Source organism: Camelus ferus, chromosome 10 (genome assembly GCF_009834535.1).
Source record: "Camelus ferus isolate YT-003-E chromosome 10, BCGSAC_Cfer_1.0, whole genome shotgun sequence".
Lineage (NCBI taxonomy): Eukaryota > Metazoa > Chordata > Mammalia > Artiodactyla > Camelidae > Camelus > Camelus ferus.
The window spans coordinates 53,828,877-53,900,965 of NC_045705.1; the positions used below are offsets into that span (position 1 = coordinate 53,828,877).

General features: G+C 38.4%; 3 protein-coding genes and 1 pseudogene across 3 annotated transcripts; 2 read left to right on the top strand and 2 right to left on the bottom strand.

Annotated features, from left to right (window-relative positions):
* Positions 1–15,504: 15,504 nt before the first annotated feature.
* LOC102515263 (olfactory receptor 1044) lies at positions 15,505–26,883 on the bottom strand. The gene is made up of 2 exons (XM_006183085.3): positions 26,763–26,883; positions 15,505–21,440 (listed from the first exon to the last, which is right to left on the bottom strand). The coding sequence occupies exon 2, from the start codon at positions 21,425–21,427 to the stop codon at positions 20,492–20,494; it is 936 nt and encodes a 311-aa protein (XP_006183147.2). The 5' UTR covers positions 21,428–21,440; positions 26,763–26,883; the 3' UTR covers positions 15,505–20,491.
* A 14,782-nt stretch (positions 26,884–41,665) lies between these two features.
* On the top strand, positions 41,666–42,604 carry LOC102513344 (olfactory receptor 508). The gene has a single exon (XM_006183077.2). The coding sequence runs from the start codon at positions 41,666–41,668 to the stop codon at positions 42,602–42,604; it is 939 nt and encodes a 312-aa protein (XP_006183139.1).
* A 5,799-nt stretch (positions 42,605–48,403) lies between these two features.
* Positions 48,404–49,334, top strand: LOC102514989 (annotated as a pseudogene).
* Positions 49,335–56,992: 7,658 nt separating this feature from the next.
* LOC102524171 (olfactory receptor 10K1) lies at positions 56,993–63,829 on the bottom strand. Its single transcript, XM_032490509.1, is given in 3 exon segments — positions 56,993–57,854; positions 58,134–58,217; positions 63,771–63,829. Coding segments are annotated over 3 exon segments (1,005 nt in total).
* Between the last annotated feature and the right edge of the window lie 8,260 nt (positions 63,830–72,089).

Here is a 72,089-nt window from a genome sequence, read left to right on the forward strand (position 1 = left end):
TTTGGTATTTATCTATATATTTAAAAAGTACAATCCGAACTGGAATCTGATGACAGGTTGTGCCTGCAGGAAAGAGCCTATGAGAAGAATTTCTTCTCTGCAATGATGGGATTATTTTCATAACGAAGGCTAATAGTTAGTAATTAAATCATTGGCCTTAACTTCATATAGATTCCATCATGAATATTAAACAACCTACTCACATTCTCGAAGGCTCTTTACTTCAGAATTTTAAGCAAATATGGTTAGCTGAAATGCCATTTCCCTTGCGGATTCTTACTATGAGTTGGGAGCTGGGTCAGCTCAAGCTCTGATGGTCCTGTTGGAGAGTCTACATCTCTATTTTTTTTTTTAACTAAATGTCACCATTCTTGAGTTCATAGTTTTAATGAATGACCAGAGTGATTATTTTTGAAAAGAATAAATGGGTGGAATATTTTTAAAAGTAATTGCACAACTGAGAATGTGGTTTTGTTGCCTTCACACATGTATGACAACTTGTCTTAGTGACATTGCTTTTGATCACAATTAGTTTTTCTTAGCAGTCAGAGACTATTGTCATTTTGTTCTGATACTCAGTGTTAGAAAGGCTGAGGCCAACCTCACTAGCATTCATTTACTTCTGCCATAGATACTTATTGAATATGACCCTAATATTCAAACAAAAAAATAGCCACAAATTTTGTTTGGGTTTTTTTCCTCCACTCAGCTCAAATGCTTGTAGACCACAATTTCTGCTGCTCACCACTGCGGTTGGTTTAAGAGCAGAATATGATACAGTCAGAGCCAGAAAATACAAGGGGTCAGCTTCTTCCTCCTAGAAATTCTAGAGAAGAAAGTCTTATTCTTCTTTGATGAACTCAGCTAAGAGAGAATGTAAAGCTTAATGTTGCTGGTGCCTTTTGTTTTTTTCCCAGCCACCAGGATAAAACGAGGAGCAAGCGTGTCACAGGTTACGAGACAGGATGAAAGGGGGCAGGGCACAGCCATTCAAGGAATGCTACAGCAGTTGACATCAAAATGGTGAAAGATTCAACCCCCAGGAGGCCTTGAGGCTCAGGATGGTGGGAGATCTGACTTCTAGCAGATCTTGAGCTTCATTATACGCCCATTGTAATATATTAACATGGTGAATAACACGCCCACAGGCCCATGGCAGTCCCAAGGCTAGCCACAAAAGGTCAAAGAGTGGGAAATGGCCAACTTCCTGGGAATCCCAGCCCCCTCCCCAGGCTACTTAGACTGATCCTTCCACTTATTAGCATAATAGCCCATAGCATAATTAGCACCAAGCCCATTAAAACTGGCAACATGGACCCTCGCAGCCGCCTCTCTGTCTCCCTCTTCAGAGGCGGCCCACTCTCTGTCTATGAAATGTGTACCTACTTTTAATCCGAGCACCCAACCCCCACACCTCGTGGCCTTTCTCTTGCCTTTCAATGTATCTCTCTGAATAAATCTACCTGTACTCAACTGCAGCTCGCTCTTGAATTCTTCCCTGCACGAAGCCAAAGACCCACACTTGGCGGGGCACGTCCCAGAAGCTCAACCGGAGCCTGGGACACGGCCCTCCTCACGCCCCATGTCTGTTTTCCTGCATCAGTTAGAACTGATAATTATAAATAAATGGGGAGACTGAATAGACAACTGTCAGATCATGTAAACTATAGAGCTCTGACCCACATGCTCTACTGCAATCAGCTCAGAACAGTCAGGACATATTCAACAACTGCCAGTTTCCCTAATTTTTGGTCAACAAGTGCCATTTCCTTATTTTTTTTTTTTTAATCACTGACCCCTCCAACTTAGGGCAACCAGAGAAAGCCATGTAAGGACCCTATGGGGCCTCCCTGGGACAGACCCTTCCCTCATACCCTCTGCTTAAGCTCTTCTCTGAACTACCTAGAAAATTGTATCTGATGTGTATTTCCTGAGTTTTTCAGATGCTAAAACCACCACCAAATGGAAGAAATTAACTACTTGATGATCATGAGCACGTAGTCCCCAGAACTTCTGGCACCTAATGATTGACGATCATCAACCAGAGAATTGTGTACAGCTGACCATATGCCCTGGGACGCCCCTCCCTCAGCTGGCCTTTAAAAATGCTTTGCTGAAACCCTTCAGGGGGTTCGGGGTTTTCTGAGCATGAGCCCTGCAGTAAACCCTTCTCTGCTCCAAATGCCAGCATTTTGGTTTGTTTGGCTTCTCTGCATCCAGCACATAAACTTGCGTTCGGTAACACCCAGACCAATCACAAAAGTGCCCACTTCTAGTCAGCCACCTCCAGTTTTTATCTTTGTACTAAAGTGTGGCTGGAAAAGACCCAGATGTGGGCTGAAGCCGAGGCGACTTCACAGCAAATGGACTGTCAGTTGGTGACTTCAAATAAAAGTAAATTAACTTAAAAATGATTCCATTAATGTGAGTAATTTGGGTGTAAGATACAGTTTTTCTTGGGAACTAAGAAGAAAGGCAATTCACTTTAAAAAGTTCATGTTTCTCCTTCCTTTGACTTTTCAGCCAGGCCATAAGAGGGGAAAAACCAGGCATTCACTGCTCATGAAAATGCTTTCAGTCTTTGTTATTGCTGTTTCTAAGTATTAAGTGCTTTTTAAATGGTACTATAGTCTTTGCTAATAAACTCTGGACTTACGATATCTGGCAATTTACAGTATACCAAGTCATGTTCCAAAATAAAATTATAGCTAATCTGCTTTTGGTGTTAGGTCTTCTAGGTGGACTATTTCTCTGCTTTTCTCATTATCCAGAAACAGGGACAGACCACCCCAGACATCATGATAAAGATGTCCCAGGATGAGGCTGGGGTGGCCTAAAGCAGTACCTGCCAAGAGTAGGGCACAGACACTTCCATCTTAATAACTGAAGCTTTTCTCTTGGTCTACTGTTTTGTTTATATTTTGTTCAGGTATAAAGCTATTCAATGACCAATTTTAACTGTGATTTTGTTTAGAGCAGTGGTTCTTAAAGTTGCTTTGGGGACCTTAAGGATACCCTGAGACCCTTTTAGGGGTCCTGTGAGGTCAAAATCATTTTCATAATAATATTAAAATATTATTTGCCTTTATCTCTTTCTCCCAGAAATATAGAATTTTCCAGAAGCTACATGATACATTATATCATAACAGATTGAATGCCAAAGCAGATATGAGAATTCAGCTGTTTCCTATTAAGCCAAATAGTAAAGAGATTTGCAAAAATGTAAAGGTGCCACTCTTCTAAATATTTTTTGAAAATATAATTATTTTCTATCAAAATATATCATTTCTGTTAACATGTAGTGGGTAATTATTGTCCTTTTAAAATGAGTTAATAAATAAATTTTTTTAAATGTCAGTTTTTAATTTCTAAAATAGTAAATATCAATTACTACAATCTGTATGTATACACAAAAGCTCTTTGAGGTTCTCTATAAATTCAGTGTGTAAAGGGGTCCTGAGACTAAAAACGTTTGAGAAGGGTGGTTTAGAGAATTCACTGTAGGCAGTTTCTCAATGATTTTAAGAGGAGGACGTGTGTCCTGCCTTACTTGGCGTTACCCACCCTACCCTCCTGCTAAAAGAAAACAAAAGGCAGCAGAAATACATGTGCTTACAGGTCCCTGGTCTCTCAGTGTCAGACATGCCTCTCTGTACAGTTGATCTGTTTCCTTGGTAACTCATCTGTAGCTGACACCTGTGGCCTATTAACAACCTCCCTAGGCTGCTGGATTTCACAGGGCGATGACTGTCTGGGAATAATTAGGGAACTTGGTAAGGAAGTTTCCTCATGCAGGAAATTGGTTCCTCTGGAACTTGTTAAACATTAACTCCACAGCCAAGATCCTGAAAACATTTACTGAAATTAGGAAGAGTGTTCAGGTCCTCTGGGGGGCACTTACCAAGGGTGAACAGTGTCAGGAATCAGGGACTATGAGTTCATTCTTACAGGTTTAGGTGTCAGTGCTAAGCGCCGATGAGGGAGCAATTAGGTTAAAATGACTCCTGACTTTCTAACAAAGTCACACTTTTGAGCCTTTCCCTGGGGTTAAACATTGGTCGAGAGCAGGGGTGTGGGATGTAATTAAAGTCTACTTTAAATCCAAATGTTCCCCTTCCCTGAGCCTCTGTTGCCACCACAGATGTTAGTAAGGCTGTCACTCGGAGAAATTGGCTCAACTTCAGACAGTCCCAGTCAGTCGTGGATTTCTGACAACTTGATCAGTATCAACTCCAAGTAAAAAGCGATAGCGTTTTCCCAAGCTAACACTTTGAGGCTTGAAGAGTTGTCTAATGTAAGCACTGGGATCTAAGGTAAAAACAAAACAAATCTATAAGCAAAACACTGCTATCTTTCCCTTGAAACAAGTGCTGAGAAATCAGAAGAAGTGAAAGGAACTAACAAAGGGTAGAACACAGAGGCTTTCCACCTTGATGACACGTCCTGTCAGCCACGGGAGGATTCCCTGCTGGGCTGCTGCCTGTGGATCCCACCCAGTTCTGCACTACACTAAGCACAGCCCTTTTCAAAGAGTGGCAGGTCTGACATGAAGAATGGCAGTGCTGTCCTCTCTTCCTGAGTGTCAGTCAGATGCTTTACAAATGGCCTGAAATGAAAAGCAGTTTCAGTAGCACCTAAAAGATCACCAAATTACATTCAAGAGAGTATGAGAAAACAGGGAGAACATTTCAGTATGGCAAATTTGCAGCAATAGAAGGAAAATAAAGAAGTTTGAAAATATAGTAAGTAATACTTTGAGCGCCTGCTGTGAGCGGGGCGCTGGGCAAGTGCTTTGTGCTCTTTCAGTTGATGCTCTTAAAGGTCCCCTAGCTTGGGCTCCCCTGTGACCTTTGTTTCACCCGAGGACACCTAAGTGTGAAGAGCTTACCTATCATCCAAGGCTAAGCAGCAGAAGTGGAAATAAAGCATCTTTCCGTTTAACTCCAAGGTCAAAGTTTTTGATGGCCAACATGCATCACGTCCCATTTACTTCTTCATTCAACTAATGTTTACTGAGGGGGTCACTCCATGTCCAGACTCTAAAACAGGGAGACAAAACAGACATTGTTCCTGCCTGCATGGGGCTTGTGGTAAATAGCAAAAGACATAAATCAAATAATACACAAATCAGCGTATCATTGCAAGTCACCATACACATTTGAAGGAATGTATAATACAAATGAATTATACGTATATACTGTATAGACATGTTATGTATGTATACATGAACTTGACCTAGGCTGGAGAAGAAAGACTGTCCCCAGAAAGTGATATTACATTCAAATCTGAAGTTTAAGTAGGAATTAACCAGGGAGTGTGTGGAGGGTAGGTGTGGGAGAGAGTGTCATGGGCAGAAATGACAGAGGCTCTGTGGCAGCAAGAAGCAAATCCAGGCAAAGAACCCAGAGAAATTCACTGTGTGATATATGACTGGAAAGATAGCAGGGGCCAGGCATGTAGGAATTAGTGCTGTATTAAGAAAACTAGTGAAAGTCTCTATTGCTATATTTTATTTTTAGTTTTTGTTTGTTTTGAAATTTTTTTGGCTGTTTTTCTGGTGTGAGAAATATTTCACATCTGGAGTAGAAGGAATAATGTGAAGAATATTCATGTAACCAGTACCAAACTAACACATTATAATTGAATAATGTTTTTAAATAAAATGAACTCAATTATCATTTTTTATAGCTATTGAATTTTACTTATTTTTTAATTAAAAAAATTTTAGGGGGGGCTGAAGGTAATTAAGTTTATTTATTTTTTTAATGGAGACCTCAGGCATGCTAAATATATGCTTTACCACTGAGCTATACCCTCCCCCTCTTCAGTTATCATTGAAATCTCTTGTATACTCCACTGAAAATTTTTAAGCCAAGGACAGACATGAACAGATTTGCATTTTGAAAAGAATCTTTGAGAAGTTGTGGAGTAGAGAATGAATTAGAAGGAACAGTGTGGATACAGAGATTCTGGTTGGCTGGCTACTCAGGCTGTCTAAGTGAGGGGGTGGTGGGCTGGACTGGGGTGATGGCAGAAGGGACAGGGAGAATAGAGAGATTGGGGAGATATTAGGATGCAAACGGTGTGACTGTGAGTGATGGGTTAGTAAAGGGAAGTAAAAGGGTGGAAGGGAAGGTGAAGATAACTTCTGAAATACTCTTCCATGAAATGAAGTAATCTTTCTAGGGGGAAAATGATCTATCCTTAACGATTGTCTCCAGAATTAAGGAAAAAGTACAATCAAATTAGAATGGAAACATAATAAGCTGATTGTTGAAGGCAGTAGAGTTAGATTACACACATTTAAATTTTTTCTAGATAATGTTAAAGTGTATTCCAAAGCGGTTGTACCAATTTACATTCCACTGTAACTTAATGGGTTAAGTTTAAGTTTGTTAAGTCTTTGAGGGGAAGGGTATAGCTCAAGTGGTAGAGCATATGCTTAGCACGCACAAGGTCCTATGTTCAATCCCCATACCTCCTCCAAAAAAATAAGTAAATAAATTAAATCCCCAATACCTCCTCCTCCTCAAAAAAAGTAAACCTAATTACCTCCCCCCTAAAAATAAAAAAATAAAGGTTTGTTAAGTTTTTGAATGAGTTAAATTCTTAAAATTTTTAACTTATATTTGGATTGATGTGTATAAGGAACCAATATCTCCATGTACCATATCCTTCTCCTTCAATGAGATCTGGATTTGGGCCTCTGTTACATTCATCATGCTTATCATTCAATGGAATTTTTAACTGGAAGAATTTGTTCCTTCAGCTGTGTGACATTTTCTTAAGGTTACAGGCTAAACCTTACGGACTGTGTCAACCAGGCTCCCTTGACCTCTGTATTCCAATTGGGTTCAGCCAGTAGGAGACGTGGCAGGCAGTTGAGTGGGTGTGGAAGGAAAGAGGAGCCAGGATATTTATTCCTCTGGTTCCCTCCCTTCAGGATTACACATTTTGCAGTGGTTGTGTTCTTCTTCCAAAACCAGAGCTCCTGATGGGGGTCCCTTTCCAAAAAGCTACTGATTTTTCTGGATTCTGGTTCCCTGCCCCCACCCCCATGTCTCTCAGGCATAGGGGTGGGAGTGGCTTCCCAGCGATATTAGCCCCGTGTGCTCCCCCATCTCTTGCTGCTTTCCCTTAATGCTGCTCGCACCACTGTTGTAAAAGCTTCCTTCATGAAGCTGTCTTCAGCCACTATCTTGTGTGTCCTTCCTGATTGTTACACAAGAAACTGAAACTGCGAAACAGGATACACGTAGGTATAACTATACAAAAGGCTTCCCAAAGTTCGGGAAATGTTCGGTCTTACTAACCACATCGTTTCACACAGTAAAAAATAAATAAATAAATAAATACACAAACATTTTTTACCTATCAAATGGAGTCGTAATTAAGGCAAATGACAATTCTGGAGACCTGCGAATTACTCCTAGACTTTATATGGTTCAAAATATAAATTGTTATACAGTTTTTGGAAAACGATGTCAGGATGTATGAAAGAGCCTTACAGAATAGCTGTACTTTTTGACCTAGGAATTTTATTTTTAGGAACCCAAACTAAGGATAATGATCAGAAATATAGACGAGGATCTAAAACAACATCCTAAAGTGTTACCAATTACAGTGGAAAAGATGGAAACGAATCAAGTGAACTACAATAATTGGCTATATGAAAATAATAAAACTTCATAATGAATAGATTATACAGTCATATAGAATTTTTTCATGATTTCGTGAATGCTCACAGGATAATGTAAAGTAACATAGCAGGATGTAAAAAAGTAAATAAACTTATATGTCACCCAGTCTCTCCTTAGAGGTGCCAGTCACTTCCTCTGGTTAAATTAGGCCCTCCCCTCAGGACTGTACCACTGCTATCTCTTCCTGAATTTCTCAATAAACTCAAAAGTAGAGAACTATATTAAATAAAACAAATGAATAAATTTGTGCTGCACTAAGCTTGGAGCACATCACAAAGCCTTGGACTTAGACAAACCTGCTCCACTGCACGTCAGTATCTGCAGATGCCAGAGAGAATGGTTGGTTATGTTTTCAAGATTCTTATTTTTTGTGAGTCACTCACTCAAAAGTGAATTTCATGTGACCCACACAGTTCATATTTTAAATTAGACCACTCCAAACATGCTCTCTTCATTTGATGAGACTCCTTTTAGCTGATTTTATCTAATGTTGTACCAGAAACATAAATTTAATTTTATTTATATGTATTATAAATTTATTTATATACACACTGTAGAAAAAATAGAAAGAATGATTCAACATTGTTTACAATGGATTCTCCTGGACTGATGATATTATAGATCATTTATACCATTTAAAATATTTTCTGATTATCTTCAAGTATTTTCTACTGAGCATGATTAACTATTCCAGTATGAAATAAAACTGTGAGAAATACAGAGAAGAAAAGAATTCAGAACAGGGGCATTTCCTTAGCCTCAGTCACCACACAAATCTTTTTCTGTCACCTTTAGTCCCACTCAGAGTCACTTCTCCTCTTTACTCTCTGTCTTCGTTTTCCCCTCTGTCTCTTCTATTCCTTTTTCTTTATTTGTTTGATTTTTTCTGTTCTGTTTTCACTTGCTCCCTATCTTTTCTTTTTATACCATTTCCCCCTCTTCATTTCATTTTCTGACTGTGAAGAGCCCCAGGGGCTGAGAAAAAAAGAAGCCCATGCACTAAATTGCTTGATCCCTTGTTCAGTAATCTGCAAGAATGCAGAGGCCAGTGGCCACACTTACGTGAAGAGTGGGCATTTATTGGGTGCTTACCATGTGCCCGGCACTGCCGGAAGTACTTTACACATATTATCTCACTTAATCCTCAGTACACCTACACAGTCGGTACTGTCACTGATCCAGTTTTATAAAGCTGAAAAGGAGAGTTGACATGAGTGGTGGACCCAAGATTCGAACCTAGGCTGCCTGACTCTAAAACCTTTAATGACCATGTGATCCTGACCCTCATTCTTGCCAGGCAGCTGCAGACTACAGGCTGCAGGCTGCATTCCTCACAGAGTGCTTTGAACTTCTTAGTCAAGGGGAGGATTTGTTGTGTTAAGGGAATAATCCTACATTCTTATCCTGCTAGTTACACTTAAAAGAGGAGGCACCTCAAAATTTAAAGGCATCTGGAGACTCCAATAATGTATTTACTAAACATAAACCCTAAAAATGCTTTCTGAGGTTATTTAAAACGCTTACTTTCAATTAATCAGCATTGTATAAACATTATTTAACCATTAAAATCAGTCAACCTCAAGGTTCCCTGATGTCTTCAGTGGCCCCTTACATTTTCTTTAATTAGTGCCTCCTCCCATCTGCTTCTAATGAATGCTGTCCCATTCCTAGAGGATGTTTATGGAACCACATCTTTCTCCCAAAATGTACATGGCTCCTCTACTACATCCAGGTAGACTGACAGCTCCCTTCTTCTGCTCCTACTCCGCCCATATGATCTTCTATCATAGCACACAGGACATAGTCTCCCCCCTCACCCCCTAACTCTTTTCACTTACTAGGCTGTGAGACTCTTGCAGTTAGGGGTCATGTCTAATTCAGCATATCCACGCAGCACCCAGCCTGAGGAAATGCAAAAGAGAGTGCCTGTGAAGGTAGCTGTGTCATCCAAAAGGGAACCATGTCACAATCTTGTGAATTCAACATCATCCATGCATAGACACTCTCTCTTTGTCCCAGAGTTGATTTGATTCAGGGATTCTGAGTCACCCTAACAAAGCTCACGAGAGACTTATGGATACAGTCAGATGTTACTTTTCTCAATTATAATAAGAAAAATTAGAAGTCTAAGTTTGAGTGACCTGGAAACCCTCCCTTCCCTTTTCAGTGAGTGAGCCTGGAATCAGAGTAGGGATGTTCCGACTTGATAGAGCAATAAATGGTGTCTGGTGTCCTGGTGCATCCATTCTCCAAGTCAGGAGGACCAGATATTTGGGTTGGACCCACAGGGTCCCTCTCCCATAGACTGGTTTCAGACGGCATTGCTGTATGTTGTTTTGCCAACTGTCTTGCTTCTTTTGCTGACACATTCTCTTTTTAAATTGTTCTGAAGTATGAAGAAACTTGTACACTATCCAATAAAAACCAGGACCATAGTATAGGAGTGGAGGATGAAGGGGGCATAAAGGAAAATGAGAGAAGCTGAGCATCCAGAGATGATTAAGATGCATTCCCTGTCCTCAAGGAGCTTACAGTCCAGTGGGAACAACAGGCACATCACAGGCAGTGGAAGGGAGCCTGCGGAGGAGAGAGTGGGCAGTTTTCGTTGGGTCTGGCCTACTTTTTTTGTTTTTGCATTATTTCTACTGGGTTTATAGTTTTAGGCTATCACTGCCTTTATAACTAAGAAAGGTACCCCAATAAAATCATCTATGGAAAGCAGAAATAACAGGCAACTGACAGAATTTACAAAGGCTGGAATGCCTAGACTGTGCTGTGACCACAATGCTCATGTTTTTCAAGGGGGTACAAGTGCTCTAACTTTCCTAATAACATCCTCGTAATTTTCTCAAAAGCAGGATTAGTATTAAATCCCAGGGGGAATGTTGCAAGAACCCATTTTCTCAAGTTATTTAAAATTCAGACTTGACAAACTACCCCCATTTATACTGTAGTAGGAACCTGGTGATAAGACATTCAAGACTGAAAGGACATTGCAAGTAAGTGGCTTCTAGCTGCAAAGGCTCTGATATTTTTTGAAAAGTTATTTAAAGTGATAACTCACAGGCATTATATTTGGCTTAAGGAAGTTTAAAAAGTTAGACTTGAATTCATCAAAAGGTGGGTGTCATATATCTGACAGATTCGTTCAACTTGAATTTTAAATAAGCATTTTTAAATCAATGTTTTAATTGTAATATGCTTTAATTCTGCAAAGTTTTTTTAAGATACCAGAACTTGGAATATTATTTTTTAAATGCTTTAAAGGCTCTTAATTAAAATGTTTCTTCTTAGTTATATTTTTTGCAGGGTCTTGCAAATTATTTGTTGCTCCTTAATAATTGAACAAAGGTTTGGAAGGTTTTAGAGGCTGTGCCCTTCTTTTCATTTATTCTTATTCCCGAATTTTAGCAATTATTAGGTCCTCATATATCGCATCTCAAAAAATTGGTTCTCACTACAAAACTGAGAGGTTCAAATAGGATTTAAATTGTCAAAAAAATTGGGTCCACTCTAATGCTTTCTGAATCATGCCAGTAATCTGAGCCTGTAGCTTAAGAAAACAGAGAACATGGGAGTAAAAGGAATTGTAGGGCTCAGACACTGAGTTTGACACGAATGATTTACCAGTATGACCCACGGGAGGAGGGCCACCTCTTGTCTTAAGGCACCTCAAGTGTGTGTTCTTTGGAAGACAAAATGTAAAGCCTTCATGAAGCCTAAAGATGTGATTTGTTAAATTTCTCATATTTTTGAACCTGAGAACACTTAGGACAAAAGCAAGCTAGGCTCCCCTCGCGCATGGTGAATGGAGTGTGAAAAGCATTTCTGTGCTGGGGTAGCTCCTGAGAACAGTCTGCCATCCAGGCCGGCTTGCCCTGGCTCTCCTGCTAATCCCAGCTTCAGACTTTCCCATGGTGCGAACAGAGGGGAAGCAGTTCAGTCTCGGTGGGCACAGGAACAGTAGGTCACAGCCCACTGCAGTGCTCCTGAGAAGCCGTCTGGTGACTGAACCCAGTCTCATCACTAAGACACCCATTATAAAATAGAGGGCTTTTGTGCTATATCCAGCCCCTGCTTCAATAATATGTCAGCCGGGTTACTATGTTTCTCATTTCTTTTTTCTTAAAAGGAAAAAAAAAACATTAAATGAAAAAAGTTATAGAACCTCTCAGGAGGGCCTGAGCTCTTGCAGCAGCGCCCGCACCTCTGTAAGAACGTCAGATGACCGATGGGCCGTATCAGGAGACTTCCGATCTCTTCCCCACATGTGAATCTGACCTCCACCTTGGCCTGCTGTGTGAGCTAGGATGTGTCACTTAACTTCTCTAAGCTCTCCTTAACTTATTTGTTTTATGGTTAATCATAGCAGCATCTGTTACTGTGATGGTGAAGTGAGATACACCCATGTATGCAGTGCCTGAAAGCGGACAGAGCCCAATGCACGTTAAAAACAGAGATTAAGACCTGTGATAGTGGCCCAGCTCTTTTGGGCTGAGATCCCAGGATATTCTGAGCAGACTTCTTGGTGTATTCTTTATGTTAGTTAAGTCCAATCAAAGATGAGGAAACTAAATATGTCAGTGGCAAGTCCAGACAAGAAGGGTAGAGATGTGTGAGTTCCTAGCCACCAGCTGAATTCTGACAACCAGACAAGTGAGAACAAGAGGACTCAGCTTCCGTTTTCTTTTTTTTTCCTTGAGACCTGGAAGTCAGGCAAGACCTCTCTGAAAAAGTGGCTTTTAAGTCCCTATGCAGAACAAGAGGACTGCTAGGCAGAGGAAAATGTGAGGTGATACGTAGCTAGTTGGTGGGTAAAATGGTTCTCCTGATTCCCATTTTGATGCTTCCTTTATTGCATCAAATTGGCCCTATTAGTGTCTTCTTGGAATCTCCAGGAAATATTTTGGATAGATCACTGATACAACTGACTATGAAAAGCATCACACGGAACCATATTCACACATTTGAAAAAGCATTGAACCACTGGTATGTTCAAGGATCTAAATGTTCTATGTTCATTGGGTGTCTAAAGAGCCAGCATCTTTCCACTAAACCCGTTATCCTTTTGGCCAACAGTTTCCCAGTCAGTTCTGAAATTCCAGCATCATCCTTTATTCCTTCATCATCTCATTCTTCTCTCTTTCCACTAGCCTTAGTCAGTAACTGCACAACTAGATTGTGGTTAACATCCTTTTAACTTGGGTCCTGGCCTCTAAGCTTGGCACTGGGTATTAGGAAGGTAATTTGGACTTAAAAATATGGAGTAGAATTTTGGCTGAGGGTTTAAGACTATATCTGGAATAGGAATGATTTTTAAATGCTTTTGTTTGTTTATTTCTAAATAAAGAAATCAGTAAAAAGCACCTGGGTTCTATCACTTAGAAATAACCAATACCTACCACACTCAGCAGTCTGTGTGTATATTTACATATATTTCACATATAAAATTAAAAAAAATAAAAGGATGTTATATGAATAATTTGAAGCCCTTTATATATACATCATGAGCAGTTTCATGAAAATAAAATATATTTACATTATTTTCATCAATGCGTTATTATGTATATTATATATTATGGTATCACTATTCCTTAAGTTATTTAATTAATCCTCCATTGATGTATCTTTGTATTGCTATTGAGTTTTTACCATTATAAACATTATTATAGATAATTGCATAATGCATAAATCTTTTTGCATTTCTTGGAGCATTTTCATCACATAAATTCTTGTAAAGGAAATTATTGGGTCAAAAAGTTGTTTTAATTCTAAGGCTTTTGGTGAATATTATCAAATTGCCCTCTGGAAATTTTATACCAATTTAAACTCCCAAAAGCAGCCTGTGAGTTTGCTTCTTTTCTTACACTATCACTTGGTTATTAATATTCTTTAATATCTTTCCCAGGCTTACAGGTGAAAAATGATCTCTTTATTGTGTTAATTTGTATTTCTTTGATTGCTAATGAGATTGAACATCTTTTGTGTATTTTAGGTTATTTACATTTTTCATTTTGTGAGTTGTCTTTTATATCTCATATGTCCTCTTTTATTGATTTATCTTATTTGTCTATGTTAATTCTGTCATATATACATTCTATTTTCTTATTTGATATTTGTCTGTGTTTACTAGTTATTATAATAGAAATTTAAAATTAAAATTTTTTATTTCATCAAAACTGTCATACTTTTTATTCACAATTTCTGACCTTAGTTCTTTTCTTAGAAAAGCTTTTCCTATTCCCAGGCATAGAAAAATATTTCTATTTCCTATGCATGGGTAAATAATGGATACATCTTGTCTTCGCTTTGAAATGTGAGGATAATAAGGGGAGGTCAAAAGAGAATATAATGTTTTTGAACCTCAAGTGACTGAGGGAAAGTACCTTGTACAAAACTGTGAGAAGCAGAAATTGGCTGTGGAGTAGATGAGGAATTTGATCATGAAGAGTTTGAACTTGTGGTCCCAACAGGACATCTATGTGATGATAACGACGATGATGATAATATATGTGTTTGTGTATGTGTCTGTGTGTGAGAGAGAGACAGAGACAGCAAGCATGAAAGAATAGATTAAACCCAGACTGAGTTAACTTTTATTAAGCATCTACTGTATTTAATAGGCAACACTGCATTTTCCTGGATGATTCATCAGAACTTGAAAGATTTTACTCTCTTCTTTAAAGAAATAAAGCAATAGCCTGCACCTCCGTGGAGTCTGAGAAATGACTCAGCAGCTTCTCCCTGGACCCCTCCCCTGCCCTGTTTCGTCCCCTCCTGCCCAGATCGCACATGTCAGGTCTCTGATCACCCTCCTTCTACTTCCCACCTAAGGAGCACCACCTGCAGCAGGCAGAGAGCCCTGGAGGGGGAAGAAGTCTGGGGAAGAGGCTTCCACAGGACCTACACTCTCGTGCTATATCCTCTCCGCTTCTTCCAGGCTTTGTGCAAGTCCAAACATTGGCCAAGGAAAAGGAGCAGGAGAGAGTCAGATGCCCCCGACCACAGCCCCACCACATACCCTGGCCTCCATCCCACAGCTCACTCCTAATTGCTCTTTCATAGGCTGGGGTGAGGCCAGCAGAAGTTCAGAGCCGTCACGGTCTTGGGGATGTGAATGCTGCCTTCCATGACTGTAGCTGTAAGGAGTAGAGGAGTTCCTTGTGAACCAATTTAGAACATCAGAGCTTTGTTCTACGGGAATAAGTGAGCTGTAGTGGTTCAGGGTCAAAGTCGTGTCAGCGGAGACATGATGAGTTAAGAAGACTTTCATGGTCTGAGTTGAGCAGATCACGTGCAACTGTGTTTCTGGGAGACAGGGTGTCCACGTTCCAGATCACTGACTTGAAAACAGCCTTTGGGACCAGAGTGCCTGGGAATTGGAAACGGGCCGTACTAAGTTTTCCAATCAGGCAGATGAAATGAAGAAAAGCCATTATTGGAGACATTTGCGAGCTTCCATAGTTTGTAAAAACAGTTTTTAGGCAATAATTTTCCAAATACTTGCTTCAAATCAAAGATTCTGTAAATTGAACTCGTTGGAAGTGGTAGAGTCTTATTAAAAATAAGAGCTTTATACTTTTAAATGTTTAAAATGCACTTGCGTATACCCTTATAGTTACCCTGCAAGATGTTATTTTCATTTTCTAGATGAAAAAGTGAAGGCTCATACAGATCAAGCCATTTGACTGATAGGGTGGTTCAGAGCAGACCTAGGACTCAAGACCTCGAGTGTCCTGGCTGGTCTCCTTGCTACACCGCCAGCCCTGCTACAAGCTTCGAAGGCCTGTTTTTGAGGTCATGCTTTTTTTTTTTTTTAATTGTAAGCAAAATCTTCACCTTCACCTCCCAGATCATACTTTTTTTTCTTTCTAGGCCCAGCATAATTTATTTTGATTGCTTGACATGCAGGCATTTATTCCATGGTTCCAAAATGTGGATTTATAAACGTTATCAGAAGCCAGCTGCAGGTTTAGTAAACCTGCAATTTACACACGCACTTCACACACGCACTTCTTTTGATAAATTAACAATTTAATGTACAGAGAAATGTGAATAGGCTGAGAGAGAAACCTTAGAAGTCTTTTAACACCTAATTAATTTATTAAATGTAATGAATTAAAATAGAGCAGAGAACTCAGATTAAGCTGATAGAGTTGTTATTTTGCACCTGTGGACACCACAGGACCTGTATGTGATTTGTGCTAAATATAAGAAGGAAAGACACCCCAATATTTGTGAAAGATATTTCAACATTTCTTTATAAAAATGATCCCCCAATATAAATAACATTAATTAGAATTTCCTTTCAATTTGCTACTCTTTTATAATTAACATTAATTTAAGCTCTGCATCTGAAAGATTTCCAAGATAAGCTACTTGCTAGTTTTCCTAAAGCAAATGAGGAGATAAGGAAGCATACTATTGCTGATGTTAGCTTTCACAGTGAAACGGGATGGTAGGGATAAGGAAGAGTTAAAAATGGTTCTTTCTCAGAGGAAAGGCAATGGAAGTGGAATGAAAAACCTTCTGTGAGAAACCCAGAGATGGCAGGAGCTCTCCCTACTCTTGCTCAAGTATGAGAAGCATGCAGACGCCATAGAAACCCCAGATGAAGGTGAGCCAGGGGTGGGCTGGAGAGTGTTTGCACCTGGCTGGCTCCCCGTCCTATCCTGCATCCTTGGACCACGTCTGGTGTGGTTGGCAAATGAGATTGCCTGTAAGGAGGGGCAGAAGCTGCAGGGTGGTAGGTGTCCCAGTACCAGAGTGGTCAACACACCAAACCCAAGAAAGTAAGCTTGTAGGAATAAAACACTTTCTTTCAGACTACAGAATAAAACCTTCTGGAAACTGTCTGTTAGGACAGTCAAGCTGATGCCATGGCATTGAGATAATTATTTGATTTTCTAAAATAGCTGATCTTTCCCCTCTTCAATCTGCCCTACCTTACCAAAAATGGAAGTTCTAGTTATTTGCTAAACGTTTGTATTTTTACAGGAAAAAAAGGAAAAAAAAAGAAGAGCTTGGAAGCATAGGCTAAATCTGTCACCTTCCCAGGAGCCTGAACTTTCCAAGTTCTGACATCAGTGACTCCCTATCTCTCTGGTGGGTGCACCACTTAATGGCAGGCGGCAGCCACTCTGAATTAAGCATTGAATTAACATTTTGCGATTCCACCCTGTTCTCCAAAGAATGCTAGAATTATACATCCAGGACGGAGTTGAAAATCTGGGTGCATGTTTGAGATTTAAAAATTCTGAGGTTTCTGAAATATTTACACACATCAAATAATAACAAAAGGAAATGAATATAGTAATTGCCCTCTTGGTTTCCTTTCCCATGATCAACATAATAAAAAAAAATTCTTTTGGCTTCTTTCTAAGCATGGCAAATCAATAGAATATTAAATGAGAAGAAATAAGAAATTTAAATTTTAGCCCATTGAAGCAGTCAGCATTTTATGTGCAAATGAATATAAATTTATACATATATTTGTCATAAATTTCAGCTACATATTACATGTGTTAATGAAAATTGTCTGTGTAGTGAAGGCTAGGCAAATAACATTCATTTTTAGGATTACTATGAGGAAAATGGATTTACATTTTATTTATATGTGAGAGCAGTTTTATTTTCACTTTGAATGAAATGTTGGACTTTTAAAATCTGATAAAGGAAAATTTTCATTATTTTGGTAACATTTACTTATTCAGAAGACAGTGTTTATTTTGGGCCAAAAAATTAGTATAGTTGTTATGAGTATTGATTGAAACAGCCTCACTTTATAAGTGAACAAAGATGCATAATCATGCTGGTTTCTCTTATGGCTTAAATGTTGTCATTTTAATACTATATGTGTGTACATTGTGCAACAGATTTTTTAAAATGTAAATAATTGATTGAAGAATTTTCTTAAATAGCCCAAATCAGAGACATAAACTTATAAGACTAAGGAGCCCCAGTGGGAAAGGAGATAGAAAATAGATCCTTTCCCCCTTTCTTTGCTCTTTAGGTCTTTGGGAAATTTAGAAAAATATGGACTTACATCCTTCACAATCTGTGAATACAATATTCTCAATTTTCTACTTTGCTTTATAGGAAATCAAAGAAGCACACTGAACAAAGCAGACAAATTCAGCTGCTGGGGAGGCATTATGGAGAGGTCCTGTGACATATCTTCTTCAGTTTTCTCTAAAAAGAACTGAAGAACTGATGAAATGAAGTCTTAGACCAAACAGTCCTTTAAAAATATGATTATAATGCATTTGCTGAGAGGATTGTACTGAAAACATGTGATATCTATTTACTGTTTTTATTTTCTCTTTCTAAATGAAACTGATACGGAAATAGTTTGAAAAAATTGGAAGAAATGGGTATGGCCTTTTATTGAAAACATAATTTCTCATCTAAGTGTTGGTACCTGATCATTTTCTTTGTCTCAATATAGTAATGGTCCCTTGCCTGACATGGAGCATCGGTAACTCTAGCTACTACCATCTTCCCAATACACCGACTTCCCACATGTATTTCTTTCACTGGCCAGGCTGTGTTGTTGCCTTCATATGTCTTCCTGCATTAAAGATGTTAGCCTCATAGGGGAGGATGTTAAAAAACAGTCTTCCTCTTGCTGTGGTAATCACTTTGTAGTGTACACAAAGATTGAATTGTTATGTTGTACACCTGAAACTAATATAATATTATATACCAATTTTACCTCAATTTTAAAAAAAGAAAAGAAAAATAATTTTCTTGTCATGACCTTAGTAGCTTCCTTCTTCTGTTATATCCCAACCACAGGGCCATTATTACTGGGCACCATGTCTACCCTTCCATTGGAATTAGAAATACATATAGAAGAGAACAAATCAATTCAGCAATTGGTTGTGATATGTTTGTTCTGTACCAGAAACTGTGATGGGTGCTGGCGTGCAGAATGAAGAGATGACTTGGTAACTTTTCAGGAGGTCATGATCTGAGCCTCTGCCTCCCATTATTCTTCATCACTTTCCTGTCTGCTTTGCTTTCTCCTCTCTTGCTCATTACCTATGCAAGCTCTCCTACCTCTTAGGCTTGCTTCATACCCTTCCTGACTCTTTTCCTTTATCCTGATAGTATCTTTTTTTTTAACCACAGCCAACACTCTATCTCCAAGTGTTTAGGAATACAGCTTACAACTCAACTCTCCAGAAAGCCTATTTGAGCTAAGTAAGAAGAATTACAAATATTTAATTATTTTTATTTTTCTAAATGACTAGATCACAAGCAACAATAAAACAAAGATTCCCATCATATTATGTGAGAAGTAAATTTGGGTGCAACAAGGATCCCTTAGTTCCTTGATTAACTTTTGGGGGGGAGGTAATTAGGTGTGTCTATATATATATATATATATTTTTTTTTTCATAGAGGTACTGGGGACTGAACCCAGGACCTCATTCATGCTAAGTATCCACTCTACCACTGAGCTATACCCTCCCCCTTGAGCTATACCCTCCCCCCTCCTTGATTAATTTTAAACGTACTTGTAATTGATTGGTGATATATATTCCTAGCTATTTTTAAAAGTCAAAGTAATAATCACATTTGAAAAGAGTTTAGGGGAGGAAATCTAATGGTTTGTGGCAGATTTGTGTGTCTTAAGAATTATTTGGGAAGAAGCGTTAGAATAGAGGCTTGGAAAGACCATAGCGTGCTCATATTCCTGCCTACAAAAAAAATTAAGAGATTTTTCTTTACCTATCTCCATTAACAGCAACACATTATATAGATTTATCTCTCACAAAGTTGGACTATCAAATCTGTGAAAACAGAAATAAAAAACATGGAAAAATGTTGCAAAACTAAATATTTCTCTAGATCATTTAAATAATTAAGACAATTTCATTTCTCAGAAATATTCATACTCAACCTGGTTACCTTAGGAAACTCTCCCTCTTTCTTTTTATTTTTCTTCTTAATTCTCATTCCCTTTTTTAAACTTATATGTGACTCCTTCCTTCCCAAACCATTCCCCCTAAAAATTACTGCAGTTGCAGTTTCCAGAAACTAGAAAAATTAAATCCTGCCTGTTGAATAAATGACCACTTTGAACATCTCTGAAAGTATCCTAAACTCTATCTCCTCTAATTATACTTTCTTTTCTAAACAAACCATAAAATAAACCCCACATTTAATTGATTCATAGTTTTTCTGTCTCCTCCCCCCCCCCTTATTGCTGTAATACTATTTTTTCTACTGTTCATCTTAAGCATGCAGTATTTCAACTACATTTAGATTAAACTTGCTTTCTGTGTTTCGGTCTCAAAACTTAACCACCATCTTTAGCAATATGTTATGTTTTAAGATTAACAGATTTGCTACAATGTAGCCTGTTTGTAAGCAGAAAAATATTCTAAGAACATTGATTTTCATGTGTGGGTTTTGTACCCAGCTTTGTTAATTTCAATTACAATTTGTTGGCTTTTGTTAAATTTCACCCTAACCATTATTTTTAGGATCTTTTTGAATTTCTCACATGATTATCTAATTGGTAGTAAGCCACTTCATTTTCAACACAGGATGTTATTAACAGTCTAGTTTGTAGATCTATTCTGATTAGTCCAGGATAATTGGTTAGATTAAATTGTACTATCTCAAACAAATGGTCCAGTATTTTGGGTCTTTAAAGAATCCAGATTGAATTGGCCTTTTTTCTTGATTGGACAGCAACTGGCCTGCTAAATTTCAAGAGACTGGGTATACAGACCGTGTCAGTATAAGATACTTTCCCAGTGCTTCCTTCTGATAACCCACTATGACTCCTTGCCCTCTAGCATCTTCCTCAGGGTGTCCTTTACTTCTGTGTTCCTCAGGCTATAGATCAGAGGGTTGAGCATGGGAATTACAAGACTGTAAAACACAGAGACCACTTGGTTGTACTTCCAGGAATTCTCTGCTTTAGGTTGCTGCAGGTACATGAAAAAGAGCGTTCCATAGAAGATGATGACCACTGTGAGGTGGGAGGCACAAATGGAAAACGCTTTGCACTTGCCTTCGGAAGACTGGATTTTTATGATGGAAAAGAGGATGCAAATGTAGGAGATGAGGACAGTCAGGAGGGAGCTAGTGAGATTCACTGTGGAGAAGACCAAGAGCTGCTTTTCTTTGTTGTGGGTGTCGGAGCAGGAGAGGGCGAGGAGAGGTGGGTCAGCACAATAGAAATGGTCAATGATGTTGGAGTCACAGAAGGACAACTGGAAAGTCAGAACGGTCTGTATCACAGAGTTTAGGAAGCCATAGCTATAGACCCCAATCACCAACTCCTTGCAGACCCGCTGTGTCATAATGGCTGTGTAAATCAAGGGGTTGCAGATGGCCATGTAGCGGTCATAGGCCATTGTGGCCAAGAGGAAGCATTCGGTGGTGGCAAAAGCACTGGAGAAGTAGAGCTGGGCAAAGCAGCCCAAAAAGGAGATGGTTTTTTCCTTCACCAATAAATTTTGTAGCATCTTGGGCCCAATTGAAGAGGAGTAACAAAGATCAATGAAAGCTAGGTGGCTGAGGAAATAGTACATGGGGGTGTGGAGCCGCAAATCCACCTTGATGAGCAGTATCATGCCAAGGTTTCCCACCAGGGTGATGAGATAAATTGTCAGGAACACCACAAAGAGGGGAAGCTGCAGCTCAGGGCGATCTGTGAACCCCATGAGGACAAATTCAGTTACCGTGGTACGGTTGCTTCTTGCCATTTTGTTCTTTCTCCTGTTGGAAAAAGAAAACATGGCTTCAAAATGTTTACATACTTAAAAACAAAAGCTTCTTACCTCTTTGTTCTAGCACTAGATGACAAAAATTTGGCTTCATAATCCCAATGGTTAAAAGCTGTCATTTGCCATGGGTTTTATTCTTCTAAAACAGAGTCAGAAATGTCTGAACTCATTCATTTTCTCTTTTGATGGAGATTGACAAATTGACCTTCAAGGAAGTGGCACCAAGTTACACTCCCAACAATGTTGTACAGCAATATTGGTTTTCCCACAAACCCAGTTTTATCAAATTTTAAATCTTCGCCACTGTGATGGTGGATATTGGTAACTCATGTCTCCTGATTGGTACTGTTTTCTAAAAATTATGAATGGAGATTAGCCTTTTTTCAAACAATTATTTGCATGTGTATTTTTTTTCTATGCTTTGTCATTTCACTTCCTTTGTTAACTTATTTATTACGTTGTTGGTCTTCTAAGCATTTTATTTACAGGGCTCTTTCTTTAGTAAGGAAATCAGCCATTTGTTTGATATATATACTGCAAATTCTTTTCTTGTTTGTCACTTGTCCTTCAGCGTTGGTATGGTAATTTTTCTTTGTGCTATGCAGTAAATTTTAAGTGGTTTGATGTCAAATATATCAAGCAAATTTATCTCCTTCTTTTGGAATTCTGATCTTTGTAACATGGTTAGCTTAGCTTTCCTCAGTTTAAAATTTCTTTAAAAATAATCTCTTGTTCTAGAACTTTACTAGATTTCTTTTTTACATTACAAAGTTTGATCTTTCTGAGATTTAATTTTGACGTAAGGGATTAGGTAATCAACTCTTTTTGTTTGTTTTTGTTTGCTTGTTTTGTTGTTTGTTTTTTGGGGGGAAGGTAATTAGGTTTATCTCTTTATTTTAATGGAGGTACTGGGGATTGAACCTAGGACTTCGTGCATGCTAAGCATGCCCTCTACCACTGAGCTATATCCTCCCGCCATAATAAACTCTTTTTATTTATTTCTCCAAATAGCTAGCTGGGTGTTCTAATGCTATTTGTTGGTGAAATCATTTTCCAGCTGATTCTGTTGATTTAAAACTCCAAAATTTTTGTAAAGTAAAACATTCATAAGTGTATGGGCTAATTTCTGGATCTTTTTCTTTGTAGTCTCTTCTAGAACCAGGACCAAACATTTAAACAATAGTTGAGAACCTGATTTTAATATCTGGGAGCAAATTTTCTGGCTGTTCTCACATATGTATTTTTCCAGATGAACTTTGGCATTATTATATCAAGTTCCAAAAAAAAAAAAATCCCATTTGTACTTAGACTGCTATTGCATTGAATCAATATGTTAATTTGGAGAGAATTGACAGCTTTACAATTGAATCTTCTTTTCTATAACTAAGGTATGTATTTCATTTACTAGAGTCTTTCCTAAAAAGAGTTTTAAAGTTTTCTTTAAACTTTACAGATAAAGGTCCTGCATATTTCTTTAAGGTCTGCTCATAGGTACTTTATCTTTTTGTAACTAATGTAAATGAAATCTTTTTTTTTTTATTTGGTGGTTTATTTAAGTATTGTTTACATATAGGAAAGCTATTGATTTTTGTAAATTAATTTTGTAACTTCTTTCTTACCATAGTTTCTCATTATTTAAAAGTATTTTTTTAATTAATTCTGTTGGGTTTTTCTAATACAAATTCATATATTATGAAAAGGACATGACTAGTGTAATGCAACTGATGTTTGAGAACAACAAGGCATGAAAGAACTGCAGATATTTGGTGTGGTTAGAAAACAGGCTCCCTCAGGGTAGACCTGCTTTTGAGATTGGCAGGGCCCAGGGTGAGAATAACAAAGGGACGTCCACATATCAAATGTCTAAATATGTAAAAGTTAGAAAATAAAGATAACAAATTAATAAAATATGCTTTATCCTCCCTCCTTAACAAATACACCTTTCTAATAACCTGGAAGGCAGAATTCTTTGGATGGTTGTAACTCCAAGCAGGAATGAGGGGACACAAGGAAAATCTGCCGCCAATCCGCATGTGTGGCTGCACATGCGCGGACATGCCAGCCTGCATGTACACGCTCTGTTCACAGCCCTGCGAACAGCCATCCCTGGGCTCCCCTTAAGGCCCAGGTAGTGAACACCAGTAGTGTGGTTCACCCTCACAAGGGTGATCTGGGAAGGAGACTCTTGTAGACTCTGGGAATGAGTTGGGGGCTGTTTGGGCAAGGAATTTTGAGGTCTTGTTTCTTGGAAGATGGTCTAGGAGGAGTATATAGGATGGACTCTGAGTAGGCACATCCCTTTGGTCTTGACCCATAAGGTGTGGTGCAGTAAGAAGAGATCCAGAGTTGCCCTAGAGAATGGGGTCAGGAACGATCCCTTTTGTTTGGATCTAAGGCCTGTAAGAAAGTGATGAAAAGCATGGCTAAAAGTCCATGTCTGAGCTAGATAATTGAGGGCCTTATCTGGTATAAGGAGTTTAACCTGTACCCTGTAGGGAGTAAGCAGCCTTTTAAATGAACTGAGTTGGTCAATGGAAGATGAAAAGGACCTGAGAAAGTGAAAATTGGGTCAGAGATGAGCATTTTAGGAGGGAACAGTTGAGCAAGGAGTTGATCTCAGAGCATGTTTGGGGGACTGTGAGCATCCTTTCAGGTAAGAGCAAACATGTATGAAAGAGATTAGTGAGAAACAAACTGGATGGGGGTAGGGTAGTGCCATATTGTGAAGAGCTTCGCATGCCAGGGAGATTTTAACAGCTATTTCATGGACCCATTAAACATTTGAACGATAGGGTGACTTGACCAGCACTCAGCTGTCAGGGAGTTAATCTGGAGGTGTGTGTATAAAGTACTGAAGGGAGAATGCCACCAGCAGGACACTGGCTAGGATGTTTTCCAGGTAAGGGATGATAAGGATGTGAACCAAGGAAATGATGGAAGGAACAAAGAAACGAGATAAGAATGAGAGATACTCTAAAGGCAAAGTCTGCATCCACTTGTCAATTGACTGAGACTCTCAGTTTTCAAGTTCGAGAGACCGAGGTAATGATAACCTAAGAATTAAGAGTTTAATTTTACCTTGTTTCTTAACTGAGGAGATCTGATACAATTTAAGTACACATACACATACATCAAAATTAATATTATACAATTCAAAACTTGAAATATAATTGAGGGGGAAAAAAACAAGCAAAATTTCCCTTTGTAGTTATGTAACAGTGTTACGGAGGGGTAGTGCTTTTAGGAGAAACAGAATGTCTGAGCTTGGAGTGGAGCCGCACGGAAGGGTGTTGAATTCAGTTAGAGGGGACAGTGGGTGTCTATTGCAAAGTCAGAGCTAGTGATACTGATTTGGGAGTCATCAGTAGACAGAGGATGGTAAAAGCTGTGGGAACCAGCAAGATCATTCAGGGAGAGAGAAGTATCAGGAAAGGTTCAAAGACAGACCTCTGGGAAAAGTGTACCTTTAAGGGCTGGGGAGAGGAGTAGCAGTCTTAGGTGCCCTAAGATATTCAGGTGAGTTCATGTCAGAAAATAAGGAAACTTTTAAATACGGTCATTTCTGATACTCCTGGCTTATGGTTGAGGTGACCTGTTTGCTGTGGTCTTATCTCTCCTCAGTAATAACTTAAAGCAAAACAAAACAAAACAAGCAAACAAAAAACAAAAATCCTGCAATCTTCAAGCATTGCATATAAACAATCTTACTCAGTAAATTGTGTGTTGTTCTGGATCTGTGCCATCTAAAGGCAGGAAAACATTCTTTTTGAATTGGTTTCTAGAATTGGTGAAGTCTTCCTGCTCCTTTGAAGTATTGTAACAGTTCTCAATTCAAACTGAGGCGTGGGAGGGTTTAGTAACTCTGGAAAATCCCCAGAAAACCAGTGGGCAGACTCTAGCTTTATTCAACAGCTCTTGTGTGACAGATGATTTTATTGTGTTAGCTGTTATTGATATGATTGCATGTTTGTCCCTAAAGTTTCTAAGACACTGTTAATGCATTCTAATTTCTAGATTTTTAACAATTTCTTTTCTGTTAGTTCAATATTTATTCATTATTTACCCTATGGAGATGCTTTTTTGCATCCTAAAAGACTTCTAATTGAATGCTCTTTCTTAAGTTTTTAAGCCAGTATATACTCTGATTTTCTTCAAGGGCAATTAAGATTTAGGCTTATTATGGGGAACTATTTTCAATATCTTGTAGTAACTTACAATGAAGAAGAATATGAAAAGGAACATATATATATATGACTGAAACATTATGCTGTACACCAGAAATTGTCGCAACATTGTAAACTGACTATACTTTAATAAAAATTTTAAAAAGTTTTTTTTAAAGAATGAGGCTTATTAATAACTTCAATGTTTAGTCTATTTGTTCTCAGAACTGGACTTGACAATAAATTCCAGAAAAGGAATCTCTATTAATAAATATTTGACCTGTAATTTTCTACCAAAAAGAAAATCTATGGTCACTTAAAAAAAAAGAGTACTGTGATTTACTCTCAAACGTAATGATTATAACCAGTGATGAGTTGAATACTTCTAACATGCCAAGAGATTTTATTTTACATTATCTTATTTAGTACATAATGATCTTTTCTTCCAGTTTCTTAATGAGGAAATAGAGACACAGAAATATTCAGTAGTTTTTCCCAAATTTACAAAGTAGTTGAGCCACAATTTGAAACTAGGTGGGCTGATCCCTGAGCCTTAACTATACCGCCTTCCCACTTATGATTCCTCAGTATTTATCCATTTTATAATTTTGTTTTTCCTATTTAAAAAAAAATTTAGACTCCTATGAGAAAATTTTAGGCATATTAGGATGAGTTCATTAATGCTTCTTTGTTCAGATATTTTTAACATTTACTGTTGCATTTAACTAACATAGTGAATGTTTGATAATTCATTGTTGTGTTTTTCCTTTCTTTGTTTGAACAATTCAAACAATTAAAAAATATTCTCAACCCCTGGGAAGGGAGGGGCACATGAACTACTTTGAGAATCTGATGAAAGCTAAGTTTCTGCTCCTAGAAAAGTTTCACTCATATGAAATTTTGCATGCAATTTAAGAGGCTTCACTAGTTTAACAGGTCCCTGCTAGGGTTTCCTCATAAAATAATACACAGAAAAAAAAATCTCAGCTATTCCAGGCCAGGGTCAACCAGTCCTTCCCAATTTGCTTCTCTGATCGTTGCAAAGCACCGCTATCCTAAAGCCCTGTCCTTTTCAGTCCCAGAACTGAAACCCTTCTCTTGGCTACCTTATAGTTTGTATTACAACAGCCTGGGGAGTGAAGACTACTTACCAAGCACCAATCGGTCGATCAGTCAGGATTCCCAATGCCTCGGAAGCGTTCAGTTAGAGTATTTCCAATCGGACAAACAAGCTTCTTCATGTCTGACTGGAAAGCTTGGTCTCCGTGTTCCACACCGACAAACTGTGAGTATTTATAAAGTTAAACTGTGACGAGCCTGTTATCGCTTGTTATTCTAGCACTCCCTGGTGCCAAGGGAACAGTTTATACAGAGTTTCTGTGAGATATTTCACATTTGATTTAAAGCACCTTTGGGAATTAGAATCCCTGAGTCATCCTGGTAACTAAGGATGACTCAGGTTGGGATGCTTTGGTGCATGTTCTCAGGATGACTCTCAAGTCCAGAACCTTTGGTGTGATGCTCGGAGATGGGCTTCCTGCCCTTGGAAGAGCATCTTCAGCAGGTGGCCTTTAAGTTGGGGCTGGGGTGGGGGGCCATGGAATGTTTCACAGGGGACTAAGTAAGGTTATGTACAGATTGTGTGACTAGGATGCACATATGGATAGTTTTGCTTGCAAAGAAAAGATGGCCTTGGCTGTCATATTTATCACAACAGACCATGAAGAGAAAAGCAGTTTTCATTTTTCCTGCTGTTATATATTTCCTGTTGAATCAAATTAAGGAGTAAAATTTTATTCAAAACCAGGTGTGAGCAACGAAAGGTTCTAAGGGTCCTGCATGCCTCTTTCCCTTTCTCTCTCCCTCCCCCATTCTGCTCTGGCTTGAAATTGGGGCAGTCAGCTCCACTTGATGGGGCCAGGTCGGTTTTTTTTAATGTATCTGGTCTTTGCTCTTGGCTGCCAGGGAAAAAGAGATTAGGACTGGATCCTCTAGGTCATTAATTGCAGTGATGTTGCACAGCCCTTAAACTATTGCTGCAAAGAACACTGCCCCCAATCTCAGCATTCAACACACAGCAGAGCTAAGGTGAGAGTGTTCTTCAATTAGAAAGTGTATTTTCTGTCTCTCAGCATTTCCATTGATTCACACCAAAGAGGAGGCAGCTGGAAGAGAAGTGTTCACATGAGACCCAGGGCCTGGTTCTAGTGGCCTCTCTTAGCCACTTTTGCCCTTGCAGCAGGTAAATCTATAAGCTTTCATTTTGGTGACAGAGGAGAATTTCTAGGCTATATGTGGTGTAGAGTGAAATGTTAAGTTTGATGTGCTAATCAAAGAAGTCCATGAGTTGAATCAAATTAAGGAGTAAAGTTTTATTCAAAACCAGGTCAGCAAAGAACGGTTCTGAGGGTCCCATAGGCCTCAAATGCAGCGTTTGATCACAACCAAGTTACCTAAACGATAAAACATGGGACTTCTATTTTCAGCATCCTTTGGACTGTACACCTATCTTGAGTAGTGACTTAGGCCTGGAGTAAGGGACAGAGGCAGAGAGGCAGCTCACCTACTGCCATCTGTGCCACATTTCATGTCTAGCCCAAGTTCAAATGATAATCAATGTACTTTTTACCAAGAATTGGTTTTCCTATGGAATTCTCACTCCCCAATGAGTCAGTGATAGGAATTGAATATCTAAGGGGATGAACAGTCAGGCCTCTTAAAGGCTGTTTTTGCAGAAAGCAGGTGACTTTGTGCATCTTCCCTGGGAGAATTCCTAGCAGGGGAAAGAGAAGGAGAGAAATTGATGCTGTGGTCACACAGAGCTGAGGAGAACTGACCACGGCCCTTTTGAGCCAGAATTTACTATGCTGCTCTGCTCGGCAAAACTGGGAAAGAGAAGCTCTAAGTCCAGAAGTGTCAGATAGTCACCAGTGAAATTCTAAAGAAGAAGAAGGTGTTTTTAAAAATCCACTGGGTCATGAGATTTAATTCCAGTTTTTAGGAAGGGCTTGTATTAAAGGAAAGGGTACATCGTTTTCTGCATTCAGCCTGGGATACCCTTTGACAAAGAACCTTCTCTAGGTGTGAAAGAGTCTTTGTAAGTTAACTCTTGAGATGGTGACTGGAAACAGCATCAGAGTCATAACTCAAGACCACTGATACTTTGTTTCACCACAGCCAGGAACCCATATGGATTTAGTGAGTCTTTCACTGAACTCTGAGTTGCTGGGGGCTCTGAATTACCATGTTTGCCCTGGAGTAGCTGATGTGCTGGTTGCATTTAGTTTGAGGCTTTATTATCCATTTAAATTTCCCTTGATGAAATATTCCCATATGAATACATTGTGGAGTAAGTGAAGCAACTAAGAGCATCCACTTACAACCCTATCCTAATGTTACCAAAGTTTAAACAGGCCTGGAAGAAATGTTGGTGTCATCATTTGAATGAAACAATTCAACCTTCAAAGTAAAGGAAGGCTTTTTCACTCCTGTATTTACTATCTTTGCATTTGTGACTGTGCTTGTGCTGTGACTTCCCATAAAACAGCTTAGCTGTCTGGATTGAGGAAGATTTCTTCTCTTTATGAGCTGAGAAAAGACATGCACTGGGTTGTGATTATACTGGGGATATCACAATTCAAATGCCTGATTGCACTGTATTTGTCTGAAACTGATATGAATGACATAAGCATATTGACTCACAGGATTTGTTCAATAATGTGCTATAACAGAAAAGTATTCTCCAAGAAAATGATTCAAGCAGTACTTGGAAATTGTAATAAACTTGGTATGTATTTTCTTTCAGATAGAAAAGCCCATAGATAAGTGTAACAGAATTTTTAGCATTTACTATGTAAACTTAAATAAGCAAGGTGTGTTGTGTATTTGAGAAATGAATGCCTTCTGTATTTACCACCCAGAGACCCCACAGAACGTAACATAGAAAAAAAGGAATGGGATGAAATATATTTTTATTTAAGAAAACAATAGGTAGACAACCACTAAGCATATTTTCTAATATTGACTATTTCTCTTGTTATATTTGGAGCATTTTGGTTTTCTGCATTTGATAATTATTTTTATAATTCAAATATGTTATCCCCAATTCCAAGGCCAGGTGATACCAGGTTGGACTGCAGTTAGGCTTAATTGTTTACTTTGTTCGTTTGTTTGTTTGTTAATCTTTTTTTTTTACTTTATTACTTTTTTTGTTTAATTCAGGTTTATTTTTTTTGGAGGGGGGATAATTAGATTTATTTTATTTTTTAATGGAGGCACTGAGGACTGAACCCAGGACCTTGTGCTCGCTAAGCACACGCTCTACCACTGGGCTACCACCTCCCCACTGGCTTAATTGTTAATAACAAGGCCTGCCTTCCTTTGATGCACACTCAGTGGTCTTTTTCTTTGGTGCTGTTTCTGGGAAATTCCTTCCCTCGGATTGCCTTGAGGTATGTGGCAGAGGATGCAACACATTTATGGCTCTGGTTACCTGGTCCAAGTTGGGACAAGACTCGAGACCGTCTGTTTTAGAACCTTAGAGAGGAAAGTTGAATAGACCCAGGAATGAGAGGTGGAAGATAGAGCTTGAAAAAAAAAAAAAAAGCTTCAGAGGGGAGAATCCTTGGGACTAAAACCAGCTTGGATATCTGGGAGATGAAGACAGTCCTAATAATACTGGTGATCTTTACAGAAACATAATTTAAAAAACTGTTCTCTTTTGAGCAAAATCCTTAACAGCCAAGAGCTCGAGTCCAGGGCTGTGTAAGACAAGGAATTGATGATGGTCCAGTCAGCAAAGAGCAGCAGAGAATCTATCATTGTATGTGTCCTTGAAATCAGGTGAGCCCAGGCCAGCAGGCTATTCCAGACTTCTTTAGACACCATGATTATGTAGCTCACAAGGTGACTGACAGACATGGATTGGTCATAGGATACTCTGGCCAGGAGACAATAATCCCTGGTGAGTGGAGCATATAAGAAACGAATCTGTATAAAGGAATGCGCCACGGTCATGGCCGTTCTCTGCAGGATGAGACTGTGCAGTACCCTGAGGGAATGGCAGCCCACCGTGCAAACTAAAATGTGCAAGGGACAAGAGAAATTCCAGCCTAATTGGAGTATCAGGATTGCCTCCCATATCCAGGAAAGGATAGTGGCATTCAATGCTAAGAAAAACACAAAGAAGGACATTTGATGTTCTTGATTTTCCGGGAGCTCGTGAAAGGGGTGCATGAGTCTAGTGCACTGAATTTCTCCTGTCATTTTGTTTGTTCTTGATTTTGTTTCCTTCTGGGGGAAAAATAAGAAGATAGCAGACAATGAGGAAAACAGTGGATTATCAGAGGGATTGAGAGTAGACGTAAACAGCTTTCCCTCAGCAGATTTTTGATGTTAGTTCTGCAAATGTAACTCTCACATCCTTAGTGTGTACAAACAACACTGAACATATTTGCTCCTGTGAATCTTCTCACCACAAGCCATTATTAAGTCCTCTTTCTCGCACCCCTTGCTTGAATTACACTGTAGGCATGCATTCTGATAATACCCCATCTTACCTGTGAGCCTAATTTTTGCAATTGATTTCTGAAAAATAGAAATGTCCTGGTAAAAGAGGGGTTTATAAAAGTGTTCAGTGGAAGGAATTCTGATGCGACATCACTGTTCAATCTTTTTACTTAAAGAGATATTAAAATACAACTGGCATGTGGCACTATTGACTTCATACAATTTAAAGCATGATTATATGAGGAATAAAGATGAATGAATGAATGATAAGATAATAAGATGCTGGTTTTGACTGGTACTCTAGGTGTGTCCTTGCAAAGAAAGATATCCAAATAGATTGTAGAACACTCATTGCTAGGCTGAACTCTCACATACTGTTCTTTTCTCTGCGACTTTATATGAAAAATGTCCTTTATTGACCAACTGAATACCTAGAACTATAGCATTAATTTAGCTCATTCATGTTTCAAAGCTCTTGTTACATACTAGGCTCTGTAACTGTCTCCAGCCATTCTATTTTCAGAATTATTTTAACTTATTCACAAGCACATATAGTTGAATAAGAAGATCTTTTTGTTTCGGCCCATGTACTTACTTATAACCAGTTTCAAATTTAAAATTCATTTTTTGCACATATTTCATATTGCCTTTGCATTTGTTATTGTACTATTATTTGTTTGGATACTTCTGCCCCAAGTACTTAATTTGTAAATGTTCAAGCTTACTTTGTCAATACACTTTATAACACACTTTAAAACACACTTTGTATGTAACCTGAAAATAAAAATAAAAATTGAAATACTCAATTCCTTAATTATTATAGAACATGGCTGAGAAAAGCAATATGATAAAACTAGGCAGAATATGAAGATGTAGATAATTCTCTTAAGCATTTTACTATAAAACAACATTGTAAAAGATTCTGGTATCTTTTTTGGTCATGAATTATTTCTACAAAGACAATCCTTTTATGGGAGTTAAAAATGCCGCCTTTAGCCTCATTCATGCTCTTCTAGCTTCATAAGTCAGATTCTATTTGTTGAAGCCTGGACCCCCACCATTCCTAGAATCTTTCTGATCTCTCTCGGTCAACGTGCACACGTGAGTTCAGAATGAGACTAATCTAGGAGGTTATTTTGAAGCTTGTTGATTCCTGAATGAAACTCAACCAGATGGCCCTCCTAGTGGTGGGGCAAGCTATGGATTCAGACAGTACTCACCAGTCATCCATAAAGCAGTTAGCAGAGATTTTAGAAATTTTATTAAAAATGCCAGTTTTGTTAAATTTGAAAGAACCAGGTAGTTTCAGGTCCCAAAGGGAGAAAAGAGGTATTTCTCTAGTATTTTTGTCTCTGTTTGAAAAAATATATATATCTATGAATTAATGACATCCCCTGTGCTCTAATGCCCCCATTATCTGGGGATGTGCCATGACTGGCAGATGTATCAGCTTGAGCTGCTGGGGAGGCAGGGATAGGCAGAGATGGTGTCTCACCTGCGAGTCCTCTGGGGCTAGTCTTTAATTCTGTTCCTCAGCTTCAGTTCCAAATATAGGAGATGTGAATCCCTGGACTAATCCTCAGGCTCACTGTGGTCTCTAAAATTGTCTGTGAGCAAAGGCTGTGCTGCTCCCCAAGGAGTCATTAAAACCACCTACTAATCCAAACCCAAGTCTAGTTTCAGGAAAACAACCTTCTTATCAAAGGCAAGCAATTGTTCCAATGAGCTTGAAAATATACTTGCTTATGACTGCAGTAAGTCAGCCTTGGTTTCGAATCAGAGCCAGCATGTTAATAGGACTAAATAATAATGATAATAAAAAATAAGGGTAACAGGTAGTGGACAGTAGTAGTACTGCTAGTAGTAAATTATTTCTAGTTTTGTGATTAGGGGTGAAAATTCTGGAGCCACACTACCCAGGACTGGAATCCAAACTCATCCACTTACATATGATCTTAGGCCAGTTACTTAACCTTCCTGTGCTCCTATTTCCTCATCTTCAAGTGGGGACAATAGCAATACTTCTCAGTGGGATGTTGAAAGGATTAAACTAATTAAAACATTAAACAATTCTTTCTTGTGTTATTGTTACTGTTTTTATTGTTTTCATATTAATAGTGTCTGATAATTATTGAGTACTCACTGTATGCTAGACGTTATTCTAAACTCTTGACATTTATTGTCTCTCTTAATCTCCAACAGTTCTGTTATCTTCATTGCATAGATGAGGAACGGAAGTACTTAGAGTTAAGTAACATGGCCAAGGTCACAAAGCAAGTGAGTGGGTGGCTGAGGTGGGATTTGAAATAAGCAATTTGAGCCCAGAATTTAGATCTTTCTCCTTAATGCTATTCTGTTTTCTGTCAATTATAAGGTGCTTTTAAATGATGTCATGTACATTATGTTCATTTATATTGTCATATTTAAACATCTGAATACCTGACTCCATATGTAATGGTGCTACGTAAGTGGATGAGGGCCATCTAAATAAAAACTCTCATCCATGTTGATTTTCTTCCAGTAAGCAATGTTGCTGCCATTCTGCACACATTTCTAACTTAGAAAAACTCTGCTAATAACATGTGCCTAACAGCCAGTGAGAGTTTTTAACTGCAAGCAACAGAAATAAAGTCTGGATATTTTCAGTAGATCAGAAGCCACCAGGAAGGCTGTAGAATCAGGTTGAAAGGTATGCCCCAAGTCCCTGCACGGAACTGAGCACCGTGAGGACCCCATTGCTGGTGCTGCTCAGTGCTAGGAACTGCAGCCTGTGTTATAAGCGCAACCACCGCTGCATACTGGACACTAAGGACACTAACATCAGCCCTGCTGTCCAGAAACTGGATCTGCTGCCTCAGCAATACTTCCAGGGGCTTCCTCTGAGCTCAGCTGATGTAACATATCAACTGACAGGGTCAGTGTCTGCCCTAGGAATTTTGGCTTAGTCATTGATAGCCCTTCATTTCACTCAACTACTTAGGCAGAGAATTTACAAGTACAAATCTTTAATTCTCTTTGAGGCTTCTAGAATGATTAGAAGAGACAATCCAACACCATAGTTAATGAATTTCTAAAGTTCTTCATTCTGATGGAGGGCATTTTGTCATTAAAGACTTGCCTTCAGTGGCCACTTTAGGTGACCACAGGTGATATTTAGTGAACTATTTTAAACCTGAGTCTCTTCACATTAGTTTGATGTTCACTGCCTTTTGCCACAACCAACTCCTTTGTTGACTTTTACATTATTTATGGTTCTTAAACTAAGTAATATTAACAACTGTGGCTAAATTAAGCAGAATTGGGTTGATTGATCATAATGATCTTAGACTCATGAGTAGCCACTCAATAAGACTTTACTTTTGTGAATCAAATTAAATGCTTATTTGACCTTCTAACTGTGTTCTAGTAGATCACTTATCCATTTTTCTTATTTTTTATGCTTCCATCTCTCCATGCTTTATTATGAACATTTTCTTCTGACATATCTTCCAGCTCACTAATTTTCTCCACTGTGTCAAATATGTTATTAAAACCATCTGTTAAGCTCAATTTTTATATTGAGTTTTGAGTTTTCTAAGATAGTTTCTTTTTATATAGTTTTCAGTTTTCACTGAGATTTCAACATTTTTTAGTGTCCTTTAATACATTAATTATAGTCATTGGTTATTCCAGTATCTGGAGCCCCTTGGGTCTGTTTCTATTGTCTCTTGCTTCTGCTATTTCTTTGTATGTTGTCTTATCTTTTCTTCTTTCCACATAGCCCCATGAGACTGTCAAAAATCACGAATAAGCTTTTTGGCCACCTCCTTTTGGGAATCTGCAAAATTCCCTAGGAAAGAAAAGTCCTGAATGTTAGGCTCAGCTCTGTGGGTTTCCATCTTTGCCTAGATCTTACCCTTATAATAACTCACTACTTTGTTACTTATCTGTTGCCTTCAAGAAGTTGATTTCATTTTTCATTTTCACCAGATTCTGGTTGTTCTGAGAGGATTAGTTTGAATAGGCTAATCAACCAGTATCAAAAGTGGATGAATACTTATCTTTTTATTTTGTTTTTGTTTTGTTCTGCAATTTTCGAGTACTGGAATGTGACTTTTATGAGTGCAAGGACTGTGATTCTCATGCTTGCCCTTTTATTCCCAGTGCTTAGTACAGTGCCCAAGACTTAGTAGGTGCTCAGTAAATATTTGCAGAATGAAGGAATGATTCCCGAATATGAGTCTTTGGACATACGTTATATTTGACAACTTCATTCAAATAAATTCAAAGAGACAGAATCCTGAATTATTTTTGAAGAACAAATTAGGGGTTGCCAGAAGTTAAGGAGGGGATGGGAATGGGGATGGGACAGGAGTTGTGGTGACTATAAAAGGATAACACGAAGGATCTTTGTGGTGATGAAAATGTTCTTTATCTTGACTGCATCGCTGTCAATATCCTGTTTGTGAGATTATACTATAGTTTTATAAGATGTTACCATTGGGGAAAAGTGGGTAAAGGGTGTGCAGGATCTCCCTGTACTACTATTTCTTATAACTACCTGTAAATCTATAATTATCTCAAAATAATACATTTAATTTAAAAAGTAGCATCATCTAGAAATATATATGTATACATATATGTGTGTATATATATATACACACAAGCACTAATTTTTCCCAGAAGGATTTCTATTTTGAATTGAAATTACATCTACTCACTGTATCTTTGTTTATTCTTTTTTAATTGACGTACAGTCAGTTACAATGCATCAATTTCTGGTGTACAGCACAATGTCCCAGTCATGCATGTTTTTGTTTGTTCTTGTGTGTCCCAATACAATTAGAATTATTTTAGAAATCCATCAAAAGTTTTCATTAAAAATTCTAATGTACACATAAAAATAAGTTTATAGATATTCTTAGATGGTACATATTTATATGAGCATGGGTACATATAATTTTCTCTGTCCTGATGGATTTTCAGTGGAATTTTGACAAACAAGTATTGTCCTCAAGGGGTTACATCCCCAAAGACCCTGAATCTCATGAATATAACCTTGCTTGGCAGAGACAAGTCTTTGACATTTGTCCTTGTTGTTGAGGTACAAACATCTGCAGGTAATAACTTTCCTTTTCTATTGATACAGGAACGTTTGTCTCTCATTTTTGTATTAGAACCTAAGGTTTGGGTATTTTAAGGGAATAATCATTTGTTGAACATCCACTTATTTCTATGAGTATTGTTTGGTATTATCATGCACATTATCTTATTCAAAACAAGAATTTTCTGAGGTATTTCTTTAAACAAATAAATATGGAAGGGTTGAAGATTTTATATAAATTGTCTAAGATTCCATAGGTAATCAGTGGGAAAGCAAGAATCTGATTCCAGGCCTAGATGGCTGCAAAATTCATGGCTTGTCTGTGCTTCCACGCCATTACTGGCACTCAAAACAGACTCTGAACTTGATCTGGTCATAGGCATCTATTTTCTCTAAAATTTTAAGCTTTCTGTCTTGGGCCTGTGTCTAGTTAACGAAGTTTCTAATTCTAATTCTAGGTAGGATTTCTGAGTTCAGACATGTAATTGTTGTTCGTATCGTGACATGTTATTGCTCAACCAATTCACATATAACATTATTTCTGTTCAGAATAAAAGCGTAACAATGTGGCTGGCTGAGCACATGGTTGATGATGCCATTTGAGTGTGTGTGTGTGTGTCTGTGTCTGTGTCTGTGTCTGTGTAATGTCAATGTGCTTGACACTGAATTCTTGAAGGAAAAATAAATTATTCTTTCATCTTGGTTGCTCTGTAAAGAGCCAATTATAGGAATTCTTGTGGTTGTTATTGTTGAGGAGTTTTGACAATGAAAATGCTGCACAAAGAATGGAGGTTTCCACTGAGTAAATAAACCTTATATTAAATGACATAAGAAAACATTGAATCATCTTAAACTTCTTCCAGTAGAAGAGAAAAGAATATAATTGATAAAACGGGATGAAATATTTGACATGTGGAAAAGAAATTTTCTCTCTTATTTTCTCAGCTACAACACCTCTTTCTGTTCCCTCTGGACAGCCTGTCCTTCATCCTCCCCTGCTCCATCATTTCCTCTCCACTTATTTTTGTAACAGTTTTTTTTTCTATTCCTTTCTTAATTCTATTATAGGCAACAATTGGATATTTAAAATACATAGACACAAAGACATTGCAGATTCCATAAATAAAGTATCTTTCTACCTAAAACATTCTCTTCCTGTGGATGTGTGGATTATGGGCTATGGTGGGTTTAATCTGTGCCAAATCCTGGAATATCAGCCTTGATTTGATTCTAAAACACAGAGTCACAACTACTCAGGCAGATTCTGTAATTCCTGAATCTCACCAATTGTCAGGCTTATCTATAAAGGCAGTTCATTCAGACCAAGTACAGTTGCAACTATTTGATAATTCTTCTATGTACTGAATAAATATTTTTTAATTGAAGTATAGTGATCTACAATGTTGTTAGTTTCAGATGTACAGCAAAGTGGTTCAGTTACACACATACATCTATAAAACTATTCTTTTTCAGGTTCTTTTCTATTACAGGTTATTACAAGACATTGAATATAGGCTCTCTGTGCTATACAGTAGACTCTTGTTGGTTATCTATTTTATATATGTTAATCCCAAACTCCTGATTTATCCCCCTCCCCTCTTTTCCCTTTGGTAACCACAGGTTTGTTTTCTATGTCTGTGAGCCTTTATGTTTTATAAATAAATTCACTTGTATCATTATTTTTTAGATTCTACATATAAGCTATATCATATGATATTTGTCTTTCTGTGTCTGACTTACTTCACTTAGTATGATAATCTCTAGGTCCATCCATGTTGCTGCAAATGGCATTATTTCATTCTTTTTTATGGCTGAGTAGTTGTTCACTGCATATATCGACCACAACTTCTTTATCCAATCATCTGTTGATGGACATTTAGGTTGTTGCCGTGTTTTGGCTATTGTAAATAGTGCTGCTATGAACATTGGGGTGCATGTATCTTTTCCAATTAGAGTTTTCTCTGGATATATGCCCAGGAGTGGGGTTGCTGGATCATATGGTAACTCTATTTTTAGTTTTTTAAGGAACCTCTGTACTGTTCTCCATAGTGGCTGCACCAATTTACATTCCCACCAATGGTGTGGGAGGGTTCCTTTTCCCCACACCCTCTCCTGAGCTTATTTGTCAACTTTTTGATGATGACCATTGAATAGATATTTTGTGTATCCTCTGGACTTCTAAGAATTGGACCCTGGAGTAGTAAAAAAATAAATAAAGTACGTCAGCTTCCCTCCCGAGTCATTTCTTGCCTAAGGTTAACGTCACTTGTTCCTCCACTTCACTTCAGACTCCCGTGCCTGCTCCTCTCTACTCATATGCTCACCCAGTTCACACAGAGTGCCAGTCAGCCTCCCTATTTTGTAGCAGCTATTGCAAAATTTCCTCCCATTTTGTTAGTTCCCCTTTGTCTGTACTGATCCATGTTATACTCCCAACATCTATTACCAATAAAGCCTGCTTTTCCATAAACTCCCGAGACTCTACAAATACTCAAATATTTTCTCTTATTTGTGACTAAGGATGCCCACATTTAATTTTTAATTTTCATGAGAATTTTGCTGTCCTTCATAAAAACCAATTTCTCCAGTTTGGGGATTTTCTCTCTCATCTCTCTCAAGTTCAGTTTAAACATTTTAGGTAATATCAGCATATATCTTCATCCCATCCTGTCTTAGTGAGATGTTCTCTATTTCTAGCCAATTTTTTTGTAACCTTATATGAAATAGCAGGCATAGGTAGAACTGATATGTCACAATAGACTCTACATCATATCCAGGATGTACACTCCATAAAGATTATTCAAGATATCACTGGCAATTTTGGATCTATGTCAAGTCACCACTGCAGTAATCTCAGAAATGACTACTATAGGACAAATTTTTTTTAACCTCAGGATCTTTGACCCTTGGTTTTACCTAGTAGTTCTCTTTATTGGTTTTTAATTTTCTAACAGGGATGACTTTTCTCTAGGTGGGATGCTGGGATTGCCTCAAAATTATTAAATCAATCCAGGTTAATGGAATAGCTTCCCCATCACCTCTTCCCCACAATTTTGAGAGTAGTCTTCATTTCCTTTTTTGTTCATTCAGCTCTTAACTACAACATACTAATACACATTCAATATTTTTTTGTAATATCTTCTCTACCCCCTCTTTGAATGTTATCTCCAGTCGACTGGAGCTGACAAAGGTTATTTTCAAGTCTCCTAATTTTCTCCTGAATCAAGAAGTACTGCTTCTGTCTCCCTTTAACCCTCGAAGCCTTTTCCTGTGCTCTTTGGTACTCGCAGTTACCAACAGAATCTCACGTCCTCAATATCTCTTTTGAACACTCCATTCTCTTCACTGTCCTTTTCAATAGATACTTGGCTCCCCCGAAGGTATTCTTTTTCTCTGCAACCTTCTCAGGGGTCGAATGTCTTTTCTCTTACCCTTCATACTCCTGGGCCTGCTAGTGGATAGTATTCCTTCTCCCCTTTGCCACTTGTAGGCGTTCTATCTCCCCAGTGTCATGTCGCCTCATCCTCGGAAAGGTTTTGGCTCTGGCTTTCTCTCTTTCTCTCTTACGGTATTCTTGCCGCAAGTCCTGATGGTTTTAATACCTCCGCAAAGAAAATCCTTCTAACGTCATGGCCTCTTAGTTTCTTGCTTTCTCCTCCAGAGATCTTGTTTTTCTCCCTACCCTACCCAGACATTCTCATTGTCAGAGTTTACACGTAATAGGCATCGTCATTTGCCGATAACTGTAACTTTTAATCTCACTTTAAACTGTTTGCATCCCAAACTGTAACCATCACCACCTCCTATCTTTCTAGCTCATTCTCCCTGGTACAATCATTAACATGAATCTTCAGTCCCCTGGGGGCCCGCTGCCCTTTTGTTGGATTTGCCCATCTCATGTACCTACTTCAGCTTTGCTCAGCTCACATATAATGGTTATTTTACTCTCTTCCTTGCATCTACACTCAAATACTATGCCTAGCCCCTTAGTTGCTCTGCAAAAAGAAAATCCTCGTTAAATATGATTCATCATCTACCAAGGACCCATAACGGTTCAGCTGAAAACAAGGGCACATCAGTTCCCTGGGACCGGGCACTGAAGGAGACCCTTTATCCTTGTAGTGACATTTCTGTAGCCATTTCTGCATTAGAATTACTAGATTTGCAAAGCAACTTTTTAAGGTAAAGGTATTATTTATATATTAACATAAGTAAAAAAACTTTTTGATCATATAAATGAATCAAATATACTTTCTGATATTCTATATTCTTCTTTAGAAATTACAGAAAATGTTTGTGTTATATAAATACAACTCCAGGTATGACCTTTCATTTCAGCTCACTTATCAGAAGGCGATTTAATGTAAACTTAGTTATCTAACTTCTTTAGATGTCAGTTTCTAACTTTGTAAAATCAGAGAGATGGAGTGGCCTTTGGAAGCTGGGTATCCTGTGACTCTATGAGAAAGCTCTCATGATTTTCTTGCTTTTTCATGATTTTTCTCAAACAAATTTATATGGGGGAAGAGCTTTCCAGAAGCTGACCTAAAGGTGTGATTTTTCTCAGACAGGAACTATTCAAATGGGGCTGGATGCCTGTGGGAATTAGGAGGCTGGAAGCTTTTGCTAGCAGCCCAGCCTCAGGTTCTGCAAAGCCTCAGACATCTGTAAAGCCTTTCAGGAGTAACCTGGTCAGTGTGTCTGGTTCCCTTTCCCCAGGTTGGCTCACTATCATGAATCAGATAGCTTGATCCTAAGATGCGGCATCTCCTTTTCCAAACCTCAGTCTCTCCAGGTGGACTTGTTCATGATTTGAGCACCTTCTGCATTCCGTCTCTGTCCAAACTTCCTGGTTATTTGTTGTGCTTTCCTCCAATGGTGATACCTGTAGGTGGGGACCACAGCCTGTGGATGAGCTACTGACCTCCTCCTGGTCCTCTGGATTAGCATGCAGCTAATCTGTTTGAGATCTGCTTTAAATTCAAGACTCATTATGACTGCATCCTCTTTCATACAAGCAATGACGCCTCAGATGTCACGTTGAACAGTTGTTCTTTTCCATGAGCCCTGGCATGACATTTCTGCTCTCTTTGATCATATTTGGTTTAGAAGGTACAGTTACTGGGTCCCTGGTACCATCTAGTGGCCATCTCTAGGATGTGCTCATGTGAAACTATTTCTCGTGGACCACGTAAACTACATAATGCGAATTGAGTTGAATGTGTTAATTTAAAAAAAAGATTTTTCTGAGTATTCCTGGCCTTGTATCAATGAGCATTTATATTTTCAAGTCCCACACAAGGTATTGTGTATGAAAACATTTCCCGCAAATATTTACATGAGTGTGTATGTTGTGATGTTTGTTATATAGCTATTGTAAAAAATAAGTATGTAGACTACGGTATTTTCTTCCATTCTGATATCCACTTGTTTTTCTTTCAGTGCGCACCATTCTCCATATAGATGGGGACTGGAAACTACACAACTGTGACAGAGTTCATTATTTTGGGGTTAACAGAAGGTACTACAGTTTGTGCCATTTTATTTATCATGTTTCTAGGAATCTACGTTGTCACCTTAATGGGCAATATCAGCATAATCATGTTAATCAGAAGCAGCCCCCAGCTTCACACCCCAATGTACCTTTTCCTCTGCCATTTGGCCTTTGTGGACATTGGGTACTCCTCATCAGTCACACCTGTCATGCTCATGGGCTTCCTAGGGGAGGGCACCTCTATCCACGTTGCTGGTTGTGTCATCCAACTCTGTTCCGTGGTCACATTTGGGACAGCCGAGTGCTTCCTGCTGGCTGCCATGGCCTATGACCGCTATGTGGCCATCTGCTTGCCCCTGCTGTACTCCACCCATGTGTCCCCTAGAGTCTGTATCCTCTTAGTGGGGATGTCCTACCTAGGTGGATGTGTGAACGCTTGGACATTTACTGGCTGTTTATTAAGTCTGTCCTTCTGTGGACTGAATAAAGTAAATCACTTTTTCTGTGACTATTCACCACTTTTGGAGCTTTCTTGTTCTCATGATTTTACTTCTGAAATCATTCCAGCCATCTTTTCTGGCTCCATCATTGTAGTCACTGTATTTATCATTGGTCTCTCTTACGTCTACATCATTTCCTCAGTCCTGAAGATGCGCTCCACCGAGGGGCGCCACAAAGCCTTCTCCACCTGCACGTCCCACCTCACAGCGGTCACTCTGTTCTTTGGCACCATCACATTCATTTATGTGATGCCCAAGTCCAGCTACTCAACTGAACAAAACAAAGTGGTATCTTTGTTTTACACAGTGGTGATCCCCATGTTGAACCCCCTCATCTACAGTCTGAGGAACAAGGATGTTAAAGAGGCCATGAGAAAATTAATGGCTAGAACACATTGGTGGTCCTAAAGTAATCTGATTTTTAAGAATAAACACTATTGTAATAAAGGCTTCTCCTGAAGACGAATAAATAATGTACTAAGTAAATTTCAGTGTGTTTTCATAGTATGCTAGGCCCACAAATTTTATCGCATTAATCTCAAGAAAATTTTCAGGGTGAAAAAATAAACATGCACTACTAAGGTAGGAGCATTTAGCCAAAAAAAAAAAAAGCTTTATTTTTACTTCACCCACCATTTCTGACATCTATAAGTACAAATATTTTCTTTTTTTTACTAATAGACTTTATTTTTTTTTAGAGCAGTTTCAGGTTCACAGCAGAGATGAGCAGAATATACAGAGAGTTTGCACATAGCCCTCCCTACCCACACATATATATTCCGCTACCCTCAACATCTCTCATCAGTATGGCATATTTGGTACAATCGATGAACCAACATGGGCACATTATCATCAACCAAATTGCATAGTTTACCTTAGGGTTCACTCTTGATGTTGTACATTCTATGGACTTTGACAAATGCATAATGACATGTAGCCACCACTATGGTATCTATACAGAATAATTTCGTTGCCCTAAAGATCTCTTGTGTTCCATCTATTAAATACAAATATTTTCAGATCAGTTCTGTGCTCTTTGAATGCAGTCTTTGAAAATAACTGCTGGAAGCATCTGAAACTCCTTGAATGGGAAATAAAGAATAGCATTGCCACCCGTGATCTTGTCACCTGAAAGAGATGGTGCCCATGATGTACAGATAATCTAAGGGCTGAAATCAGTGATGCTGGTGGCTCTAACGCTTCTGCTGCTTTGTGATTGGAAGCTGAGCAACAGAGTTCCTCACACAATGCCTCTGCAGGTGAGCCTCATCAAGCCAACCCAGAGGCTATCTGAAAGCTCCATTTAGCCTAGCTTTTCCCTTTCAGGGATCTATTCCACTAAATACGTACAACAGTTTCCACTAGAAAGACTCTGGGGGCCAACTGGCATGACCTGGCTCCTTTCTAGATGAAGGTGTTCTTGAAGGTGTTTCAATCCTGTCAAATGTGTGCTGCCTACTTGTGTAATGTATGTTAAACCACTTCTTTCCCCCCTAGTCCTATTACCTCTGATACTGACATTCTCAGATTCCTTGCACATAATTTCACTGGAACTTCTGTAATAGCCCTGAAAATGCTCTCTTTAAACCAGATGGTATCACTTATGAAATTTAAAATTATTTGTATTCTTACAGACCTCTTTGTGTTTCTTCTCCCAGTTTGTTTTTTTTTTTTTCTTTCCTATGTGGATATTTTGTAATAAAAAAGGGATAATATTTTTAGGAACCTTGTTTTTCCTTTAATAAAAAAATATAAACACTAGATTAATCTGAATACAAATTGTATCATGCAATCTTTCTATTTAGTCATCAGCAATGATTCTACTACCCACAACATTAAGTCCAGGGTAAGATTAGCTTCATGGCAGTGTGAGATGTGTCTCCTTTTTGTCCCCATTTTCAAACAACAAATTAGGTAGCCATACATGAGCAAAAGTGCCTCAGGGGGACTTGTGGGATCCAAAACCATACTCCAAGGGATCCAGGAGGAGTTTTGCCCACCTGTGTGTCTGGTAATAGGCAGAAAGACCTCAGTATGGGCCTCAAAACCAGCAAGAGCCAGTGAACCTGTGCCAGTCCCTCTTGGCCATGGTGGAGAGTGCTGACTTGGGCAGAAACCTATGAATAAGAGAGACTTTGCAGAAATCCAGCCTTTTAGAGGGGGCGATTCCAGCATGCTGTTGGAACATAATAATAAAAATACAAATAAAAACAAAAACATGAATTTGGATGCAGTGAAGACTGTAACTTTGCCAGTGCCAATCTTTCCCCAAGGCAACACAGTCATCATGATCTGAAGGCAGATCTTCTGGGTCATCAGGACGGGATAGTGCAGTGGTTGGGAATGGCAGCATAACGGTCATAGGACATGGTAGCCAGGATGAAGCAGTTGTTGCCTCCCAAGGCAAAAAAGGAAAAAAAAGTCTGTGTGGCACATTCAGGAAGAGAAATGGTCCTACTCTCTGACAGCAAGTCCACCAATATGTGTGAGATAATTACCATAGAGATACAGATTTCTGGAAAGGACAGACCACAGAGCAAATAGTGCTTGGGGTTGTGAAGGTTATAACTGAGACTGATGGCTACCACTATGGACAATTAATAACATAGAGAATAGAAAAAAATAGGGAAAGTGATTGAAAACAAAAGCTAGTTCTTTAGAAAGATCAACAAAACTGATAGATCTATAACTAGATTGACCAAGAAGAGAAGAGAGAAGAATGGCAAAATTATGGAGAGAGTAAAAAGATCAGTGGTTGTCAGAGGTTGTAGAGGTCGGATTGGGGATGAATAGGAATATCACAGGAGATTTTTAGGACATTAAAAATACTCTTTATGACAGTGTAATGATGGCTACATGTCATCATACATTTGTCCAAACCCATAGAATGTACAACATCTAGTGTGAATCTTAAGGTAAACTATGGACTTTGGGTGACTATGATATGACATTGTAGGTTCATTTTTGGTAACAAATGTACCACTCTTGTGGGAGATGTTGATAACGTTGGAGGCTATTCACGTGTAGGGCCTTAGGGGATATGGGAAATCTCTGTACCTTCCTTCCAATTTGCAGGGAACCTAAACTTGCTCTAAGGAAGTAAAGTCTTTTTAAAAAAAGAGAGAGAAAGAGAGAGAGAGAGAGAGAAGATTCAAATAGCTAGAATTGGAAATGAAAGAGATGACATTACTATCATCTTACTGAAATAAAAAGATTAGAACGCAGTACTGTGAAAAATAGTATGCCAATCCATCAAATAACTTAGATGAAATTGACAAATTCTTAGAAGCTATCAAAACTGACTTTTGAAAATGGAGGTACTGGAGACTGAACCCAGGACCTCATGCATACTAAGCACGTGCTCTACCACTGAGCTATTCCCATCCCCAGGAGCTTTTTGATCGCTGATTCAATTTTGTTACTAGCAATTGTTCTTTTCAGATTTTATGTTTCTTCCTGATTCACTCTTGGAAGATTGTATGTTTCTAGCAATTTTTCATTTCTTCTAGGTTGTCCACTTTGGGTGTATAATTGTAGTATTCTGTCACGATTTTGTTTCTGTAACATTGGTTGTAACTCCTCCTTTTTCATTTTCAATTTTATCTATTTGGGCCCTCTTTTTTTAATGAGTCTGGCTAAAGTTTTATCAATTTAGTTCATCTTTTCAGAGAACCAACTCTTAGTTTCATTGATACTTTTCTAATTTTTTTGGTCCCTATTAATTTAGTTCCAATCTGATATTTATTGTTTGCTTCCTTCTCCCTGCTTTGAGCTTTGTTTCTTCTGCTTTTTCTGATTTCTCTAGGCAGAAGGTTAGGTTGTTTATTTGAGATTTTTCTCTTTTCCCGAGGTATGCCTGTATCACTATAAACTTCCTTATTAGAACTGTATTTGCTGTGTCCCACAGATTTTGGAAAGTTGTGTTTCTGTTTTCAGTCACTGCAAGGTATTTTTCGATATGCTTTTTGATTTCTTCATTGGCCCATTGGTTTTTCAGTAGCATGTTGTTTAGCCTCCATTTGTTTGTGTTTTTTTTGCAGTTGTGTTAGTTGATTTCTAATCTCATAATGTTGTGGTTGGAAAAGATGCTTGACATGATTTCAATCTTCTAAAATTTATGAAGACTTGTTTTGTAGACTAGCATGGGATCTATCCTGGAGAAAGTTCCACGTGCATTTGAAAAGAATGCTCTTTTTGGTTGGACTGTTCTGTAGGAAAATCTATTAAGCTTAGTCCTTAAGTTGATATAGTAAACTGAGAACCAATATTTAGCTCTGAGACAATTTATTATATTATAGCTCCAATAATTACCAAATGCAAGTGCACCAACAACTAGATAAAAACAGCAGAAAACCCTTAATCACTTGAGAACTGACAGAACCCTTAAAGATGAGTTATATTTGTGTGAGGTGAACTGCTCAATAGTCACTTGAGAATGCTATAATGACCCTTGGTGTTTTTGAATTCACATTTGGATCTCTGGAATCTTCAGAGATTTATCCTCAAAGGCAAACAATAACAAGACAGCATGGCTGTTATATTACAACAATGACTTTGAACTTATTACTGTAAGACGAATGAATTCTCATTTCAAGAGGTAAGATTTTTGGCTTTTGTGTTCATCAGTTGTACTGATTTTCAATAACCATTTGAAAACAACTTTTTTCTAAAGTTATACCTGTACTCACAAGCCAAAGTGGAGAAACAGGGCAGACGCTATCCAGCAGTCAGCTAGCAAGTAACTTTAGCTGAATTAACCTAACTTTCTATAGCCTACCTAGTATATAAAGAGCCATACTTCAAGTTACCTGGATTCCTCATTTTTCCACTCATAAGACCAGAAATTCACATGTTTTTAAATGATATTTAAACTTGGTACTCAGCCAATAAGTGTTATAAAATTCACTAGCCTTAAGATGCTTTGGAGACGTAATGTTTGTAAATATCTTGGAAAGACTTCCTTTGTGTATCATTCGGAAAGCTTAAGCTTACAGGAAACCAGAGATTTGGGGAAAAGTTGAGAATGTAAAGCCAGAAAACTTGGAGATAAATTTCAACCTGGCAACTTGCTGGGTGAACCTGGGTAACTTCTTAACTTTTTAAGCTGGAACTTTATTCAGCTGTATATTATGTAGAAACTAATATCATTTTGTGGTATAGTATACCAATTTGAAAACATTATTACGTTAGGAAATAGTCAGATTTGTTTGAATGAATGTAGTCTAATTATGTCTTGATATTAAACATATAACATTTTGCACAGTAATTAGATTGATATTTCAAACTAATTGAGAAAACAACTGATAAATTATAAATGTTAAATAAATGTAATAAGTTTACAATAGCTGATTTTATTCATAACCTTATTTTGAAATTCCTTTCTGTTTCTTTTTATCCTTTTAAGAAAATTGTATTTCTCTTTTTAAAAACACGGTCTTGTTTTACTGATAGAAATTGTAAACTTTTGTGATGAATGAGGCACCTCTTTTATACATTATCTGTCAGAAAGTAGAAAGATAATTTGTTATCCATCCATTTCCAAGAGATTTGATTTCATCATAGTATAATCTAATTTCATTTATAGCACAGTTACTAAAGGAATGGACTGCATTCAAACTACCTGAGATTCACATCTTGATTCTACCACTTTCTATGCCAAAGTCAGTTTCATCATCTATAAATGAGATAAAAATACTTAATACTATTTCATATAAATTAAAATACAACTGTATACATACAATTCTTAATTCAAGGCCTGTCATTAAGTAAATATTCAATGTTAGCTATTAGTCAGTCTCCATTACATAATCTTTTATTTATACCTTTAAAGTTTTTGTTATACTGACCATTCTAATTATTCTCATAAACTTTGTTTTTAATCTTTAGCTTCAATGACTCTTTAAGTACATTTGATACACATATAATATAAATAGAAAAAAGATATAAATTATTTGAAGCAGGTTTTCCAGTATTACTGCTGAAATAATTTTTTAAAATATAGAATACTTATTATATATATGAATGAAATTTTCTACTCTAAAATATATACAAATATATATAAAGTATAAAAAATTAGTCCAAACCTAGCTCCAATATTTGTTTATAATATCTTCTATGTGTATTAACAAAAAAGAAACAATCGAATTTAAAATTTCTTTAATGTAATGTCTTGTCACAGGTTAACTTTAGTAGGAGCTACATTATTTCATGGATTCCCTGGGAGATGGGAACCACACTGCAGTGACAGAGTTCATTTTACTGGGCTTAACAAATGACTCAGTCCTTCGAATCATCCTCTACATGATCATCCTATGTATCTACCTGGTGACCATATCTGGCAATCTCAGCACAATCATTCTTATCAGAATCTCTTCTCAGCTCCACCATCCTATGTACTTTTTCCTGAGCCACTTGGCCTTTGCTGACATGGGCTATTCATCTTCTGTCACACCCAATATGCTTCGTAAACTTCCTGGTGGAGACAAATACCATCTCCTATCATGGATGTGCCATTCAGCTTGGTTCCGTCGTTTTCTTTGGGTCAACTGAGTTCTTCCTTCTGGCTGCCATGGCATATGACCGCTTCATGGCAATCTGCAACCCACTGCTTTATTCCACCAAAATGTCCACACAAGTCTGTGTTCAGTTACTTGCAGCGTCTTATGTAGGTGGCTTTCTCAATGCTTGCTCTTTTACTATTTGCTTCTATTCTTTACTCTTCTGTGGACCAAATCGAGTCAATCATTTTTTCTGTGATTTTGCTCCTTTGGTTGAGCTCTCCTGTTCTGACATCAGTGTCCCTGCAGTTGTCCCCTCATTTACATCTGGCTTCGTCACTGTGGTCACACTGTTTGTCATAGCCATCTCCTACATCTACATCCTCATCACCGTCCTGAAGATGCGCTCCACCAAGGGGTACCACAAAGCCTTCTCCACCTGCATGTCCCACCTCACAGTGGTCACTCTATTTTATGGGACCATCACATTCATTTACATGATGCCCAAGTCCAGCTTCTCCACTGACCAGAACAAGGCAGTGTCTGTGTTGTACATGGTGGTGATCCCCATGTTGAATCCCCTGATTTACAGTCTGAGGAACAGTGAGATGAAGGGGGCCCTGAAGAGAGCACTTTGTTAAAAACTTCTAACGTCTCACTCTGTGCATCCATTCTCCGAGTTATTTGATCTTTACAATCATTACTCTGAACTCTTTCTTGGGTAGATTGCTTATCTCTACCTCAGTTAGTTCTTCTAGAGTTTTATCTTGTCCCTTCGTCTGAAACACATTCCTCTGCTGCCTCATTTTGTCTGAGTTGCTATTTATATTTTTATGTATGTGGTAGTAAGTTAGTTTTGTTTCTTGACCTTGGAGCAGTGGCCCTCTGTAGGGGGCATCCTATGTGTCCCAGCAGTGTGCTCCCCTCTCATCACCCAAGCCATATGCTCTAGGGGTTCCCCCTAAGAGGGCCGCATGGGTCCTTCTGTTGTGATGGGCTATGTGGGTGGTCTGGTAGCTTTGGTCGGCCCCTAGCCTAGTTGGTTGTGTGGATGCTACTGGCTGCAGTTTAGAGGGGGCTGGTTAGTAGTGAAATCCTAGGGAACCCTGGGGCTAGTGCTGGTTCACTGGTGGGTGGAGTCAGAGTCCCAAAGATTGTGGGTCTGCTGCCCACTCACTGGCTGGTGAAGCCACATCCTTAGTGCCAGAAAAATGGTAGGCAGGGCTGGTTCCTGGCAGAGCTGCAGGGCCCAGGGATCCCAGACCTCGCTGCAGATCATTGGTGGCGGTCCAGTCCTTGACACCGCTGAGTATGGAGTCTAGGGTGTCCAGAAGGTTGAACTGGCCTGCTAGTGGGCAGGGCCAGGGCCCAGCTGGTCCCAGCATAGGGTCCGGCTTGCTGTTGGTGGGCTCAGTCCCGCGAGATTTCTGCTTCTAGTGTCGACACCGGGGTGGGTGAGGCGGGTCTAGAGGCTTGTGCAGGCTTCCTGGAGGGAAGAGCCGGTGCCTGCCCACTGGTGAGTGGAGCCGGGTCTTGGCCCTCTGGTGGGCAGGGCCGTGTGTAGGCAGAGGCCTTGGAGGGTGGGCTCTGAAAGCCTGTAGGCTGCCTGTCTGGGTGCGGTGGGGCTGAGTGCCGAGTTGGGCGCTTGGCCTGCGGCGTCTCAGCGCCGCACCTGGGGGCTGCGGGGCGGGGCCGGGAAGGTTTGCAAAATGGCGCCGCCAAGCCGGACGCCAGCACCGGCGTCCTCGCAGTACGGGTAGCTCCCGGGGATGCTGCCGCCAGTGTCCCGGCCCCAGGGTGAGCCTCGGCTGAAGCCCCCGCCTCTCCGGGAGTCTCTCCAAGACCGGCAGGTAGGTCTGGCCCAGGCTCCTATCAAATTACTGCTTTTGCCCTCCAGCCCGGTTTGCGCGTGGGATTTGGTGTGCGCCCATTAACAGTGAAGCCTGTTTCTCTGGGTCTTGTGGGGCACCTGCAGTTAAGTCCCACTGGCCTTCAAAGCCAAATGCTCTGGGGGTTCGTCTTCCCAGTGCCGGACCCCCGGGTTGGGGAGTCTGACGCGGGGCTCAGAACTCACACCTGTGGGAAAACGTCTGCAAGATAATTATTCTCCAGGTTGTGCGTCACCCACCTGGGGGGATGGGGTTTGCTTATATCTCGAGTTCACCCTTGGTACCCGGCTTGTTGTGGTTCCTTCTTTTCTGGTATGTTCCAGTCTTTTTAATCTATGGTTGTTGTGCAGTTAGTTGTGACTTTGGTGTGCTCGTGAGAGTAAGTGATCTCTGGATTTTTCTACTCCACCATCTTGGCTGTGCTCCCTAATCTTGCAATGACCTTTGAAATCGGCTCTTGTTTTTCTGAGAAGACTACTTGCCTTTTCCTTTGTGCTTGATCTAGTTTCACTTGCTCACTGAGGGCCACATGCAGAGGCCTCGTACCTGGCCCTTCAGACCAGAGTTCCTGGTGCGAAATGGCTGCGCCAACACCTCTGCGTGATGGTGAAGAGAGGGCTTGCTAGAAAAATAATTTATTAATTAATTTGTAATTTTTCTCGGTATTTGATATAATGATATACCATAAAATAATAAAAGGACGAAGAGTGTCTGTGGTCAAAATATATTGATCTGTATGTCATCAGCCAATGTGGAGCCTCTTAGTAAAGGTAGGGGGTAGATTGTCTGATATCAAACAGTAAATCAGAGACCTATAGTGAGTTACCATTAAATAATGAAATTTAATTTTTGATTAGTAACACAAATTGGTTAACATGAAAAAATAATCTGCAGAAAAAAGTTTATTTGTCTTTTCATAAGTTGTACTCTGCTGTAAGTTAAAGTTATTGTACCTCCAAATCTTTAAGACTGTGTCCATTTCAACAGCAGCTTTTCCTGGAATGAGTATGATAGTTATAGTTGTGATTGAGTGCGTTCTAGGGGGAAATGACCAAGTGGAGCCGGATAGTAAAATGACTGGAGACGTTTCTCTTGCATGGTTATCTGTGGGCGATGGGCTTTTTGGAACCATAAATGCTGTGTTCCTAATCTGGTCCAGCCTACTTATGAGAGACTTCTAAAAGGAACAGAATGAGGTGCCCCTGACCAAACCAACTATGAATTCTTCTGTCAGGTCAAAACAGCTGACTTCTCTGTGAAAACAAGCAGGATTCCTGAACTCCTAGGGACTGAGTAAACAAGCTCTTTAAGTGATTTGTTCATGGTCAGACGCACATCCTGTTAAGGAAGCTTGAGGGAGCCAGACTGTGTTTCCCTGTGAAGTTTAATTTACCTCTATATACTGATGACTACATGACTACTGTGTTTGTTTCTCTTTCCTTGTCCTCTAAGTAGTACTTCCAACAAAAATATTTTTGTCTGTTGAGTCTCAAGCACAAATTGTCTAAAACTAAAGTAATTATCTCCTTCCACCCCTAACTTGCTCCCCTCCAATATTCCGTATCCCAATAAGGGGCACCATCATTCAATCAGCATACTGATTAGAAACCTGAGGGTAATTTATTTTTCTCCCTCCACATGACTGCATCAGTGTCAGTCTTCTACATTCTGAGTCCAAGATTTTTGTCCCGTGTCTCTTCATTTTCATTGTCAGCACTTTTATTTCCAGTACCACCTTATCCATTTATTTTTCAAAAGTACTCCTGTAATAGCTAATTTTATGTGTAGGCTTGGCTATTTACACATTTATTTTACAGTTGTACTCTGGTAATAGCTATTTTTATATGTCAGCTTGGCTAGGCTACAGTGACCGGTTGTTTGGTCAAACATCAGTCTAGACATTGCTGGGAAGGTATTTTTAAGATGTGATGAACATTTAAATCATTAGACTTTGAATAAAGCAGATTACTGTCCGTAATGTGGGTGGCCCTCGTCCAAACAAGTTGAAAGGCTTAAGAGAAAAAAACTTAAGCCTCCTGAAAAAGAGGAATTCTGTCCCCAGGCTTCCTTTGGATTCAAGACTGTGACATCAGTTCTTACTGGAATTTCCAATCTCATGGACTGACCTGTGGGTTTTGGAGTTGCCAGCTCCCATAATTGTGTGAGCCAGTTCCCTTAAAAGAACAGCAAAAACAACAAGATCATAGTGGTTCTGTGTCTCTGGAGAATCCTAGCTGATACAACTCTAACCAGCTTTCCCCTCCTCTCGTGCTGTCATCTTAAAACTCATTCCCCATATACCAACTATGGCATAAATCTAAATAGATTAGTTCCTTTGTTAATATCCCCCAAAGACCTTGAATAAAGGCCAAAATTCTTAATATGGCTTATAAAATCCTGAACGTGGCTCCTGTTTTATTTCTGTCTCTCAGCACTCTTCCCTCATTTTCCAAACTCCCAAACTCTAGGTATCCTGATCTTCTTTTAAAATCTTCAGTATATGCATATTCTTTGCTACCTCAGGACCCTCTTACAGGCAGGACCTCTACCTGAATGCTTTTTCCCATCACTTGGATAATACCTACTTATGCTATAGGTACCAACCTAAACCTTGTTTCCCGAAGTCTTTGAATCCTTCTTGAGTCTCCAGACCAAATTAAGTACACCTGTTATCCCCTGTAGACTGCTGCATATTTTTTTTTTCAGAATGCTCAGTGCACTCGCAGCTACAGATTCAGTATTTAGTTTCTCCAAATGCTGGAAGCTTCATATATGTACCTTGAATGTCTTTCTTTCTCTTTGTGTCTGATTTTTACACTGTTCCTGGAACACAGGGCACATAAATGTATATTTGAAATGTATGAATGAGAAATTAACAAGTGGATGAATGAAGTTTTTGGTCTAGCATGAACCACTGACTTGGCTGCCTGTGAATCTGCTGCATGTCAGCATGATTCAGGTGATTGAATGTTTGTGTCAGATCCTGCTACACCTGTGACAGACTTTTACACAAACCCATGCTCTCCACAATTACACCTCTGCCTTGACACTGTTTAACTCAGATTGGCAACTAGAATCTTAGCCTAGTTTAGTGAAAGCTATGTAATCACCCTTTGCTGAATAATGTCTCGCTTATGTCTTTGCATATTTGGAGAGCTAGCAGATGTAGAAGTCAAATGTTAGTAAGAGTAGAAGGAGCAGTAGAAGAGTGTTTGCAATAGGAGCTAGCAATGTGGGATTGTCTACACCTTCCAGCTACTGTTTACAGTGATTCACAAGTAGTGACCCAGTCAATCTGCAGAATAATCCTAAAAGGTTTTATTTTTATTCATATTTTATAGAAGATGTAACTGAAGCATGTAAAGGTTAAGCAAAAGCTCAAGGTCACAAATATCCTCTTAGTACTCTGACTTCTTTTAAGGTATATACCCTTTGTGGAGGGGGTGGAATGAGGGGACCTTTGGGATACTTCACTAGAGGATTTTCATTTGTCTGTGACATATTTCATTCTAGCCACCCCTTTCTGTTTTTTTTTTTTTAATGTATTTTTATTGACGTACAATCGTTTACAATGCTGTGTCAGTTTCTGGTGTACAGCACAATACTTCAGTCACATAGGAACATACATACATTCATTCTTGTATTCTTCTTCACCATAGGTTATAAGATTTTGAATATGGTCCCCTGTGCTATACATTATAAACTTGTTTATCTATTTTATGTATATTAGTTTGTATCTGCAAATTTTGAACTTGCAATTTATCCCTCCCCCACACCAGGTAACCATCAGTTTGTTTTCTATGTCTGTGAGTCTGTTTCTGTTTTGTAAATAAGTTCATTCTAGCCAACCCCTTCTGTCCAAAGTAAATATGCAGACATCTACACCTGGATATGTCAGGCAAACCAGTATTAGACCAACTTTCTATGAAAATAAGAAGCTGGAAAAATATTGTTAAATGTTTGAAGGCATAGACTTCTCGTTTCATTGAAGATGAAGTTGCTCTACTCCCCTCAGGCCCTCCCTATTATTATTAAAAACACCCCTAGATATAACAACAAACAAACGTAAGAAAGTTCTAAAAAGGACAGAGAAGAAGGCAGACTTGAGGGACACTGGACCTGAGGAAATCACATAGTAGTGAGTCCTTGCATTTTCTTATTGCTTCCCCATATCCTGGATGGGATGCTGCACAAGCCTTCAACTCAGAACCACCAAGAGACACAGACCAAAAGAAGTCTGTTCCTCCTAGCCAAAACACTGGGAAAAGGGTGGCCTTCACGGAACAGAAAACCTTTGGCAGTATCATTCCTACTCCAGACAAACACTAATGGAAAAACCATACCTGTCTCCCACCCCAGGACTCATTTGGGCCAGGCAGGGAGCGATTCTTTACCACACCCACCCTTTGATTCCCCTGCCAGGGTATTGTCAGTGGGAAGGGGAAACAGGGCAGTGGGGGAGCTGAACTTCCATCTCACTCATCTGCAAGGAGGCAGTGGGAGACTCAGCACTCCATTTTTGCCAATAGTGTTAGTAGGGCTCAGCAGGAAGCTGAACATACACATCCACCTTGTAGTTGCAGTGACAGGGGGATGTCCTCTTAAAAAAGACTGAGACTGATCCAGAGTCTCATAGTATAATATTGTAAATGTCTCTGATGCAGTAAAAATCACCATCATACCAAGAACCGGAAAGATCACACTTTAATGAGAAAAGGCAGAATATGCCCACACCAAGATGAAAAGGACATTGAAATTATCTGACAAGAATTTTAAGGCAGCTATCAAACAAATGCTTCAATAAGCAATCATTAATATTTTTGACACAAATTTTAAAAAAATTTTAAAGAAACATAATTATGAAAAACAACCAAGGGGAATTTCCAGATTTGAAAAATACTATCAGTGAATTTAAAAATCTGGCTGGATGAGCTCAATAGTAACATGGAGATGACAGAGGGTAGAATTAGTGAACTTGAAAGATGAGTAGAAATGCCTGATCTAAACAAAGAGAAAATGGATTTAAAAAAAAAAACAGAGCTACATGAATCTGTGAGACAATAAAAATTAGATAACATTCATATTTTGGGAGTCTCAGAAAAAAGGAGAAAGGGGACTGAATAAGTATTTTAAAAAATCATGACTGAAAACTTCCAAAATTTGGTGAAATACATAGAGCTACAGATTCAGGAAGCTGAGTTAATCTCAAACAGGTAGAGCCAAAGGGATCCATATTAAGACATATCATAATTAAAGTTTTCAAAATTAAAATCAAAAAGAAGTCTTAAGATCACTCAGAGAGAAAGGACTTATTACTCACAGGGGGAAAAGCAATATGAAAGAAAGCGAATTTCTCATCTAAAACCATGAAGGCCAGAGGAAGTGGCATAATATTTTTCAAGTACTAAAAGCAAAGAATTTTCAAATGTAAATGGCAGAAATACCCTTCAGAAATGAAGGATAAATAAAGACATTTCAGTTGAAGGAAAGCTATGAGAATTTGTTCCTAACAAAACTACCTTTGGGTAACGGCTAAAGACATTCTCTAAACAGAAAGTAAATGATAATAAAAAGACCTGGAAACTCAGTATTTAAAAAATACATAGAAAAGAATGAAAATGAAAAAGTAACTTATGAAAACAAGTGAGATTCAGGTAAAGAAGTGCTGAGAGGAAAATTTGCAGCATTAACTGCTTACATAACTGAAGAGGAATGGTCCTAGAAAATATAATCTTGAAAGAGAAGAATAAAGTGGTAGGAATCACTCTACTGATACTGACTTAAGTAGCTGTAGTCATCAGGACACTGTGGTAGTGATGAAGGAATAGATACATAGATAATGAAACTGACTAGAAAACCTAGAGAAAGACCTAGAAGTATGCCCAACTGATTTTTTAAAAAGGTGCAGAAGGAATCTAATGACAGAAGGAAAGCTTTTCAATAAAGAGTTCTGGAGCAATTGGATATCCATGGAGGGCGGAAACCACCTCAACCTAAAAATCACACCTTGTACAAGAATTTACTCAAAATAGATCATGGAGTTCAATGTAAAATGTAGAACTATAAACTGTAAACCTTTAGAAAAAAAATAGAAATATTCAAGATACAGGACTAGTCAACTGTAGTCCATAATCAGAAAGATTCATCCAACTGCTATTATGAAAATACTGTGTTCTGAAATGTGTTTTGATTTATTGCATGCTCATATGTATATATGTATACATACATGCATACACACTAACATATGTTTTAAAATATTTAAAATTGTATCCTGTTTGTACTGGGAAAATGGTGATGCCAAGACATATCAGGTGACTTGATAATACTTTAAATGCTTTGTACACAAAGTGATGATTTTTATCAAAAGTACTCCACTTTTTCCACTTTCATTTTCCAGCAATCTGTAATTTTTAAATGTTCAGGGTCCGTTTATTTACCATCTGAGGGATGAACCTGTGTGTACTGTCTAGTACCTTCCTTAAGGCTATCTGCATTTCTTCGTTTCTTAGACTGTAAACAATGGGATTAAGCAGAGGTGTCAGCACTGTGTAGGTCACAGCCCTCAGCATATCTTCCCCGAATGAGCCACTGTCCTTGGGCCTCAAGTAGATAAAACCAGCAAATCCGTAGTGCATGCACACCACAGTGAGGTGGGAGGAGCAAGTTGAGAAGGCCTTATACCTCCCCTTGGCAGAAGGCATCTTTATAACTATGGACCCAATGAAGACATAGGAAATCATAATTAAGATAAAACTGCCCACCAATACAAAGGCAGAGAGCATAAATACAGCCATTTCATGATAGGGCGTATAGTCACAAGCCAGGCAGACCACAGGCGAGATGTCGCAAAAGAAGTGCTGGATGATGTTGGAGTCACAGAAAGACAAGTTGAATACTATGATGACGATGCACAGTGACACCACAATCCCAGTGACGCAGGAGGCCGTCATCAGCTGAAAGCAGATCTTCCGGGTCATCAAGACGGGGTAGTGCAGCGGGTTATGAATAGCAGTGTAACGGTCATAGGACATGGCAGCCATGATGAAGCAGTTGTTGCCTCCCAAGCCAAAGAAGAAGAACATCTGTGTGGCACACTCAGGAATAGAGATGGTCTTACTGTCTGATAGCAAGTCCACTAACATGCGGGGGATGATTACCATAGTGGTACAGGTTTCTGAAAAGGCCAGGCCACAGAGGAAAAAGTACATGGGGGTGTGCAGGTGGCGAGTGAGCTTGATGGCCACCATTATGGACACATTTGCAGCAAGAATGGTCGCATGGGAGAAGAAAATCATCACAAAGAGGAGACTCTGCAGGTCTGGGAAACTGGAAAATCCCCACAGAAGGAAGGTGCTCACTGCGGTGTGATTGCCCATCCTCCTGGTGCATGTGGCAACTCTCTTCCAAAGGTGCAGGGTTCCTGAAGTTAAGACTCTGAGATGGTTATAAAATATCCTTATGTACCAATGTCACCAAGACTTTTAAGACCTGAGCTTCAAGAAACCTCTTCAGAGGAGAGCCTAAGAAAATGATGCTAAGTGCACTTGACTGAAGTCAAGTTCAGGAATCAGAGTGAGGAGAATGATTCTGGTATGAAAATCTATATAAATGACATACAGTCAGCCCAAATATCTCCTTGGATTATACTCACAAAAGCATTCTTATTTCTCTCTTTTCCAATCAGCATCTGCATGTAAGAGGGAAACATGAATAAATTTGCTTTGTTCTCACCCACTGGATTTTGTGATGCTACATTTTGCAAATCCTCTTTGAGATAAAATGGCAACCTGGTACTCAGGGGTACTTCATAAACTACTGACTGAATGAATAAAATAATCCAATCACTTAAATCACTTAAAGTGAATATAACATTTTTTTTTTTTAAAAATTAGGCAGATCAGTGAAATTCTTCAGAAGAACTTTGATGTTTCCTTCAGCGAAATCCTCTTTTTATCAGTGTTTCACCCTGCAGTGGCTCCAAAAGTAATGATTGTGGCCATGACCTGACCACAAAAATGAATTTAACATGTTGTAACTTCTACTAGGTTTTATCCATAGTAATAATTAAAGCTTGAGACTTAAAATACCATTAGTTCTTAATACATATCAATAATTGTAAGTTCTTAATAATTTCTCATTAAAGGTCTTTTTCCGGTTGCCTAATATATTAATGGACTAGCCTCGAGTCAAGATAATTTTGAAGTTACTGTCTTGTTTAGAATGGCATATTCTGGTCATAATGTTCTAATCAAATTCTGGATTTTTTTAGCAAAACCTCCAGGACATTTTGTAGCAGGTGTACTTGTTATGTGGTTTGCTTTGAAGTGCAGATCTGAATGGACTAAACCCAAATTCCTTGGATCAATTTTGTAAAGTATATTCCTATTTCAATTATTCATTAATCATCCAATCCTGTAAGAGATGAGGGCAGAAAAAAATGACATGAAGACATTTCATGGAATTTTGATTTTAACTTCAGTCATTGTTAAATGTGCAGGGAAAGAAAAATAGTAACGAATCAGTGGTGGAAAATGAAAGTTTGTGCAAGAGAAAGAGAAACACTGCTGGAAATTATTCTGTAGGACTAACAAATGTATTGTGACTTGAAGGGTTACTGGTTTCTCTTTGCATTGTAGTTATGGGCAAGGATTGATTACAAGAGGAATCATACCAGGTAACCAGCACCCACCTAATACCTATAATGTGCCGGACAATATGGTGGAGTTAGACAAAGCTGTCTCATGTAGTCCTCACAAGTCTATGTGTTTGGAATTTTCATTCTGATTTTATAGACAATAAAGTGAGGTACAGAGTGGTTAAATGACTATAGAAGTCATGAATTTTTTTAACACTAACTAAATGCTTATCACTGGCCAGGCAATTTTACACTTGGGAAACGCAATATGTAACCAGACACATGGGATCACTGTGACCCTCTCTGTGATGTGAGAGTGAATGATTACTTCGGTTTGTGGAGTCAGGGAAGCCCTCTCTGGGGAGGTAACATGCTTAAATGGAGAACAGAATGTCAGTTAGCAACCAAAAGGTAAAAAACAGGGTAGTCAGCATTACAGGCACAATTTACAGCTAAAACAAAGACCCTAAGATGGCAATTATCTACCCTAGCGATCTTCAACCTAGACGCATGTGTTTTACCTTTGAGACAACTCTACACTCTTTCCTTGAAGATTTTTCAGTCTATTTACCTTTAAAGGAAGTATTTTTCCATTCTTATTGTTTTAACTATCACTTACCTTGTATGTCTCTCCAATTCCCACCTCTACCCTAAAGGACTCTCCAATTTCCTTTGGCACATTTCCAGGCCAAAATGTCCTCCAAGTATTGAATGTAAGATTTTTCAGAACAGAACTGGCCATATTTCTGCCACATGTCAGTTTCTTCCTGTATTTCCTATTTGAATTAGTTGCAGACATCAGAGAGCTACCATCATACCCCAATTTTGATTTCTTCCTCATCTTTATACACCTAAGTTAACCTCCCAAATTCCAGATGCCTTTTTGTCATCATCTTTTTTGTTGTTTGTTTTTTGTTTTTATTCTTTCTGGTATTGTTCCGGACCTATTACACGGGGTGAATATGGTGCCTCCATAGTTGTCTCCTAGTTTGTTGGATTTTAATTTCATTCACCACATTGTGACCAGATATTGGATTCCTAAACACAGGATACATTAAGTCACTAATAGTGTCAATAATAACCGTATGATCCTTTAATCCCACTGCTGGTCATACATTGAGAGAAAACTCTAATTCAAAAAGATACACACACCCCAATGTTTACAGCAGCACTATTTACGATAGCCAAGACATGGAAATAACCTAAACGTCCATCAACAGATGATTGGATAAAGAAGATGTGTATACACACACACACACACACACACACACACACACACACACACACACACACACCATGGAATAGTATTGAGCCATAAAAAATAAAATAATGCCATTTGCAGCAACATGGGTGGACCTAGAGATTATCATACTAAATGAAGTCAGACAAAGACAGGTATCATGGTGTCACTTATATGTGGAATCTAAAAAAAATGATACATACAAATTAACTTATTTATAAAACAGAAAGAGACTCACAGACTTAAAAAACAAAGCTATGGTTACCAAAGGGGGAAAGGGGTGTGAGGGGTGAATTAAGAGTTTGGAATTATCAGATACAAACTACTATATATAAAATAGATAAACAGCAAGTTCCTACTGTATGGCACAGGGAACTACATTCAATATCTTGTAATCTATAATGAAAAAAAATATATGTATAACTAAATCACTATGCTGTATGCCAGACACTAATACAGTATTGTAAATCAACCATAAAAGAAAGAAAATGCAAAAAAAAAAGTGTCAAAAATAGTGAATGACTACATACTGCTTATAGGAGGAAATCCAGATAGCCCAGCATGATATTTGATGCTCATCACAAATAGCTCCCAAGGCACTGCTCCTGGCTCATTTTCCACCACATCCCTCCACCTACCCTACACTCAAACAGTAGTGCCCTCTAGTTTCCAAACATATAATACTTCATGCTGATGTGCTTCTGCACATGGGGTTCCCTCTGCCACAACTTCTCCTCCATTTTCTTTCTTTCTTTTTTTTTTTTTTTGGCATTCTTTTTTATTTAAGTATAGTCAGTTTATAATGTTGTGTCAATTTCTGGTGTGCAGCAATATTTTGTTGTTTTCATAGTATAAGTTTTGTACTTCTTTTGTTAAATTTATTCCTAAATAATAAATTGTGGGGTTTTTTTTCCATTTTATTTTCTATCAGACTTTCACTCATTTTTTAGGACCTAGCTTGAATTACTTTGATTCCTCATCCCCCGGGTTGCCCACATTTTCTAGATTCCAGGATCCTAACTAAAAAATGTCTCCTGCATTCTAGTCCATCACTTGTGGATTTTTGCTACAACCTCTACTTTCCCTCTTTCAGTCCTTTCCTTCACCTACTACCAGCTTTTCTATGTCCAATCTACAATCATTCTACATCTCATAACCTCTCTCATTAATTTTGGTTGAGAACTTTTGACTTTTTTTTTTAACATTTTTTATTGATTTATAATCATTTTACAATGTTGTGTCAAATTCCAGTGTAGAGCACAATTTTTCAGTTATACATGAACATATATATATTCATTGTCACATTTTTTTCCTCTGTGAGCTACCATAAGATCTTGTGTATATTTCCCTGTGCTATACAGTATAATCTTGTTTATCTGTTCTACAATTTTGAAATCCCAGTCTATCTCTTCCCACTCCCCGCCCCCTTGGCAACCACAAGTTTATATTCTATGTCTGTGAGTCTATTTCTGTTTTGTATTTATGCGTTGTTTTTTTTTTCTTTTTTAGATTCCACATATGAACGATCTCATGTGGTATTTTTCTTTCTCTTTCTGGCTTACTTCACTTAGAATGACATTCTTCAGGAGCATCCGTGTTGCTGCAAATGGTGTTATGTTGTCGGTTGAGAACTTTTGACTTTTATCATACTTTTCATGTATGTTAATGATAACATGTTTTTTCATATATCCTAGAACAGCAGTGATGGAAGATTCTGTCAGTATGGCATTATTTCCATTCTCCCCAGTCACTCTGGCAGGCACTGGAGAACAAGATGCTTGGAACATTTTTTCAGCCCTTCTGTTTATTTTTCCCAAGCCTTACCCTCTTTATTCACCTGGCTTTGCCTTGAGTTTGCCATTCTGTTCTCTTTTCAGTTCTTGAGATCTTCCCCCTGTACAGTTTTCTGGGTTGCATCTCTGCCAGGAGTAGGGAATTGATAACATTCTTAATTTCCAGCTTATCCATTTTCATAGTTTCTATAATATTTTATAACAGGCTTTTAACACCCGTGGGTACTTAATTATTAGAAGGCACAGAATAATGTTCATTATAAAGAGAAACAACTCTAAAATTCCTACCTTTCACAGAAGGAAAATCACCTTCCATTCCCATAAAATCACGAGTTCATTAAGCTGGAGGAAGACCTTAGTCTCACAATTCAGGCATGGCTTTCTGCAGTACTTCCTGTGATTTCATGTGTCTTACAATTTTGGGGGTAAGTTTTAAGGCAACTCTTCCCTTTGAATGCCTGTGATGAGTCCCCTTCGACATTACTCTCCTATAATATAAAAGGTTGTGTCTTCTCCTTTCCTTAAAAAAGAAGATTTTAATGAGAGTCCTTGGAGACCATTATCTTGAGACTACTGCTTTAGATGCCAGGAGTCTGTGGATCTGTCATCCCATGTGATGTCCTCAAAAATATTTTAAAAATCCTGACATACCACAGAGACTTTTTTTTAGTGATGTTTGCACTTACAATTTTGAATAACGATTGAAGTGATGGAGACTTAACTTGTTAAAAAAAAAATCTTGTCTTGTAGATGATTCCCTCAGGGATATTCTGCTTCCTGTACAATATCATTTATTTTGTAATTCTGAAAATTTGCTGAGTCTTTGCGGTCTCCTCTTCCCAGTACATGAGGGAATGGCATGTCATGAGAAGCTAATGCCTGGAGACGCATCCAGAAAAGGAGAGTAGAGCATGAACACATAGTATGAGCACTGTGATTGCTTTCTAAGAGGCAGCTCTGCTGGGAAAGACCTTGTTGAAAAACAAAATCCCCAATTATTGCATTGCCATTTGTGATATCCACAAATGCCGTCTAATTGCCTCTCTCATCAGCTTTGGCCTTTAAAGTCTTCCACCACCTGTATTATCTTCCCTAATGTGCTATCAGGTCTTGTCTCCAGTATCTGCTCTCACAATCTCAAGGTTGTGGCAAGACAGTCAATACACTGTCTCCTGTTTAAATTCTGCACTTTGCTTGTTCTGTAGTCTGTTTTGTCTGTTTGAAAATCCCTTATCCTGAGTTTACCCGTCCAAACTCTTGTCCATTCTTTAAAATTCAGAACAAGTGCCACCTATCCAAGAATCCCTTTGTTTGCATAAGGTTAAAAACCGAGGGAGAAATTAGTCTTTATGTAGGATTTCTGTAAGGAGAGGCACTTACTGTGGATGGCCTCCACTGGATTCCAGACTCTCAGTGCTAACAGATGTGGTGTAGTTACCTCGGTAGTTGTAGATAAAGCTTTAAAAAAAAAAAAAAAAAGCTAGCTAGACAGTTTTGTGTCTTTCCTAGATCTCTCGTACCAGACCAATGAACACATCTCCATTTTCTCTGAGACCTGGCTGCTAATGTTCACAGCCATAGTCTTTTGAGGATTGTACTTCACTGAAAGGAGCATGAGTGACTGGATATTTCTGGGAGCGTATATGCCCTCACTCCCAAGGTGCCCCATAGCCAACCACTGAATGAAAGAACGACTTAGAAACAACAACGGCAAACACACCCTACCGTTACATGGTGGGGTAGCTCTGCAGTGCCGTTCATGCTCCAGTGCTCTCTGGGGACCAGACTGAATCTACACTTCAGCAGACCCCACATCTTTACCTGGCTTCACCTCATTCTTTGTCCTGCTTCTCTCATTTTTACACTTTTCCTCTGGGATCACTCCTCACTAAATGTCTTGCAAACAAACTGCTGATTAAGGCTCTGCTTTTGGAAAAGTGTTGTAAAACAGTCTCAATGCATACATAGGAATGAAGACTGCATGTCCTTTACTATGCACACTCAAAATTTAAAAAACAGTTGAAAAAACAAGTATAGACACTCAGTTCTGATTGCTGGCCCACATTCCTTCTCAAAGGGAAGCTAGTTATAACCGTAACCATCATTGCCGGTTATACAGACCGAATTTCTCTCTATGAGACTAATTGCATTTGTTCCTTGTGGTGCTCGGATTTATGCCTCTTGCTAAGTGACTCTGATTAGTAGAGACGGTATATTTTTCTTATGCAACTGTTCAGAGGACAGTGTGAATTCTGAGTTAATATAATTAATTTTCTATGGACTGTCTGTGATGCAATCTGCCAAAGACGGATGAGGCCGCACGACGCTGCTGCTCTGTGTCTCTACCTTAAATCATCAGTTTATCTTTGCTGTTATTTTTATCCACTGCTCTTTCAAATGCAATGTCGCTCAGCTACAAGGAAGGCTAATAGAAATAAGTGTCATTTCCTGCTAAATAATGGAGCTACATAATTCTCAATTGTGAGGAAATGTGCATATTAGATTTTTTTTAATAACACTTTTAACCATCTTCCCAGAAATGGAAATGTAGAGCATTAATCACGAGCCAGTATATATATTTTTTAAATTGAGCAGATATTGGGAAATAAAGAAAGCCTGAACTTATTTTAATATTTTCAATTACATAAAGTATATTCTATAAATGCAATAAAGCTAGAAATCAATAACAAAAAGACAGCTATAAAACACCCATATATTTGGAAATGAATACACCATTAAAGAACGGATAGGACAAGGAAAAAACAGAAATTAGAAAACACCGAAATAATATATATATAAAACTTGTGCTATCGGTATATTAGTTCTTAGAAGGAAACTTATTCTAGAAATGATAGAAAAGAAAAAAGCTAAATTTAATAACGTTTGCATTAATTTTCATAGGTAGAAAAAATAGTAATATAAAACCCAGAGTTGTATAATAGTTATAAAATTACTAATGGATATTAATCAAATAAAAAATCAACACAAAATAGAGATGACCAAAAATTCCAAATATTTGTTTTTTAGTGATGTATTGGACTTATTATGGCAATTTTGGGGGGAAAAAAGCCTAAATAATCAAAATAAGAAAGGTATAACTACAGACTTGTGGATATTGATAAGATCAGAAGAGTAATTGTGAATCTCAGAGCAATTATGCAAGAAAAAAGAAGTAAAAGGTATTCAAATTGGAAAGGAAGAAGTAAATCTCTCAGTGTTTGCAGATGATACAATATTATATATAGAAAACCATAAAGATTCCACCATAAAACTGTTAGAATTTATAAATGAATTCAGTGAAGTTGCAGGATGCAAAATCAATATGTATAAAAATCAGTTGTGTTTCTATACACTAATGCGCTATCAGCAAGAGAAATTAAGAGAACTGACCATTACCACTGCTTCAAAAAGAATAAAGTATTTGCAAACTATATATTGGACAAGGCGTTAATATTCAAAATATATAAAGAAATCATACAACTCAATAGCAAGTAATTCGATTAAAAAATGGGCAGAAGATCTGAATAGACATTTTGTTTGTTTGATTTTTCCAGTCATCATTGACCATGCTGCATTTATAAGTGGAAACCCCTTATGAACAAATTATATCTGCTTGAATGGCACCTCAGGAAATAATACCTGTGGGGCACCTCATTACATTCGTTGGGTTGATATCTCTGGTATTTTAACTTGGAAGACAATGTAAATGTTCTGTGTCCCAGAGCAACTTAAGGACTGAGTGTTCTGTGAGAGCTCTTGAGGAGCTCCACTTCTGACTTGGTCCAAGCCTGACCACAGCTGCAGCCTGCAAAGCACCTTTGAGTGCTGACTTGATCCAACCAAACATTCAGAAATCATTTTAAAGGCACTTTAATGGCTGCTTCTTGCCCATGAGCTCCTGCCAGACAATCCACTGACCAGTCCTCCTAGATGACAAAATCTATCAGCCGTCATCACCAGAATCTAGCTCATTCTTTAAAATATATTGGATAGGTAGAGCTTATATATCGTTTTTTTAAGTGGGAAGATAGTAATACAGTCCAAGTCTACTTAAAATTCAACCTAGTTTCACGAAGTACCACTGTATCATGTCACAACCCACCAAGGATTTCAAAGTATCTCGTTATGCAGTATTACCGAATTCATGGATCAGTGTGTCTGTTTATGGTATACAGTGGTAACTGTACTGCATTAGACAGGACTTCTCATTTCCTTGCACTTTGCAAAAACATGAAGTGTAACATGTAAACATGTTAAAGATTCATAATAACTGACTAATGATTTTTCACTTAGCAAAATCAACTAAAAGAGCACAGCATTTTAGAGAATAGTTACTTCCTGGCTGAGAAGTTGCCTGAGGAAGTTTGAAAACAGGAGGAGAGGAGTGGAAGGTGAAGTCACTCCCTCTGCTTGGTGATAGCTGAAGGTGAGCAAAAGTGGCCTGGAAAAGGAGAGAGTGAAAGAATAGATGCCTAAGATTTCTTCATGTGTGAATTCAAGGAATGAGTAGACAATATTTTCTCCTCAGTGTTCAAAAATCAAATTGCAGAACTGGGAACTAACATGTGAGCCATAGAAAAGCAATTAGACTAAAAAGATACCAAAGAAACTCAAAATAGAGACGAACTTTCATTTCCTTTGCTTGCAATTGTACGATTCTTGATAACTAATATTTTCCCTGTAATTATATTTTGAATGTGATGTTCCTGGTTATGCTATTATTATACATACTTGCAACAGAAGTATTTTTTTCCAAAGATCTAAAATTTCTGTTGAATATTAGGCTTCTCCTCTTCATGTATAAGGAATAATATACTCAAAAGACATAGACAGGCTTATTCATCTTTCTCTATATACTTTATCACCTTTTTTCCCCCCAAATGCATGGACTTTAATAAGCCTTTTTAGCTTCACCTACTTTCCTCCCAGGCTTTTCTACTTTATTAAAATAAACTGTCTATAGAAATGTGCAGATGATGATGATGGTGCTCGATTTTTTTTTTAACTCAAGCATGAAGTGGAATTCTATTTGGAGACCAGCTAAGATGTGACTGCAGCACCCACTACACCTTCTCACCTAGACTCACAGACAACTTAAACTTTTTTTACTGATTTGAACATGTGAATTAATTACAGTGTTTGTCCCTTTTCTGATAGTGAATTTTGAGTAAACATTTCTATAATATGTTGTAAGAAATGTTTGGATAGTAAGTGTTTAGAATGAACGTGTTATCTATGTTAGAAACTGAGTGTAGGAACTTCCAGTGACCTACCTGGAATGAAATTATGGTAGAATACTGCTTTCCCTAGGCTTTTCAGCCTAAAGGAATGCCTGCAGTGCACTTCAGTAATGTCTTTCCTGTACAGTACTTCCTTTCCATTTTCACTGCCACTTCTGCCATTGCTTAAATTTTGTTGTGTGTAATCCCATTGGAATTACTGTAACAAATGCATCAACGTTCTTCCTGCTTCTGGTATAAGCTTCAGTTTTGGAGCTTGATAATATTTTCATATTTAAAAATAATTCATATTTTCATGTAAATTAAATAATATATGGATATACCAGAAATAAGAATAGAAAAATGCAAAAAAACCTATCGGTGCTAGGTATCTCATGTTTGTGTTCCCAGGACAAATTTCTACCCATTTCCACCTGATTTAATCCCAAGAGGCCGATTTTTATGGACTGTATCAATAGGCTCCCTTGCTGATGGCTTCTGGTTTGGTTAATTAGTGTGTGAGTACCGGCAGAAATGTACTGAGGTTTGGCTGCTTACCTGCTTCTTCCCTTCTGGATCACCTGGGTTGACCAGAATTCTTTACAGAAGGCCACAGCTCCTGACAGGTAGTCCTGTCATCACAGCTCTCCAGGTTCCAGTAATTGCCCACATCCTTACCTCTTCAGGTCTTGGGCTAATCACTAGCCCTAGAGTGCAGAATTACCCTTGAAGTTTTTCTGAAATCCTGGTACAACTTTGTAAATAGTCCCTTTGTTAAGCTCTCCTTAGTTATCTAGACTGAGCGAGCCATCTACTTCCTTCAGATACCCTGTTTGATACACTATTTTCCATACGTTATCTCTTGCTAAACCTCAATATTTATTCTCCCAGGTTTTTTTTTTTTTGCCAACCCCCCCAAATCTCTTTTTTTTTACAAAATAAAATCATTTTATAAATATAAATTTATGAAAAGATTTATTTCCCATGTTGTGGCAGATTAAAGGCACAAATTCTCTGAGACTTCTCCCGTTAAGAGGTGCAGTGTAATTCCTTTCACCTTGAATCTGGACTGGCCTTATTGGTATGCTTTACGTATAGAATACAAGGAAGTTAATGATCTGAGAATGTCAGATCTCAGCGATAAGAGGCCATGCAGCCTCTCCCTGGGTCTCCTGGAAGATTTCCTTATGGAGCTCTGAGTTGCCATATAATAAATTTGGCCACTCCCATGAAAACCATGTGGAGAAGCCCTGAGGCAATGTAGAGAGGGAGAGGGGACTAGCTAAGCCCACCCTTCAAACCCTTCCCAGTAAGGTAGCAGGCATGTGAATGAAACCATCTTGGATCCTCTACCCTAGGCCAGCCACCCAGTGAACACCTACTGTGCAATCCCAGTAAAGCCATGAGGGGCAGAAGACTCACCAAGCCAAATCTTGCCTGAATTTCTGAATCGTAAGATATAATCAAATAGTCGTTACTTTAAACACTAAGATTTAGAGTAGTGTGTTAGGCAGTGTAGAACACCACATCGGAACCTGACACGTGAAAGGGATACTTTGCCGTAACAGAAGCCAAAGGCACGTGCATCAGCTTTAGAGCTGAACCATGGATAGAATCGGAGCTTTGGGGAGACTTTTACTGACTTCTGGAGGGTTCTTATAAGATGGTGAGGGCTTGAAGTGAAGAAAATATTTTTGAAACCTAAAGAAGACACTTGCCAGGTAGTGGTGGGATGTTTGTCAATATTGTCACCTGGGGTAAAATGGAAATATAAAAGGTGCCTCATATACTCTTGGATTCAGCTGGGAAGATTTCCAGGAAGAATGTAAAAAGTTCTACCTAGTGTCTTACAGCTGTCTGTGCTAAAGTATAAGAAGGGAGATGTGAACTACAGAAGGATTTATTTAGTTCTTTTGAAAAGTTTTAAAAATATAAAAGGGAGCCAGATCTTCCTGGGTTTGAAAATAAGGCTATTTCTCATGCCCATTATCTTCTAGAAAAATATTCTCAAGATAAAAAATGGCTCCAGATCAAAGGTCAAATCCAGATTATAGCTGTAAGATCCTTTGTTAAGACCTAAGACCTCCATGACCCTTTCAGCTATACAGAAGTCATTCTAAGAGTCTTAATGGCATGTTTCATAGACCCTTTCTTTCTAAAATAAGGCTTTAAAAATCTCAAGGGTATTTTCTCACAGCAGCCTCACAAAGTACAAGAGGAAGAGTTTCCTGGAAGAGGTTTATGAATGTGGATTTTGTCTAATTGAATAAATTATGATTTGATACATAGAAAGCCCACAAAGTTGTTTTAATAGCTTTATTGACATGTAATTCATTTACCACATAATTCTCCCTTTTAAAGTATACAATTCAATCATTTAAAAATATTCACAATATATGCAACAATCACCATGGTCAATTTTAGAACACTTTCATCACCTTATAAAGAAGTCCTGTATTTTTTTTAAACACTTTTTATTGAGTTATTGTCATTTTACAATGTTGTGTCAAATTCCAGTGTAAAGCACAATTTTTCAGTTATACGTGAACATACATATATTTAATGTCACTTTTTTTTTTTTTGCTGTGAGCTACCACAAGATCTTGTATATATTTCCCTGTGCTATACAGTATAATCTTGTTTATCTATTCTACATATGCCTGTCAGTATCTACAAATTTTGAACTCCCAGTCTATCCCTTCCTACTCCCCTCCCCCTTGGCAACCACAAGTTTGTATTCTGTGTCTATGAGTCTGTTTCTTTTTTGTATTCTACATATAAGCAATCTCATATGGTATTTTTCTTTCTCTTTCTGGCTTACTTCACTTAGAATGACATTCTCCAGGAACATCCATGTTGCTGCAAATGGCGTTATGTTGTCAGTTTTTATGGCTGAATAGTATTCCATTGTAGAAATATACCACAACTTCTTTATCCAGTCATCTGTTGATGGACATTTAGGCTGTTTCCATGTCTTGGCCATTGTAAATAGTGCTGCTATGAACAGTTGGGGTACAGGGGTCTTTTTGAAGTAGGGTTCCTTCTGGATATATGCCCAGGAGTGGGATTACTGGGTCATATGGTAAGTGTATTCCTAGTCTTTTGAGGAATCTCCATACTCTTTTCCACAGTGGCTGCACCACGAAATCCACCCTACATGCCAGAAGCCATAAGCAACTACCAATCTACTATTCTGTCTCTATAGATTTCTCTATTATAAATGGAATCATATAATATGTGGTCTTTTGTGACTGGCTTCTTTCACTTTGTATAGTGTTTTCAGGGTTCATCCATGTAGGATGCATCAGTACTTCATTCCTTTTAATGGCTGAAAAATGTTCCATTGTATGGAAAGACCACATTTTATTTATCAACACTTAAGCTGATAGACATTTGGTTGTTTTTAATAATCTGGCTATAAACATTAGTGTACAAGTTTTTGTGTAGACATGTATTGTAATTTTTCTTAGGTATATGTATCTAGGAGTAGAATTGCTGGGTCAAATGATAACTCTATGTTGAATGGTTTGAAGAACTGCCAGACTGTTTCCCGAAATGGCACCACCATTTTACATCCTGACTAGTGGTGTATGAGGGTTCCAGTTTCTTAACATCCTCAACACTTGTTATTATCTGCTGTTTTAATTCTAGCCATCCCTGTGGGTATGAAGCGGTATCTCATTGAAGTTTTATTTGAATTTCCCTGATGACTCCCACAAAATTTTTAAAGAAATTATACCAGCTTGAATTGCAAGGGACAGTGCAGGGTGAAGAGGTCTTTGGACTCTCAAACTACAATAGGCAGGAAATAGGCCAAGAAAACTACTTAGCTATAACTGGGGCTAGATTTTCCTGAAAAAGGAAGAATGAGTCCAAGGATAGAACTAAAAGCTCAGAAGGTATAGCCAAGAGCCACAGAGAGACTTATTAACAGGGAGTAGGACTGGATCCTGATCAAGAAAATAGCAAACAGGTGTCTAGTTGGATTTTGGAATTTCTATGGGCCAGTGTTTTTATGTGACTCTTCTGTTCCTTCTTTATGACAAGAATATTTACTGCAGAGTTTCTGTTCCTATATCAATAGTGTCTGATAGATGTGTAGGGGTCATATGACTTATCTCTTTAGTTTGTAGGTCTTCAAATAAAGAGGGACTGTATTTGAGGAGTTGTGTCCAAGGAACCTCACCCTGAAACTGATTTAGATTTTATGATGATGGACTCAGTTCTGATACTGTACTGGCATAATATTTTGAGGGGACGTGAGAGGGTATGAATGCATTTTGCCTAATGCACCATCATCTCAGATCTTAACTAAGGACCTCACAGTTTCCCTGCTACCATTCTCCTCTTTTATAATCAATTTGCATACAACCAGAGTGATCTTCAAAAATATATTCACATTAGATTAGCACAATTTAAAAAAACCTATAAAGGCTTCTATTCCTTTTAGAATAAAATTCAAACATTTTTCCATGGCTGATGAAGCTCCCCAAGATCTAACACTTGCCATGTATCTCTCTTCTCCTGGTTTACCATGGCCTCTTATTTCTTAAGATTACCAGCTTCTTTGCACTAGCCTTTTCTGCCTGGTAGCTTTCCCCTAACTTTCCCTATCAATGG

What these genes read in the sequence shown, in the direction of transcription:
- LOC102515263 (XM_006183085.3), bottom strand. Translation starts at nt 21,427, where the DNA reads ATGGCAAGAAGCAACCGTACCACGGTAACTGAATTTGTCCTCATGGGG.
- LOC102513344 (XM_006183077.2), top strand. Translation starts at nt 41,666, where the DNA reads ATGGGGACTGGAAACTACACAACTGTGACAGAGTTCATTATTTTGGGG.